This window comes from Megascapheus bottae, chromosome 4, assembly GCF_031878675.1.
Source record: "Megascapheus bottae isolate mThoBot1 chromosome 4, mThoBot2.hap1, whole genome shotgun sequence".
In the NCBI taxonomy this organism is placed as follows: Eukaryota; Metazoa; Chordata; class Mammalia; order Rodentia; family Geomyidae; genus Megascapheus; species Megascapheus bottae.
Genome location: NC_143512.1, coordinates 36,496,446 through 36,567,741, shown reverse-complemented (window position 1 = coordinate 36,567,741; position 71,296 = coordinate 36,496,446). Strand labels below are relative to the sequence as shown.

The 71,296-nt window shown below is 35.9% G+C and overlaps 1 protein-coding gene across 1 annotated transcript; it reads right to left on the bottom strand.

The window, feature by feature from the left end:
* Positions 1–13,439: 13,439 nt before the first annotated feature.
* Positions 13,440–45,076, bottom strand: Hapln1 (hyaluronan and proteoglycan link protein 1). Its single transcript, XM_090331671.1, has 4 exons — positions 44,825–45,076; positions 25,858–26,229; positions 19,257–19,559; positions 13,440–16,878 (listed from the first exon to the last, which is right to left on the bottom strand). The coding sequence occupies exons 1-4, from the start codon at positions 44,922–44,924 to the stop codon at positions 16,589–16,591; spliced, it is 1,065 nt and encodes a 354-aa protein (XP_090187797.1). The 5' UTR covers positions 44,925–45,076; the 3' UTR covers positions 13,440–16,588.
* Between the last annotated feature and the right edge of the window lie 26,220 nt (positions 45,077–71,296).

Sequence of the window (71,296 nt, the reverse complement as noted above, 5' to 3'; positions counted from 1 at the left end):
AATATAAACAGTGAAGACCACTACTGACTCTGATAAGAAAGTATAAACTAGATAACTTGCTGGAAATCTGATCCCATTATGTTGGCAAAGCAAAAAGTGCCTTTATTAAAGTATGTACATATTTGGCTCAGTTAAGTGTGTTTTTTTTTTACCTAAATATGTGGCTTGAGAAAGAGAATAAAAGAAAGGCTGTATGTATGCTCCTTTGAACAGTTATTTTGCTATTCCTGAAGCTTGAACTCAGGGCCTGAGCTCTGTCCTTGAGCTTTCTCAAGGCTAGCACACTACCACTTGAGTCATAGCACCACTTCCAGCTTTTTCTGTGTGTGTGGTACTGAGGAATCAAACCCAGGGCTTCTTGCATGAGCTGCAAGCACTCTGCTAGGCCATGTTGCTGGCCCCTCTCTTGAACTTTTGATTCTATATTATGCTTGGTTTCTCAGAGGAGGGGCTTCCTAGTTTGTTCAAGGTTCACAATTTTCTCCATTCTAGGTAGATTAGGTAAAGGGTTGGGCAGTCTTTGATAGAAACTAGGAGTGTTGTAGACAGGCCTGGGGTTGAGCATTGGTAATTGTTGATGCTTTTAGGATATCAGTTCTGCAAACCTCTTGCCCAGCTCTCTTCCTGGCACTGATGAGTCTACTCTCACCCCTTCTCCAGCCCATGTGTTCCCTCTCACTGTACATCATTTTCACAGCTCAGATCAGTAGCATGAATCTCACCTTCCTGTTTGACTAGAGAATTATTCAAGAGTTGTATCTTAACATTTGAGGCAAAGAGAGAGAGAGAGAGAGAGAGAGAGAGAGAGAGAGAGAGAGAGAGAGAGAGAGAGAGAGAGAGAGAGAGAGAGAGAGAAAGAGAGAACAAAGTCTGTTATTATTGCATCACAGCATGAACAAACATAGGTTTCTGTATGTGAAGTGGCAGAAAATAGTATGATATCTGCTGAAATGCATAACGTTGTCTGCCTGACTACAACAATAAGAAAATATTTCAGTCAAATTTGGAAGTTTTCAGCTTTCAAAATTCACACTTTTCCCCAGTTGCTCTGGAACAAGTTATGTGAATTTCCACTTAACCTTTTATTTAGAATGCTGCAAATCATTGATGAATTGGAAATTTATCCTTGACCCCAATTTGTTCCCACATTTAACAAGATTGAGTCACACTAAATCAGTCTGGTAAAACATGAATAACAATCATGTTTTTCCCCTACACAGTTGGCTTACCATTGAGGAATGCATAGAGAGCAGAAACAATTAGTTTAAGATAAAAAAAATGTTAGATTAGGTGAAAGACCACATATTTTCAGGCCATCTGTTTCAGTCACAAACTCCCCGGGGGTCCTGAACATATTTTTCAATTGAAAACAATTTGAACTTGAATGACTTTAAAAAGGGACATCAAATGTTCCAACTCAGACTATGCACAGATACTTAGCAAGAACTGATGAACAGATCTGTTTGAGCCTTATGTTCTATGGTATTTTCTTTTCCTCAGAGAGAACCAAATAATACAAACACCTGTTAATAACTGAATAAAAAACCTTGCTCTAGAAATTAAATCATGCCTGTGTCATGTAATTTAAATAAATCTGAAAAAGTTATCTGTTCTGATATCAGCCAGAGAAAAAGGTAAAAGAATAGTAAATGTGCTATGTGCATTCTTTCCCACATAGTTGTTGGCATGAAAATATGATCAGGAAAGATCTTAAGATGATTAAAGCTCAAAAGTTGCAATAGTGCCTCTGGAACCTATAAAGTAAGGATGATTTTCATCAGTGGAATTATTTTATATTCCATCAAAAGCACATTTCTATGTATCAATATCACTGAGGATCTTCAGAGGACAGTGCATAGGAGAGCACGTTCTATTGAAGTTGTTTAGTAAGTAGGAGTATATACAGTATTTTACCTAAAAAATTTTTTAGGGGGTCATGGAGCATGAACTCTGGCCTGGGCACTGTCCCTGAGCTCTTCAGCTCAAGGCTACTGCTCTATCCTTGGGTCCCACTTCCCATTTTCTAGTGATTAATTGGAGATAAAGGTCTCTCAGCTTTGTATTGCCTGGGCTGGCTTTGAACCTTGATCCTCAGATCTCAGCCTCCTAAGTAGCTAGGTTTACAGGCCTAAGCCACTGCACCTGGCTTACCTTAAAAAATTGTATAATTATGTTCTCTCACACAGAAAAACATGTCCATATGTGTGGACATGGTTTGACCTTCTGCTTTTACTAGTTTGGTAAACACTGAACTTAGATTTCATTAAAACCATACAGTAAACTTAGATCTCATTAAATTATTCTTCTCCATTAATTATGAATATAGAATTTACTTTTCTAAAGGAACAGCAGTTGATGGCACTATATTCTACTGAACATATCATTTAAAGCATTCTCAAATTTCTGAAGCATGTAATTGACAGTGAGATGACAGATTCTTAACTCTAAATTTGAATTCTGGAGAGAGGATCTTAGACAAATGAAAATATAAAAGCTGCATTTGCTGTAGAAGATTTGCTAAACCAGGAAGAAAATATTTTTGGTCAAATGTCCTAAGTGTTACATTAAAAAAAATGCAAACACGAACAGAAAGTAGAGGATAATGGCTACAGGGGGATTCTATTCTGGAAGACCCTTTCGAGGTTTAGCTACAGCTTTGGGAATGAGAGTTTCCGGGGTGAGCCTGTCTCTTGGAATCTATGGTATTAACACTTCCATGAGTGCTGGCTAGGAGAGTTGATATAACTAAGGTAAAAAGACTTTAAATCAAAGGAACAGTCAGCTTAATGTAGTGGGAAACTGGACAAAGTCACAGCAGAACTGGAATTATATTCGCAATGGACAAACTACCAATTCCACAGCTCCAAAAAAAAGAAAAGATCCATGGTAATGATTACATGTGGTAGCTAAATGGTAGAGGACAGACTTAGAGGACATGAGCATTCCATGCCTTGTCTAACAGTGAAATATTACATAAGTATCAGAGACCATGATCTCATGCTCCCACACTTTCAGTCTGTGCTATGCAATTCTGAGAATCAGAATAATGATTGACAGGAACTATTACACTGGCTGTGCCCTCTGGTTTCTAGGTGAGCAACATAAATGAAAGCAGAGGAAATCAAATAACAGCAACACTGTTTAGAGAACATAAAAGTACTCATCTCTGATCAGGTTTTTGCACAGTTGCTCATATTTATGGAAGCAGAAACATGTCTTCTTTGCTTATTTCAAAATTTTTGGTTTTTGTCAGTCCTGGACCTGGAACTCTGGGCCCGGGGCTGTCCTTGAGCTCTCCAGTTCAAGGTTACTTCCCTACCTCTTGAGTAAGAGCACCACTTCCAGATTTCTAGTGATTAATGTGAGATAAGAGTCTCACAGACTTTACTACCCAAGCTGGCTTTGAACCCTTTGAATCGTGATTCTCAGGACTCAGTCTCCTGAGTAGCTAGGATTACAGGCATAAGCCTCCAGACCCAACTTAAAAAAATATTTTTATGTTTGTTCTTTCTTTTCCCTTCATTTTATTATTGGATTGTTTGTTTTTCTATATAGACACAAAATGAGACTTGTTAAATACTTAAATATTTGCTCACATAATATCTAATTTCTTTGACCTGTTTTAATTTTCTATTCCATTCTTTTTGGTGGGGTGGGCTCTTGCCATTTGGCTCAGGAGGGGCTTGAGATCCGTGTGGCTCAGGTTGCTGAGTGTTGAGATGATAGGTGTGTGCCACCATACCTGATTTTTAGTACTTAGTACTTACTATCTTCTTTCCACAGTTTGAATTTGACCTCTTTGATCAATGAAATTAAAGAGAATGTGAATAAATATGTTAGTGTGTTTAAAGAGAATAGAAACAACTGGAGTGAGGTGGAATGTTAGAGTTGTTTTGATTTGTATTTCTTTTATGACCAGAGATGTCAAGCATTTCTTCATGTGTCTATAAGCCATTCTTATTTCTTCTTCAGAGAAGACTCTCTTTAAGCCGTGGCCCATCTTTTGATGGGATGGTCATTTCTTTGGAGATTAGTTTGGGAGTGATTCAATTTTTTGAGCTGTTGATATATTTTAGATATGAGGCCTTTGTCCATTGGATGGTTAGTGAAGATCTTTCATTGTGTAGGCTTCCTAATTAATTTACTAGCTATGTCCTTTGCCATACAGAAGCTCTGCAATTTAACGTAGTCCCACTTATCCAGCTTTCTCTGATTTGTTGTGATTCTTGGTCCTTATTAAGAAAGTTTTGACCTGTGCTAAGGAGGCCTAGTGTGCCTCCTAGTCCTTCTTGTAAAGTTTTCAGTGTGTCAGCTTTTACCTCGAGGTCTTTGATCCATTTGGAGTTAATCCTGTTGCAGGGTGACAAAGAAGGATCGAACTTTAGTTTTCTGCATGTGCTTAACCAGTTCTGCCAGCACAACTTGTTGAAGAGGCTGTCTTTCTTCTATTCTATTTTTTTGGCTCCCTCATCAAAGATTAGGTGGCCATAGGCCTGTGGTTTAATATCTGGGTCCTCAGTTCTATTCCATTGATCTTCAGGCCTGTTCTTGTGCCAGTACCAAGCTGTTTTATTATTATAGCTCTGTAATAGAGTCTAAAATTTTGTATTGAAATTCCTCCTGTGCTGTTCTTTCTGCTCACTCCAGTTAGAATGGCCAGGATCGAGAAAACTAATAACAACAGATGCTGGAGGGGATGTGGCCAGGATGGACCACTTCTACATTGCTGGTGGGAGTGCAAACTCGTTCAACCACTATGGAAAGCAGTATGGCAATTCCTCAAAAGTATAAACATAGAGCTCCCCTATGACCAAGCAATTCCACTGCTTGGCATTTACCCAACCGTCCAGAAAGAAGGGCATACTAAATCCACTAGCACAATGATGTTCATTGCAGCATTATTTACCATAGCAAAGATATGGAACCAACCCAGATGCCCCTCAGTGGGTATTTATGCACAATGGAATTCTATGTTGCTGTCAGAAAGAATGACATCTCCCCATTTGTAAGGAAATGGAAAGTCTTAGAAAAAATCATATTAAGTGAAGTAAGCCAGACTCAAAGGAACATAGGCTCAACGGTTTCCTTTATTTGTCATAATCAGTAGAAACCTTGGGCTCTCCTGGCAGAGATTTGTGATAGAGAAAAACCTAGATACATACGGCCATACAGTATGATGCTAAATGAAAGGACAGCTAGGATATAGAAACAAAAGCCATATAATGAGTGATTGTTGTCCTTAATGCACTATGTTATCTCTTATCTCTTTTGCTGTCCCTTGGTTATCTCATATTGTTACAGTATTTCACTTTGTTATCTAATATATTGGATATATATATATTTGGTTATTTGAAATTGGATAGGAAAGGGGGGAGAACAAGATGAGGGTGGAGGTGGGGGGGAGGGAAATGAGGACCAAGACATGAGAAAAGGTATCAATGTATGTGAAGTAATGCATCTTCCATCTGGTGAATGTAATGTAACCCTTCTATTAATTACAATAAAAATATATGGAAAAAAAAGAGAATAGAAACAAGCAGCTGAATGAAAAATGCAATGTAGGGTAGGAAACGGGAATTGAATAAAGATATGGAAATCTTGAAAAAAAATAAAACTGAGGGCTTGGAGTTTGGCCTGGTAGTAGAGTGCTTGCCTAGCATGCATGAAGACCCTGGTTCGAATCCTTGGTACCACAAACATAAAAAAAAAAAGCCAGAAATGGTGATGTGGCTGAAGTGGTTGAGCTCTAGCCTTGAGAAAACACAAGGATAGTGCTCATACTCTGATGCCAAGCACAGGACTGGCAAAAAATATCAAACTGAAACTTTGGAGAGTATGTTTAGCTGGGTGTCAGTGACTCATGCTTATAATATCAGCTATTTAGGAGGCAAAAATGGATAGCTTCCTGATTTAACCAATCTGGCATAAAGTTTATAAGACTTCATTCTAGTCAATATTTGTATGTGGTCAAGTGTGCACAGAGGGTGAAATTAGTGGAATTGTGGCTTCAGGCCTAGGAAATGGTGTTTACAATAACTAACTCAACAGATGGTCTGAATGTGAGGCATATACTAGCACCCTGCCTATAGTGGAAAGAGTAAATAGGGAGAATACTAGCCAGGTTGGCTCAGGCAAAAGGTGAGAAATTTACTCAAAAATAGAGGGGAAATAAACTACAGGCACGGTTCAAATGCTATATCATCTGCAAACATAAAGCATAGAGTTCAACCCCCAACACTGTAAAATGCAACAAAAACAACCCCCTTCAATTGAAAGTTTTATTAATAGACTGGATTAGATGAAAAACAGAATATTAGAGGTTGAAGACAAAGTAGATCATTAGTTCCTTCAAATAATAAATAAAAACAAGAGTGCAAGAACAGAACATATAAGAACTCTACAGTACCATTATAAACTGAATTTAGTAATCCGGGATATGGAATTGAAATAGGGAAAGGAAGGGTAAAAGTAAGATGATTGGGAGGGGGTGGGATAGGGAAAAGGGGACAAAAACATGAGAAGGGGTATCAATGTTTAAGAAATAATGTACCCACTGTTGGGGACCAAGTGTGGGGTAAGAGTGACCTTGGACCAGCACAGCTGAGTACATAAGGAAATGAGCTACTAGTATGGCTTTGGGCTATGTTAATGTCTTCTTGTTTAACATATCGGAGACTTAGTTGCTGATTTGTACAAATGCAACACCTGGCTGTTTCCTGGTTTTTAAGAAAAGTATTTAAGATTGGAACAAAGAAATAAACAGGGCTACAGTCTTAAGCTTGCCTTAAGCTGCAGTCTTGGGCTGCTGAGTTGAGCTGTAGACCTCCCTACCCCGTCTTTTTCTTATCTTCTTCTTTTTCAAGTCCTCATCCCCAAATCAGGAATCCCCATTTGCTGCTGGCTGGCAGTTATGTTCATTTGATTGTATGAAATAATATTTGTTGAAATGAACTCTAATAAATGGCAACAAGAGGTTTTATTTGTTATTTTATTTGTTTTCACTTTTTGCCCCTCATTTTCACGGTTTCGTTTTCTGTACTTTTGTCTTGTATATAAGTTAATCTGTTGGGAGTAGAGTTATAGGAAGCCAAGAAATGATGGTACCTAATGTGAACAAATGTAGCAGTGGTACTCACTAGACACTAGCTAAAAATGAACTATACAGTTTGTGGGGGGAGATTTGGGAGGGAAAAATTAATAAATGGGAAGAGGTGACACTGTTCAAAAAGAAATGGACTTATTATCTGACTTATGTAACTGTAACCCTTCTGCATGTCATCTTTACAGTAACAATAACAAAAGAAAAGGGAAGATATTCCATAAATTGTCCTAAATATATATGTGTATATATACAAAATTCATATAAATTAAATATTGATTAGTAAATTACTTAGCACAAAGTAGTGGATTATGTGAACTACTACCAGAGTATCTTAACTTCTTCAACTTTGTAAGTTTTTGAGGTAGGAAGAATAATATGATTAACATTAGTATTTTACATTGAGAAACTCAGGCTAAGAAATATCAAACATTTGCCCAGAAGCTGCATCATTTAGAATTATATTAAAATTAGAACTAGTATCTATAATCTGAACTACTGTAGATTTTAAATAGTCAGTATAGTTCATATTATGAGTAAGTTGGAAGGACACATGTCTTCAGTATGGAATAATATGTAACAGACACATGAATCTGAAAAATAATATATTTTAACATTATAGTTTTGACAAATAAGCACTGTTTCTGGTACTTGAGAAGTGGATATCAAAATATACATCCCTGCTGAGAACAAGAACATTTTTGACTGCATCTTTTTTTCATATATTTTTTATTGTAATTAACAGAAGGGTTACATTATATTCACCAGATAGAAGGTGCATTTATTCACAAACATTGATACCCTTTCTCATGTCTTGGTCCCCATTTCCCTCCCCCAACCCCCACTCCTCATCTTGTTTTCCTCCCTTCCCTATCTGACTTCAAATAACCAAATATGCATATATGAAGTATATCAGATAACCAGGTGAAATACTGTAACAATATGAGATAACCAAGAGATAGCAAAAGATGTGAGCGATAACATAGTACATTGAGGACAACAATCACTCATTATATGGCTTTTGTTTCTATATCCTGGAGGTCTTTTTATTTAGTGACATACTATATGCCCTTATGTCTCTAGGTTTTGTTCTATTGTAAATCTCTGCCAGGAGAGCCCAAGGTTTGTACTGATTATGACAAATAAGGAAAACCGTTGAGCCTGTGTTCCTTTGAGTCTGGCTTACTTCACTTAATATGATTTTTTCTAAGTCTTTCCATTTCCTTACAAATGGGGTGATGTCATTCTTTCTGACAGCAACATAGAATTCCATTGTGTATAAATACCACATCTTGTTGATCCATTCATCAACTGAGGGACATCTGGGTTTGGTCCATATCTTTGCTATGGTAAATAGTGCTGCAATAAACATTGTTGTGTTAGTGGATTTAGTATGTCCTTGTTTCTGGATGATTAGGTAAATGCCAAGGAGTGGAATTGCTAGGTCATAGGGAAGGTCTGTGTTTAGTCTTTTGAGGAATTGCCCTGATTGACCAAGTTTGCACTCCACCAACAGTGTTGTAGTGATCTCTCCTGGCCATATCCCCTTCAGCATCTGTTGTTATTCGTTTTCATGATCCTTGCCATTCTAACTGGAGTGAGGTGGAATCTTAGAGTTGTTTTGATTTGCATTTCTTTTATGGCCTGAGATATCAAGCATTTCTTCATGTGTCCATAGGCTATTCTTATTTCTTCGTCACAGAAGACTCTCTTTAAGTCTTTGGCCTATCATTTAATGGGATGGTTATTAAGGTCTTTGGAGATTAGTTTGGGAGTGATTCAATTTTTTGAGCTGTTGATATATTTTAGATATGAGGCCTTTGTCCATTGGATGGTTAGTGAAGATCTTCTCCCACTCTGTAGGCTTTCTAGTTAATTTGCTAGCTCTGTCCTTTGCCATACAGAAGCTCTGCAGTTTAATGCAGTCCCACTTATCCAGACTTTCTCTGATTGGTTGTGTTTCTGGGTCCTTATTAAGAAAGTTTTGACCTGTGCCAAGGAGACCTAGTGTATCTCCTATTCCTTCTTGTAAAGTTTTCAGTGTGTCAGCTTTTACCTTGAGGTCTTTGATCCATTTGGAGTTAATCCTGTTGCAGGGTGACAAAGAAGGATCGAACTTTAGTTTTCTGCATGTGCTTAACCAGTTCTGCCAGCACCATTTGTTGAAGAGGCTGTCTTTCTTCTATTCTATTTTTTTGGCTCCCTTATCAAAGATTAGGTGGCTATAGATCTGTGGTTTAATATCTGGGTCCTCAGTTCTATTCCATTGGTCTTCAGGCCTGCTCTTGTGCCAGTATCAAGGTGTTTTAGTCACTGTAGCTCTGTAATAGAGTCTAATGTTTGGTATCATAATTCCTCCTGCGCTGTTCTTTCTGCTAAAAATTGTTGTTGCTATATGGGGTCTTTTATTACTCCATATGAAATTTTAGTTTGCCTCTTCTATTTCTTTAAAGAATGACATTGGAATATTGATGGGTGTTGCGTTGAATTTGTAGATAGCCCTTGGCAAGATTGCCATTTTCACATTGTTAATTCTTCCAATCCAGGAGCATGGGAAGTTTTTCCATTTCCTCAGTTCTGCTTTAATTTCCTTTTTCAGGGTTTTAACATTTTCATCAAAAAGGTCCTTTACATTCTTAGTTAATTCCTAGGTACTTTATTTTCTTTGAGGTTATTGCAAAAGGAATTTGCCTGCATCACTTTTCCTCTTAGATTAATTTTGTTTCATTTGTTGCTTTCATTTTGTCCTCGTTTATTGGATTTTTAAAATCTGAACTCCTTTGTTCATAATGTAGAGTTCAGAGTGGACTCACCATTTCTTTATTGTCAGAGATTGAATTGAAATCTCAGAAGCCATTGACTTACAACATTTAACACAATCTTGTTATATCCTTTAAATTTCAACGCTAGTTTGATGTCAAGATAATACAGGGTATAAAATATGACTTAAAAAATTGGAAACACTGGGGTTTGAACTCAAAGCCTCATACTTGCTAGGCATTTGCTTTGCCACTTGCCCTAGGCCTCTAACTCTACAAGAGATATTTATAAAATGCATTAGTGACAATATCAAAGCAGGCGGGTAAATAACTTGGCACATACTTCCAAAATAATAAGGCTTACCCTTGAGGTGAAAGAGCAAATGAAAGGAATCTCATTTATGATTGAGGACTACTCAAAGTTCAGTTAAATATAAAGAAATTTCTTAAGTTTTAAAAATAATGTCCTATTGTGAGCTATATCAATGTCAAATTTATCATGTATCAATGGAGTGTTTTTAATCTCCTCTCCCCTACATGCGTTAAGACCATTAGAAACGAGTGTGGAATGGCCTAGTGATAGGAGTTAATAAATCCTCATGCTCCGGATGCTCCTCTGACCATGATCTTGGGACTGGGCTCAGATATTAGTCATTTTTGAAATCTTGCCAAGTAATTACATTAGGAGTATGCAACTACATTAACAGAATCCTAAATTGTTATGTATGCTAATCTGAGAGAGTGACTTACATTCTTGTTTGTATAGGAGCCATTTGCTTCTCAATCACTTGAACTTTGGCTATCATCACAGGAGAAAGGTCTTCCCATCGATTCAGGATGCTCAGTTTGGCAGTATTTGTACACAGAAAGAATAGAAAGAACAGTTTTTGTCTTTCCCTGGGTTTACAGCACTCATTTTACACAAATTTACCAGAATAATAGATGAACCAGTTCCATTTTTACATTTAAATACAAGATTGTCAGCATATGAAAGGCCATTCTTCAAATGAATTGTGGCAAGCCCATTTTCATTGATTAAAATCAGAGAGGAAACATATTTTAAGTCAATAAACCAGATATTTTAAGCAGGATGTAGAGCTAGTGATTAGACTTTTTTTCAGGAGAAAGAAAATCACTGGGATATAATATTCTTAGAACTCCATCATCATCCAGGAATCTTTAATTTACTGTCAATGCCAATAATTTCATTTTTTGATAAAGGAGATGTTGAGCTTTCTCTTCACTTGGAGGATATTATCCTGAATTAATAAGGCTGAGGCTACAATCAGATACCAATTATTTGTAAAAACTAAATTTTATTACTTGAGGCATGAGATGGTGGATATTCTTTTTTTTTTTTTCTACTACCAGCCCTGGCAGAAGCCCTGGGGCTTGAACTCAGGGGCCTGAGCACTATCTTTGGACTTTTTCTTTTTCTTTTTTTTTTTTAGTAAAAGGGTTACATGATATTTGCCAGATAGAAGGTGCATTAATTCACATACATTGATACCCTTTCACATGTCTTGGTACCCATTTCCCTCCCCCCCTACACCCCCTTCCCGTCTTGGTTTTCCCCCCTTCCCTATCAAATTTCAATCTTTGGACTTTTTCAAGGCTATAGCTCTACCACTTGAGCCACTACACCACTTCTGGTTGTGTGTGTGTGTGTGTGTGTGTGTGTGTGTGTGTGTGTGTGTGTGTGTGTGTGTGTTTGTGGTACCAAGGAATCAAAACCTGGATTTTTGTGCATGCTAGGCAAATACTCCTAGCACTAGGCCAAACTCCCAACCTCTAGATAGTGGATATTCTTAGTGGACAGGATATTAGTTGTGATAAACTGAGAACAAAAATTACTGAATTTCACAGAAGTTAATCCCTAGACTTGCCTGAGGTGTTTTATATAATGATTATTTGTATGTGATGGCAAGTTTACCACCTTAAAAGAAGTACAAAAAGCAAACAAAAACACTTTGAAGCATGCATGTGAGTGAAAAAAAATACGTTCAGTAAGATTTCTAATTAATATTAGGGCATATACTCTTGCTATTTGATTACAGAATGTGCTATTTATTCAGAAGCAAAAGCTGCAGCCCTAAATGGAGTGCCCAACAAATTGAAGGAGGAAAGAAAATGGTGTATGTTTCCTGGTTGGTTCATCACTTCCTTAATGTTTCCTTTCTTCCCTTTACCAATTCAATTATATATAGAGTCCATAGAGTATATTCTATGCAGGAATGATCTTAATAGTAAGATTTTTTCTTGGTAGGGAACTCAGAAGAATTTTTTTTAATGATTTAGCTCTTTTTATTTAAACATTAAGACTCTTCAGTATTCTCACCCTGTAGGTATAAACAGATGGCAATAAAGGAAAAATGCTGGCTAAGCAAAAATGGTGCCCTACTATATTTTAAGAACTTACACAGCAAACTCTCATTTAATATGTCTTTTAGCTTGAAAGGTGTTTGTTGCTGTTGTTGTTTCCAGTCATGAGGCTTGAACTCAGGGTCAGGGTACTGTCCTTGAGCTTTCTCAAGGCTAGTACTCTATCACTTCTGGCTTTTTCTGTGTATAAGGTACTGAGGAATTGAACCCAGTATTCATGCATGCTACTCTACTGTTAAGCCATATTCCCAGGCCTAGCTTGAAAGTTTTTATGCCTCCAAGCAGTTCAATGGATTGCAGTTAACTACAAGACATTTGTTGAAGTACAATTTTTTGTTTGAATATCAATGATTCAAAGTAATTTATTTGAACTCTTTGGACCAGTAACAATACTCTTGTTTCATGGTATATATAGGACCCTTTTCTATACACTAAGAACATCTAAGCTGGATGCCAGTGGCTCACACCTGTAATCCTTGCTACTCAGGGAGCTGAGATCTGAGGACTGTGTACCAGAAAACTGGAAGTGGCAGCGTGCTCTGAGTGAAACAAAGTTCAGGGACAGTGTTCAAGCATCTGAATTCAAGCCCCATGACTGATAACAACAACAACAATAAACAAACAAATCGAATTTTCATGTTGGAAATTCAAAGTATGGATGGAAACATTAGAAAACGTGTTATTTGTTGTTGAAATATAAAATTCTGGAGCAAAGAACTTTTTAATGGAACTTAAAAGTCTTTTAAGTTCAATCCAAGTAGCTGAGATCATAAAGCATCCCAATCTTATTACTTTAATCAAGACTAGAAGTCTATGAGATTGTTCAAGTGGTGAGAAAAAATTAATTTTGCTGGTATAAAAGAAGAAAATTATGACATATATTAGGATAGTACTATTGCTGATTTAGCAATACCATGCATATATTCCTTTTCTTTTTAACTTTGCAAAAGTATAGAAAATCAAAATTGGTATGTGCAAACAATTTGAACTCAAATGATCAGTGTGAAGATAAGTTTAAATATCTTTTGTTGAAAGAATGCACTTATGGCCTTTGGAACAAAGAAATGTATCTGAATTTACAATTCAGAAGAATCAAAAGATACTGTAGTAACACAAAATTGACTTTTAATATTTATCAGATCATTGTAGCTTACAGAAAATTAAAACAATTTTTGTATTACAGATTTTTTCTCCTCAAATTTATGCTTAATAGATAAGAAATGTCCTTATTGACTTTTCAAGGAAAAAAAGGTGGCCTAATAGTTTTATATTATTCATTCTTATTTTTTTTCTATTGTACTCCATTGCTATTCCGGCATTAGTGAGTTCTGATACAGTTAACTTTTCTACAAAATGATGTTAGCTATCCATTCATCTCTCAATACTTTCTGTTCTAAAAACTAATCATTGATTTTCTTTTAATTCCTCCTTCCTCAGCTACTCCATGAAGCCACCATATTCTTTAGAGTACTGAAATCAAGAAATCTGTTATGGCTGCCAGCAACCAAATTAGAATCTCTCGAGTCTACTAATTCGCAAAATAATAGGCAACTATATTATTGCAGAAAATAACATATTAATAGGTACCAGCCCCCTCCCATGAGAGAAAATTTCCATTAACAGATGCAGTATTTAGCTGATAGTTACTGTAATAAAATATATATGATAGCAGCTACTTAAAGTTTGCTTCTATTGTTAATGTGGCAATTTTGATTCTTACATTGTATTTTTCCAATACAATCCCCTTTTCGTGTGGATTTCAAATACAGTTGTCTTGAAAAATATATCTTTTCCTTAATATGGGTCACAAGGTTTAAGTACAGATGAAATAGTAAAAATATTTTGTAACCTGAACTCTGGTCTCATTCTTCTGATACTCTGAGAATCAGTCTAGAAGGAAACTTCTAGGCAACTTCTGAATTATCTATCCACTATCTTATCCATATCCAATTGAGAATTTTACTAGGATTTAGATATTCTCCGTGATATACCTTTGGGAATGAAAATCAAAGTAAGAATATAGACATTTGATGGGAAATCAGAAAAATAAGAACAATAAAAAGACTTATTTGATAAGTAGAAGTCCAAAGCATATGAAGGTTCTAGTTTATTGGGTGAATCCAGAAATTAAAAATTCTGCTCAGCTGTTTTCATGTTATTAAGACTTTTTGAAGAATGGGAAAATGACATGCAACTGCTGCACATCTGCATGAGCTAATAGTCACTCCAGAGTTTGATCAGCACCAGTTCCTATGGTAAGTATTCAAAAGTCAAGAAAGACTACCACGCGTAACATTATAAACACAGAGTTCTATGACAGTAGGTGAAAATCATCTACCTGTTTCAACAGAGACTTTTCCACTTTTTATTTCTGACAAAGTTCTGGTAATATAGGTAACAATTATTCAAGTATGATATTTCTTTCAAAAAGCTAACCCTAATATTTGAGGTTGTAGATTATCATTTTGAAAAAGCCTTCTTTTAAAACAGGTTCTTCTTATCCCAAGACTATGCTTTTTAAAAAAAAAATTCCAACAAATGATGTTTCTATTTATATCAACAGTGTTTGAGTCATACTTCATAATCTCTTTGGATTTATACTTTTCCATAATTTGAAAATTCAGTTTAACTTAAAAAGTGTACATGCATACATTGCCACCTTTTGATATTAAAGCAGCTGAAAATTTTGAGATAAAAGGAAGGATTTATGTTTATTTAAAATATGTATCAAGGACTCTCAATTGTACTATGCCTCCACACACAAAAAACTCTATTGGTAGGTAAATTTATTAGAATGACTACAGAGCCTTAAATGCAACCACAAACAATTCAGGAAACAGATTTATTTACTCATGTTCAAGGGATAAAAATCTACATAAAGAAATTGATGAAAGTATACCAGCTATGTCATTCCTGGATTATTATAATAAGTCCCACTTATTAAAACTCATTGTGAAGCAATGGGAAACCATGAAATGTAATTTGAATACAAATATTGGTCCCTATGGGGTCTCAAGAGTCATAAAAATGTAGGAAAACTGAGCTTTATTTAAGATTGGAGCTGCTAATATGAAAGTTGTTTTTCTGAAGTGGGACTTTTAATTGAAAGCCCTGAAGGTTTTAATGTAAACTCTTTGATGACAGCTTCAGCATTTCCTTTGTGCTTGAGGATCATCTGCCAGGAAAGTATCATTGACAGCATCTTCTATGTGGGAGAAGATTTAGAACTAAGTTTTCTACTTTTGTTTCCCAAAACAGAGGCACCATTTGGGCTTTTCTAGTACATATACAAATAGGAATAAGAATTTCCAAATGTTGGGTCTTGGTTTCTTAGGCAAGTCTATAGTTACTCATTATTTCTTTTATGATTTAATGCATCTATGTAATGTAAGAAAGAAATATTAAATAGTTTAAAGTTATTTTATAGGACAATAACATTTCATAGGCTAACATAAAATGAAGCTGCTAAATCTTACAATTCATCTGTCCAGCAGTTTATCTATGTAACTGCCCTGAGTAGATGCTAAATTCTGCTTATCAAAGGGCCCCTAGTATTTTAAATATATCTCAGTGAAGCTACTCAAAACATAAACCAATTCTTTTCAGGCATGTAGAATTTTCATTAGAAGAAGGCAGGCCAATCCCTCACAGATTGAATACCATGCTTATTAATTCTCATACTCTATGTAAATGGATATTTGAGGTGTTGAAACTGTGCTTCTTACTATGCATTTGAGTTCACATGATCTTTTTTTTTTTATCAAAATGGAAAGGGATTCTAAAAAGAAAATATTCTGTCTTCTGGAGCAACGACATTATAACGTTTAGGAAAGCATAGATTGTTCCCTTGTGAAACTAAGTCTTGGGCAACCTCTCGCAATCTCAGCGCTTGTAAGGAAGTCTGTGTGTCAAATGGGCTGCTCTTACTTATCTATTGTGCTGCATTTCAAAATTGTAGAAAGGTGACAAACTTGTGCTTTGTGGAAGTTGCTGAGTACCTCTCCTTGCCTTAATATAATCCTAGTGATATCCAAGCAATGGCATGCCCAATTTTAAGAAAGAATAATTGGTGGCGATGATGCAGCTAAAAGAGTTTGGCTTTAAAGCCTTTCATGTGTAGAGCTTTCCCTTTAAAAGTATATTAATTATCAATATATATTGAATGATACTTTTACAAAAACAAAAACAAATTAATGAGTTGGTCTTTATGAAAATGACTCTTTACAGTAAGTAAAAAAAGGGTTATCACAGTTTTGGTAACTTGCGTAAGTTCATATCGAAAACAAAACCTTTCACACGTTCTTAATAACTTTAAACCTCACACTGTGTGTGGGGAGGGGGCGCACACTCAATTGTATGCTCTGAAGCAGTAGACACCATACAGCTTATGCTTTTTGTCTGGGAAGCCCACGAAACGCACGGCAGCCTCAGTGGGACTGCAGCGCCTTCTGGGTCTAGAGATTGGGTAGCGGACGCTGCCATCTGCTAACCAGCCCGCATCGCAGCGGTCATAGCCCAGAAGTTTCCAGGCAGCAAATATCTGGCCCACTTTGGCAATCTGAGCACCATCGTTGAGACAAGCTTGCACGGCTTCGTCGTAGGTCAGCTTGGTAGGGTGGATGAGATAGTAGAAACGGCCTGAGGAAAGAAGGAGACAGAATCAGTGGGGAGGAAAGTTCTGGGCAAAAATAAGAGATGGAAACTCAGGAGGAGGGAGTGTGGGTGAAGGGAGAAGTAGAGCAAGTGTCTGCTCTCTGGAACATAAGATAGTTAAATGCAATACCTCGAGGTCACTTTAGTATTGAATCCGTCTTTCTCTTGCCCTTTCCATGTGTTTAAGCACGTCCTTTCAAAGCTTTAGTAGGAGAATGGAGATGGCAGATGCACTTAAGGTTAGCTAATTAGTGACTCAAAAGCCCTTCTTTGGCTCTAGTGAAGACAGAATTCCATGCTAAAAGCAAGGGTTATTTAAATTCTAGCTGTAGCAAGGCTGAGCCTCAGCACAAGTTTCTGGAGAGGGGAAATTTGAATGTGAAAAGATCAAAAAAAAATTCCTGACATAAAAGTCCATTTAAAAAAATCAAAAGACCTCAAGTTCCTTTCATTACAGGTATCAATAAGACAGTATCCTCCTTCAAAGAAATGAATAAAATACAGCAAGTCATTTGTCACAAATAATACATGGTCTGAATTTAACCGCATGTCTGTATCTGTGTTTAACCATGAGCAAAGAAGATACATTCCTTGATGTACATTCCTTTCACTTTTTCAGATCTGACACCTTGCCATTTCTTGATTTCACTAGAGGGACAAGTCATTTTCCAGTACTTACTACATAGTATTATTTACTGAAATTTCTTTGATATGTATTCAGTATGCATAAAACATATAGAATATGACATGAATTGTCTGTAGTAGCACACATTGAAGATTTCTGCAGTCATCTATGTTGCAGGTAGGATATCATTACTTTCTCTTATCTGAGCACATATTCCCTTACTGCTCACTAAATATAAATTATTAAAGTATAAGTAATCATTGGCAGTTCTTTCTAGTGTGAGATGATATGATTTGGAAAAATGCCATGGGAACATGAACTAGAAGGCTGGTTGTATCATCTAAACTAGAGGTCAGCAAAACACAGCATGTGAGTCAATCTGACCTGCTATTGTTTTTGCAAATGAAATTTCATTGGAACATAGCCAGGCCGGTAGGCCTATCTATACATAGCTTTCCTGAGAGCTGTACTAGGCTGAGGAACTGCAACAAAGTGAAACATATTTACTTTCTGCCTCTTTACAGAGCATTTGTTGAATTTGTTTCTTTTCTATGTCTTCTAAAGTACATTACTAGAGACTGGAAATTTAAGATGGCAGCAAGTGGGTTTTTCATAGTATGGGCTTAGGCCCCTACTTAGAAAGGCTGTACATATAAGTTCCTATTGTGCCTTTTTCTGTGTTCATTATTTAACATTCTTTTGTTGTTGTTATTGCCATTGCCAATTCTGTTTTCATTTTTTGAGGTAGGATCTTATTATAATGTCTGATAATCTGGTAGTTGCTATGTATCCTAGGCTTTTCTTAAGTAGTCCTTCTGCCTTAGCTTCTGAAGTGCTGGGATTCTGGACATGACCTACTCAGGGTATGTTAAAATTCTTTTTTTTATATTATTATACTTTATTTTTTTATTGTTGGCGTAATGTATAGAGGGGCTACAGTAACATTTGCCAGGTAGTAGGTGCATTACTTTGCACACATTCATACCTCTTCTCATGTTTTTGTCCCTATTTTCCTCCCCCACCTTCTCCCAATCATCTTGATTTCCCCTCTTCCATTTCTATTTCAAATAAACAGATAAACATATGTACAATATACCAGGTAACAAAGTCAGATACAGTAACAATATGATATCAGCCAAAGGGCAAAAAAAGAAAGAAGAAGAGAAATTACATAGTACATTAAAACAAGAATCACACAAGTCTACATGTCTTCATTTTTGTCCTGACCACACAGATTATGTAGCTGGTTCAGGATGTCATAAGAGAAGGGCTGGTGCAGGGGGTTGAAGACTGAAACAAACCACCTAACAGCATGGTTAGAATGCCCTTTCAGGCCCAACCTTACTTCCGCTTTATTCTCATGCTCACTCCCCCTTTTGTCCTGAGCTTTACTGATCATTATTTTGTATTTGAGAAAGGAGTGACAGGAAGAAACAGACCCCATACTGTATCACAATTTTATCTACTCCATATTAAAAATTACATGACCGTAAACTTACAAGTGTCACAAATATTTACATTCTGCTCAACTCAGGAGTATTTATAAAAACTAAGACAGTCAAAAAATTTGTGAACCTACACAAACTACAGAGATCCTTCTTTCCTTTCTTCCTCCATTCCTTCCCCCTTTCTTCTTCTTTCTTTCTTGTCTTTTTATGTAGATAAGACTAAAAGCAAAGTGTACGGTTGTAGTGAAACTTGGTGTCTTGGGAAGGATAAAAGACAGTTAATATCTTACCATTGAAGTTGGATGTGAAACAGAATACATCGTATCTGCTTTTATCCTTATCCCAAAATCCATAGTTCCTGACGCCAGGCACGGTGTTCTGACCCCCACAGGGCTCTCGTGGCTTTGTAATTGGGTACTGCACAGACCCATCACTGAGCCAGCCTGCATTGCACCAGTCTAGCCCACCCCGCCAAGCATCATATAGCTGGTCGAAGGAGGCGATCACAGCATCTTGGTCCAGGCAAGCCTGCCGTGCCTCATGAAAATTGAGATTATAACGCCCAAGTCTTGGAAAGTAAGGGAACACCACACCTGTCCAAAAGAGAAAGCAAGGGGTTATTGGTGCCAGAGGAAAGATCAACTCTTAGCAAACCTACTTAATTGGTTTAAAAAAAACAGTGAAAGACTCAAGAATGGTCTATAGATTACCTGGTGAATGTAACTGTAACTCCTCTATACATTACCCCGACCAAACACACACACACACACACACACACACACACACACACACACACACACACACACCAAACAAACAAACAAACAAACAATGGCCTATAGACAATGGCCAGTTAGAATGGCCATTATCAAGATACCTAATAATAGCAGATGCTGGTGGGGATGAGGCCGGGGTATTGCTATCACACTATTAGTGAGAGTGTAAACTCATCCAACCACTATGGAAAGCAGTATGGTGGTTCCTCAAAAGACTTAAACATAGAGCTCGCCTATGACCCAATTCCACTACTTGGCATTTATTCAATTGCCCAGAAACAAGGACATACTAAATCCACTAGCACAATGATGTTCATTGCTGCACTATTTACCATAGCAAAGATATGGAGCCAACCCAGATGCCCCTCAGCTGATGAGTGGATCAACAAGATGTGGTATTTATACACAATGGAATTCTATGCTGCTGTCGGAAAGAATGATATCATCCCATTTGTAAGGAAATGGAAAGACTTAGAAAAAAGTCACATTAAGTGAAGTAAGCAGACCCAAAGGCTCCATGGTTTCCCTCATTTGTGATAATTACTACACATGTAGGACTCTCTTAGCTGAGGACTACAATAGTTCAAAACCTAGGTACATACGGCCATATAGGATGAGACTAAATGAAAGGATCTTCAGGATGTGGTAACAAGAGCTTTATCTTATATGATTGTTGTTCTTAATGTACCATGTTATTTCTCTTCTCTTTTTTGCTCTTGGGTTAATCTCACATTGTTACTGAATCTGACTTTGTTACCTGGTATATTATATATACAATTTATTTGTTTATTTGAAATAGGAAAGGGAAAGGGGAAAATAAGATGATTGGGAGGTAGATGGAGGGAAATGGGGACAAAAGCATGAGAAGGGGTATCAATGTGAGAAGTAATGCACCTACTACCTGGTGAACGTAACTGTAACCCCTCTATATATTACTCTGACAATAAAAAAATTTTAAAAAATAGTGAAATTTCCAACAGAGCTAGTGAGGTAGTTTTTGGTCAACTTGGAATGATTTCTTTTCAGATCTCTCAGCCTTTAGTTACTTGGTTTGACAACTTCACTAATTTACTTCTCACATGACTATGGCTGCCTATTACAATTTTTTAAGTTGCTCCTAAAACTGTTCATATAAGTAACTACCACGTGGGAGACTTCTTTGTTGGAGAAACATTAAAGTTAATTTTCATATTTAATAAAAATCTGAATAATCTTTTTTAATATTAGTAAACATTTCTGTACTGAAAAGCATTGCAAGTATTAAACTAGATTTTAGCCTTCCATTTTTTCTATTCTTCAATAGCATTGCTGAAATTTGGAATTTCAAAGTATCTATATTACTTTTTTAACTTTCATATTTATATAATTGAAAACTAAGGCTTTAAAATTATTTGCATCACAAACAAACAAGAGAAAATTTCTCTAAACTTTTCTCTAAACTTGTCTGGTGTAAGACAAGTAAAGAATAAATATCTGGGGAGAAAAGCACAGGTGGGGCCATCACTGTTCAAGAAGTTATTTACCCACTACCTGACAAATGTAACTGTAACCCTTCTCTACATCACCCCAACAATAAAATAAAAATAAAAATAGATATCCTAAATGACTGGTTAGTGCAGAAAAATTAAAAACCTCATAGAAAATGTGAATGTGACTTGACTTTGATACCTGAAAAATTTCAATGTCTTTTAAAGACATTTCTTTGGGTCCAAATTTTAGAGATGACTGAGCTGTTGTATCAAATTCTACACAAATTTTTAGGGGATAAAGATTATATCCTTTACTGAATATCAAAAACCATGTGTCCAAGTATTTCTCTCATAAAAAAGCACTAATGTAGAATGGTTACTTATTTATTTATTTATTTATTTTTGCCAGTCCTGGGCTTGAACTCAGCACCTGAGCACTATCCTTGGATTTTCTCAAGGCTAGACTCTACCACTTGAGCCTCAGCACCACTTCCGTTTTTTTTTGTTTCTATATATGTGGTGTAGAGGAATTGAACCCGGGTTTTCATGCATGCTAGGCAAAGCACTCTACCACTAGGCCAAACTCCCAGCCCATGCTTTTAATATTATTAAACACAGTTGGAATTTTAGCTTTTAGAATGCAAGCACTTTTCCCATTGGCATTGTAGTTTGATGGGTTTATTATCTGTACCCTGAGACTAAATATCTTATTTACAATAATGTATAATTTATCTAGTTTATTCAATACATAGCACACCTTGAATATATATGCAGACAGTGAATGTAATTTGTAGGGATGGGAGGGAGAAATAGGGGGAGAAAAAGGGTAATGTATAAATTACAGATAGTATAAACAATGTAGAAGAAATATTTCATTTAATAAGTGTTCTCAGAAGTCTCTACACAAAGATATTTTAGGTGCCCTAAATCAAGTCTAACTCTAGTCTCATGTACTGAGGGCCTCTGTAGGACCTGTTTGTCCCTCTTGGGCAGTTCAGCTGGCGTGGACATTAGAGGCAGAGATCCAAGAAAGCTTCCTGATCTCATGCTGCTTTCTCAGGTTCTTGGCTGAGGGATCTATTGTCTGAACCTGAGCCAAAGGGAGAAGGAAAAGACTCTCATGGTTGCCACTGAATCCTGCTGTGCAGAGGGGAAGGAAGAAACTGGAGAAGGTTCTGTCTGAGAAGAGCTTTGCCGAGGCTGCCAGCTCGGAACCCAGCTAATGCTGAGGAGTGTACTTCAAGCTCCTTGTCCCCACGTGGCAAGTGTATTTTGTACTTTTTTATTGGAGTAACCCTAGGCATGACCACAAAAAGGAAAAATTTAATTTATCCAGCAGAAATTTCTTTGAATGTTAGAGCATAAGTGATATAAAGTCTCAAAGTACCTCAGCTATAAGAGAGGAAAAAATGTTAGGGTTGTCTTCCCATGCTCAATGTTTTTAAATATTTCAATATATTCTATACACATAGTGCACAGTGTTAAATAACTAGATTATTCTCATGAAAGGGTGAAAGGATGCATTTGTTAGTATTTTTTTATTTATTTATTTTAATCCCAGGTAGTTAATGTTTCAGCATCCAACTATAGAACTATTGGCTTAAAAAAACTATCATTCAACTCTTACAGGTGAATTGTGGGTTAAATTGTTTCTTTTGTGCATGAAAGAAAAGTTAAAATTTTCTAAGTAGGAAGAAAAGTTTGATTTTTATTTTTGAAGTAATATCTAACTTATCTGGTGATGATATTTATATATTTATCCTCAAAATATACCTAAAAGCTCTCCTCTTTTCCTTGAAGGGATGCTATGCAATGCTAACATGGGATTAATGGAACTAGTAAGTAAGATAATTCACATGGAAATTAATACCAAATTATAGGAAGAGATTAATGAAACACACGTTGAGGACATCCTTTTAAGGTTTATAATCACATAGTCTGACTTATCCTATTGCACACACCTGAATCTTTTCTGTTTTTTAAAAATGTTCAAATTAGGGGCCAGGAGTTTGGCCTACTGGTAGAGTGCTTGCCTAGCATGCATGAAGACTCAGGTTCGATTCCTCAGTACCACATACATAGAAAAAAGCCGGAAGTGGTGCTGAGGCTCAAGTGGTAGAGCTCTAGCCTTGAGAAAGTCCAAGGACAGGGTTCAGGCCCTGAGCTCAAGCCCAGGACTGGCAAAAAAAAAAAAATTCAAATTACATATTTATGTACTTGGTCCTATTTTTATCACTAGAAAATTAATAGAATTGAAAATATTATGAATGAATTTCTTGTGTTTCTTGTTTTCATTCCTGAGATTTGTCACCCAAGGGTAGTGCTCTACCACTTTGAGCCACGGCACTACTTCTATTGTTACTATCATTTTTATATTTATGGATTGCTAGTGAGTACTTATGCACAGTCTATATAATAGTATACTTGCTATAGTTGTATAATTCTTATTCTTTAATGGTTTCCTTTGCCTACTTTCTTATTTAGTGTGAGATATTGAGTGTATGACTGTTTGCCTACTAAATTCCACTCTGCTCCTGAACTACAAATACCCTCCATAATTCTTACAGTCGTTGATTCTATATGACTGAATGTTACTAACCAGAAGCCATTATCCTATGCAAGATTTTTAGAACATAAAATGATTTTTATCATAAAGCAACTTTACAAAAATTATAAAGATAATGACAAGAATCAAATCCAAAGAATAAAAGAATTAAAGATCTTTGGCAACAATGTTTTTTTTTTAAAAAAAGAGAATCAAGTTGCAACAGGTTATAGGACTAAGAGTTTGAAGGATGTAGAAATAATGGATTATCCCTTTTCAGAATGGAAACCAGTTTCAGTGTTTGGTGTATATGTTCTCTAAGACAATTCCCTTTTCATCTTGAATAATGTCACCATTCATATACTAATATGATTGTGAATCAATAAAAAATGCAAAGCATAAGGTGATAGCCAATAGGGAGCCTAGATCTACAACAAAAATGTCCTTCGTTATACTGTTTGACTAGTGAGACATATAAAGCTAGTAGAACCTTATTTGAGTGATGGTATTCTATGAGCGTACATCAAACAGGTGTCAGAAGCTAGAAACTTATGTACAAACACACACACCTATAGTTCCATGAAAGGAAATATTCTGTCAATGTGAACAGAATCTGTTCCTCAATGTAAACTACTCCGGAAAATAAGATAGCTTTGTGTCATATGGGAAACTAAGGAAATAGATTCTCCTAGGGGATGGATATTGGACAGAAGGGTTTCAGTGGCAAAACACTTAATACTGTAACATTTTTTTGTCCCCGCCTGTAACATTTTTTATATAGCTTTATATCCTAGTTTCTGGACCTACTAAATGCATTGTATAAAATTAAATCCTCTTCTCCAAAACACCTGTAATTTTATAATCAATACATTTGAGACTCTGGTTCATGACAAGAATATTTAAATAAATCTAGAGGGTTTTTTGTTTAAGATTTTGCAGTCATTTTGCAGAATATATATATATATTTTAGAGCAAATTGCCTTTTCAAAAATTTCCATTATTTGGAAATGGAGATAACAGTAGAAGGATAATAAAAAAATTTAATCTGAATTTCTAAGTAATTATCCAGTAGAATTTAAAATTGGAATAGTAAAAAACAATTTCTGAAAACTACCAATTCAGTTCCAAAGGAAATTTCTCTTAGTTAAAAAACAAAACAAAACAAAAAAACTTCAAGGGCCAGGAGTTTGGCCTAGTGATAGAGTGATTGCCTAGCATGCACGATGACCTGGGGTTCGGTTCCTCGGTACCACATATATAGAAAATCCAGAAGTGATACTGTGGCTCGAGTGGTAGAGCTCTAGCCTTGAGAAAGTCCAAAGGACAGTGTTCAGGCCCTGAATTCAAGCTCCAGGAATGACCCCCCCCCCACGCACACTTCTAATATTTGGATTTTGAGAGGAATAATACAATCTGAATGAAACACTAAGATCAAAGGAAAGCATACAAATATCACTTTTCTAGGAGAAATTTTATGCTGAGAAAAGCATTAACTGTTAGTCATTCAAGCTTATGAGAAAAAAGCAAGCCATTTTTTGTCTAGTTTAAAATACATATACTTGTAAAGATTTGGTTTAAAACATAATGTAGTTGAGTTAGATTTTTATTTGTTGTATTTATTTAAAACATAAAACTATCTTATATACTCTATCTCCAATATATAGCTCTGTTTTTTTAACTTTTTAACTTTTTCTTTTTTTGAAATTGTATTTTATTGTTGGGGTGATGTGTAGAGGGGTTACAGTTACATTCATCAGGTAGTGGGTACATTACTTCTTGAACATTGATATCCCTTCCAATGGTTTTCTCCCACATTCCCTCCCAGTATCTAGCTCTTAAAGATAAATACCACAACAAATAAAAAGAAGCTTCAGTTTTATACATCATATCCCATGTGTACATATCAACTATGAAAGCACACATTGTAGGCTTACTGTGAAATACAAAAAAAAACGAAATACAAAAAAAAAAAAACCGAAAAGCAGGGTAAGCATGGACTTTTGGTTTCTCCCATTATTGTTATAATCATTACACATTAATCTTCATTAAAATGAGTAATAATTAACTACTACCTCTAAGTATAGTATGTGTCATGGATACCTACCTTGTAAATCTAAGGCTACCACAGCAGTGTCATCTTCCAATCCTTCAATCACCTCACACTTGTATCTCCCATAATCTTCCAGGGTCAGGTCTGTGATGACCAGAGAAGCATCATTGTCACTGCCTCCCTTCAGAAATACTCTACCCTGGTAGCCTCCATAGGTTTTCTTGTGATATCCCATGGAAACAAAAACATCAACTTCCTTGAGGTAATCTGAAGTTAGCTTGGTCCACTTAATTCGGATTTTGTGGATTCCTGAGCCAAAGGCTGTAGGGTCTCGATAAAATTTACATGGCAGTGTAACATTGCCACCTCTGTGTGAGAAGACCTTGGCTTGCTCTGCTTCCACAAGGAGACGGGGGCCATTTTCTGCTACAATTAAAAAGAAGATAAATAATCATCAGCATTCTCTCAGTCTGCTTTTGTGCAATGGAATATGGTATGAAGACAGGACATATAACAAAGAATAGTTTTGGTGATTGTCATCTTTTCTGAATCTCTTTTGACTCACAGAGAGATATTCTTTATACCTATGATGTATCTATTGCATAATTATGTCATTTAAAACACAAAGATTGGGAGAGACATTTTCATTGTAATCATTAAGAAATGTTGGTTACAAGTTTCTAAGGTTTGCTGGTTTCACAACAATTTCTAAGTACCCAGAAGAGAAGTAACAATTCCACAACCATTTCATATAAAACATAAACAAAAATTAAGGTGAGGTAAGCCTAACTGGGTTTTCTAACACAAAAATGATCTGAATTTCATTTCTAGAAATGTATAAAACAACAAATCCACTTTCACTCAATGGTTCTGTGCATAGAACTGAGAGTTTCCTTGTTTTATTAAGGTTTCTGCTCAGAAAATACCTTTGTGATAGTTATTCTGGGACACTGCAAATAGGTATTTCACCTTGACACAAGAATAGACACCAGAAAGGTATTTTAGTGAGGGCAGTTGATAAACTTCAGAAATATTTTTTGAGATATAGTTTTCAAAATTTGGATGTTCCTGAAAAGTCAAATAATTATTTCCTTATCTGTTTAAGTGTCTCTCTGCTCTCCTTTTGCTTTCTGCTATGTCCTGTTATATAGTTATTCCTTCTATCTTCCTTTCTCTTGACCTTCTCTTTCCCCATCTAAAGAGCATCACAATATCCCAAGTCTGTCAAGTCAGCAGGAATGTAATTTTTAAGGGAACCAGCTGCTATTTTCAGATCTTGGCTTTCTCTGGGATTTCCCCTGGTTAGTACATTGTGTATTTGACCTTGACAAAAATCTCTTTAGGATGTACAAGGTTTAAAAAGGAGAAAGCCTAAAAGAATTCCTAGACACATAGAACTCTCTTCCCCATAGAGCTTTCAAAAACAACAAAGACTATTTTTGAAACATCTTTGCAGACCCTGAAGCCTTAGGCCAATAGATATTGAGTAACCATTGGCCGTGAATTATTTAAGGTATACAAATCACCAAGAACACTAACCATTTGTCTTGAAACAGGTCTTAAATTTTGTTCTTTTTATACACAAACACTCTAAATTTAAAAGAAATCACTTAAAAATCAGACACTATATTTCTATTTTTATGACATTGCAAGGATATCAAAAAATGTGAGCATATTATTTAATTTACAAGTGAGCTTCAATCCTCAAAAAGTTTAATGATGCCATCAAGATTATCGCTTTTAATAGATAATGAAATAGAGCCTAATTACTTCATTTAGTATTTAGATAAAATGAATCTCAAGTCCAGCTCATGAAATATATTCTCAATGTTCCATTCTTTAGCCTCTTATTTAAGACAAAAGAATCTAGAGGGATGAAAATGCAGTTAGCTCCTGTTTTATAATATATGCATTCTACAATATCTCCAAAGGCTACATTTAAGTTCCATGTAAACACCTTTTGTCTGCTTTCTGGTAGAGGAAAACGTGTTTTTGATTAGATGTGCTCAGACATCTGGGGGTCAGAAGGGGCACTGGTATGTGGTGTCTTGGCATACCTGAGATTTGGGCCTTGCCATGCTGAAATGGAAGTTAAGATATGGAAAACAGTATGAGATCTCAATTTCATGATTTGTTTTCTAGTTGTTTAGCTGGAAGTCATAACAGATGCCTACATACACTGAGATAAATTGTAGTAGTTAGGAATAGGAGCTAACTAGTGATGTAAACCTTAACCTAACTTTACTTCCTCTGTTTGCTAACTCGCTAATCATTGGCACATTGCACAACCACTAACCCTTGAAGTTTTTCATAGGTAGATCAGGGATAGTAAAGCTACCACATGTGGCAGACCTAATGCACATGAAACACAATATAGCTGGCCACAAGTAAATAGACACTCACTTTCTGCTGCAGAAGTTTTACTCAGACTGTCTCAAATATGGTAATGTCCAATACTGAGCATAATTTTGGGGCAACATATAATGTTTTGAGCCATGGAGTTTGGAAAATGGATGTATCAAATGTCACATGTAATATATAGGAGAGTTGGAAAGGTATGTGGTATACTCTAATCTCATAATCTATTCCTGAACAAATGTAAGGGCTGAATAATTTTATAAACTATACATTTTATGAATTTGTTAGTGGAAAAGCCAAAAGTATTACACATAAGACTGAGACTTCTAAATTTTGCCCCCTCTGATTAGCTGTACTTTTTGCAGAATTTTAGAAGAATAAACTTCTCTGTCTCTCTTTCTCACTTATTCTTTGTGTGCGATTTAACTCCACAGCATTGTAAATAGAGGAGACATACATTATAATATTGAACATGGAGTAGACACCCAAAATCTAGTAGTGACACACAAAATAATTTTTTAACGAAGCGTAGCAGAATTTCTGAAATTCTAACATCTTATTTGTCCTGGGATTGGTTTGAGTTAATGAATGCTAGAAGTCCCTGATTGAAATTTGAAGAACTTAAGGAATGATATGTAGCATCTTTCATATGAAGGGCCGTAAATTCTCCACAAAGCCTGGATTATGTTTTAATTTGTTAATTTTCAGATCTGTCCTGCAGATGATATACCGTCAAGCATGACTGGAGGCCAGGGCCTATTTCAGAACAGAAAGATATAAGCATCCACAAATGAGTCAGAAGCTCTCTGGTTATTTCCAGCCTCAGAGTAGCTTGGATCCAACTAGCCTTCCTCATGAGAGCCTTGAACTTAAGATTGCAATGATGTTCTTTGTCATAGGTTGTAATCACAAGAATTAGCCAGGAAACTCATATGAAGCTCAAGAAGAGGAAAGAAAATGGCAAAGATAGCAGGAAAGAGATCATTGATGACTAACTTTATCCCATGTTGACTAGAGTGGTAATTTTTGGATTTATTATTGACTTGTAAAACCTGGATCAGACAGTTTGAAATTCATGTTTAAGTACAAACTTTGATAAATGATGTAGTGTTACATAGCAGACTGTGAAATGTAAAAATAATCCTTCATTATCTGGATGAATATTTTGTGTTTTTCTCCTTTAAAACAATGTAAGAATTAAATAAAACTGAGTTAAATATGTATTTTTATTTTCCCTGTGTTTTTCAGTTAGTGAAAGTCAATGACAATGTCTTGAAAGATGGGGTGTCCTTCAATGCCCAGAGCTGTCTGCAGGGAAAGTGTGGGGGTGAGGCACTAGGCAATAAAAAACATTGATGGAGTTTCATGAACCACTGGGGTGTAGTTATTATTTTACGAATTCTGCTGTGATACCCAGAGGCCATCATTCAGTTTCACCAGATAATGAAACTCATTGGATGACAAGTATAATTTAGGGTCAGTCTTTTAAATGGGACAAAACTGAATTTTTTCATATCAAAAGTGGATTTTCAGGGGAGACAGCTCAAACACAAAGAAACCCAAGTGACAAGAAAAAAAAGAAGGTGGTGTGGATCAGTTTGTATTTTGGAATGAATCATGTGATTGTGAAAAGTAATCAGTCTTGATTTTGGCTAGTTATTCCATTAGTATATTGAAGTAGGCTCCAAATTTTTGATTTCCTAGACCAATCTAAAAAGATGATAAATATTAAAAAAAAACCTGGCATGGTGATAAATAGGTCTTCTCAGTGGGGTTTCTGCCATTACCATCATTCTTTTGACTGTGACATTAAACATATTACATATAAAATATATATGATATAGATTTATTATTATTATTGTGATGATGATCACGTCCACTATTTTTTCTATACCTCAGACAGAAAGCTTATTTCTGTCATTCCATACACATTGGCATTAATTCGGTAGTCAGTTTCTGGATCTTTTTTTTTTAATGCTCAAGGTTTTAACAAATACTTCTTTACTTCTATGACATTTATTATCACTTTAGTAGTTTGGATGTGTAAAACAAACCCCCTGGAAGCTGTGATTTTCCTGAGGGTAGCGAAAGCCTGTGGGGGGCTGAGCATCAGGATGAGTTTGTGCTCTTACCGCTGTGCTCACCACAGTCTACTGAAAACAATCAACTCTGCCTGTTTACATTGGCTCTCCAACATCCACTCTGTGTCTGGCATGTCAGAAGCTTTTGTAACTGAAGCACACTTGTGCACTCAGTAGGTGTCAATCCCTGTGCTGTCTTATATGATGGAACCACTCATAAAAGTGAAAACACTTCATAAAAATAATCACTCTAGTTAAAAAATGTTTCAGTAAAGTACAAAACTTTTGTCTGTGTAATAGCTCCCATGTTATAGTAGAGGAGGGTGCATAATTTAGGAAACACAGTAAGGGTCTTACTGCCAACCTTGAATGTTTAGAACTACTTTCATCAAATTAGAATGAGAGATTGTCCTGAGACTTCGCCCTAGAATTAGATGTGTCCATCTGTAATAGATGAGAGAGCTTTTTTCATATATTTTTATTGTAATTAATTGTAAGTGTAATGTATTTTTATTGTAATTAATGGAAGGGTAACCTTATACTCACCAGATAGAAGGTGTATTACTTCACATACATTGATACCCTTTCTCATGTCCCCACCCCTCATCTTGTTTTCCTCCTTCCCTATCCTATTTCAAATAACCAAATAAGCATATATACAATATATCAGATAACAAGGTAGAATACTGTAACAATGTGAGATAACAAATAGATAGCAAAAGAAATGAGAGATAACATAGTGCATTAAGAACAACACTCATTATATGGCTCTTGTTTCTATATCCTGGAGGTCTTTTCATTTAGCCTCATCCTATATGGCCTTATGTATCTAGGTTTTGCCCTATTGTAAATCTCTGTTAGGAGAGCCCAAGATTTCTACTGATTATGACAAATGAGGGAAGCCATTGAGCCTAAGTTCCTTTGAGTCTGGCTTACTTCACTTAGTATGATTTTTTCTAAGTCTTTCCGTTTCCTCACAAATGGGGTGCTGTCATTCTTTGTGACAGCAGCATAGATTCCATTATGTATAAGTACCACATCTTATTGATCTACTCTAGATGGAAGAGCTTTATGGGTGCTCTTTTCCCTTTCCTTCTTGCCCTTCCTCCATTTAGCCAGCCTTTGTTGCTTGTTCAGAGATTTAATTTGTCAAAAAAAAGGGGTTTTGACTTTTCTTCCCTAGCTCATTCTTAAGCTTGAAAGGTTTTAGAGATATTTTCTAGAAGAGCAGGTATAAAGGGGTGGTAAGAAATGATTTCATTCTCTGTGCTTTCACCTTAGTTTTGAATTTTAACTCTCAAATTTGAATCTGGCTAGGCTTTGCTTACACCTGAGGTTCAAACTTCAATGTATAGATCCACAACTATTTGTGTGCTTTTCATTAGTAGGTTAATTTGTTTATGAATAGTTCTGCTTAAACTATATTTGAAAGGATTCTCAAACCAATGATTTCGCTGTTGTGTGGAAAGATGGGCTGGAAGTCTTAGGAGAGGAATGTGGAGAATAATTTCATATTGCACATGTCTACATTAAAGAAAAATCTGAATCTTGATAGTATGTTTGCCTGGGATGCACAAAGACCTGGGTTCAATTTCCTGGAACCACATACACAGAAAAAGCTGCAAGTGGCACTGTGGCTCAAGTAGCGGAGTGCTAGCCTCGAGCAAAAAGTGTCCAAGGACAGTGCCCAGGCCTGAGTTCAAGCCCCATGACTGGCCAAAATTTAAAAAAAAAAATCTAAATCTCATGAATGCATTATGCATGCGCAAATGAAAAAAAGAACAAAATCTAGCTAAAAATTGAGAAAATTGAAAGAACACAAATAAACCAAAGTCTTTGCCTCTCTGTGTTCTGATTCTTCCTGTAATTGTACCACATTGCCTAAATTTATATTTTTACCACCTCTTCAAACAGCATGCATTGTTTTTGCTGAGAACTGCATGTTTGATGTTTGCCTCTTAGTAAAGTTGAGTCTGTGATTCAAAAGAATACAACACCAAATAAACAACATTTCTTTGGCTGATGCCAGTCATTAATGTGAACTATATTATTATCATTATCAAACTTCACAGTGAAAGGAAAGGCACACACATACATCACTATTTTGGAAGCTTTTTGATTCTTAATAATCATGAATCGCTAGACTATAGCTTTGGATAAAGGGAACTTTTTGATTCTTAAAAATCATGAATCTATAGACTATATTGAGGCCAAGACTTAAATATGACATGAGACAGAACAAAAGATGAATCAAACACCAATGCTCAGGTTGAGCAAAGGCTAGAGAAATGAAGTGAGTACTGGGAGTTTCAACAAAGACTAGAAATTAAGGTTTCAATGAAAAGCCTGTGTACATACAAATCCATATAACTAATGTAGATTATAAAAAGAGTATGAAGGAACCTCTCCCTACCACATCAACAATGAAGAGTTAAGACTTTTGGAAGTGAATAATACTGGCCTCTGCATCCTCCTATATCCTATATTGGTAGTGAGGACATTGGAAATGACATCTCAGTGAATTTGTATTTCCCACTCTCCTGTCTGCACTTCTCTGCCCCCAGTCCTGCTCATCCCTTCAGATCTCATTTTCATCTTCTTCATCTCCCTTAATGGAGTTCATCTCCCATTCCATGAATATGGCCATGAAGCCATGTATTTTTCCTTAATAATCTTGGATATTCATTTGTATGTTTGTTGGTATTTTTCATCAGTTTAATAAGAGGACCAAGTGATTACTTACAAGAAAATAGGCTGAAGATTTTAAAAGTTGCTTTTGGAGCACACTTTCTTTTGTATAAAGGTGGGAAGGCTGTACAAAACTGTTGCTGGGTTCATCTTTTAAGTATTCTATTTCATGGAAAAATGTAGATGAAGCATTAGCCATCTAATACTGAAAATGTTTTTGTTTGTTTGTTTTTGCCTGTCCTGGGACTTGAACTCAGCCTGGGCATGGTCCCTGAACTTTATTTGCCCAAAAGTAGTACTCTAGCACTTGAGCTACAGCTTCATATCTGGCTTTTTGATGGCTATTTGAAGATAGGAGTTTCACAGGCTTTACTGCCCTGGCTGGCATTGAATTGCTATTCTTAGATCTAGGTTTGTGGCTTGGGCCACTGTTGCTTAATACTGAAAGGACCCTCTGTTAATGATTGTGGTATCAAAGACAAAGTGACACCACAAAATTAATTCCAAGTAGACATATGATATGAGATCGGCGGAAGATGGTGGTGGTTCAGTGTGAGTCTTTCTGAGCTCTCACCAAGATACCAGTTCTGGAATCATAGAGGAAAGTTCATACACAAAAATAGATTCTAAGTAAGCTTTAGCACCACAGAGATCTCAGTCAGAGAGGAGAAAGGCAGAAACTGGTGCAAGAAGACAGTGTGGAGCTGCGCCAGCCGACAGGAGCCGCCTCAGAGACAAAGCCTCCCTCCTGCATCTCAGCATTTCTCGACAATGCAAACCTGCCAGCTCCAGACAGAGCCACACAGAGCCTGCACGAGCCCAGAGCCGTCACCTGGCTGTGGCGTGAACCTGCCAGCTTCATGGAACCAGAAAATCCAGTAATTTGTGAGTACCTCCATGGATGCTTCCACTTCTGCTCCGGGAACAACATTGGGAAGGAATACCCTCCACCACCAGATGAGAGCAGCGCCATCTTAACTGTTGGCAAAGACCCTGCCAAACCAACTGAAGCCTGAGAAGTGGTGCTGGTAGTGCCATCATTCAAAAGGACAAAGGTTTTCCCAGAGGCAGCTTAGCCGGATGTTCGCCCCAGTGCTAGCGGAAGTTCCTCCCCCTGGGAAGGGGCCCCCTCCTGGTAAACAAGGCTGCTTGAGACTCCACCATTTTTTTTTCTGCCTAGTCAAGCAAATGGATCAGAAACACTGCAAAGCCAAATCGCAAGAGAAAAAGACGTTTTAAGGGTTGGATTCTGAATTTAGTGGAGACACAAGTTTCCTATCCCTCCCCCTCCCCAAAACATGAAGAATACCCTTTTTTCTTTCCTTTTTCCTTTTTTTTTATCATTCTTTTCCCTCCTTTTTCTACCCTTCTTCATTTGCATTTTTATGTGTTCATACTTTTTTTTTCCATTTTACCTCCACCATTTTTTTTGATGTTATGATTCTTTCCTTTTTTTTCTTTTTCCCCTGCTTTCCTTCTGTCATTATGGTCGTTCCTAGAAACAATAAAATTGTGAACATCTATTGTCTGGTCAGCTAAAGAGCTCTAGTTTGGTTATATCTTAAAAATTGTAACCTTGTGCAGTATTAATCTTGCTCCCATTTCAAATGGGCAGAATAAGAAACTCAACACAAATGGCAAATCAAGGAATAGGATCTCCCACCCAATATAAACAGGCAATGGAGCAGTCAATGGCAAAACTAGAGGAAATTTCTCTAAATGCTATACAAATATACTTGATAAATATGATTAATGAAAAGTTTGAAAACATACAGAAAGAGATAAGGGAGTAAGCCATAGCTAAACAAGATAAAACCATAAAGAAGGGGCCGGGAGTTTGGCCTAGTGGTTAAAGTGCTTGCCTAGCATGCATGAAGACCCGGGTTCGATTCCTCGGTACCATATGCATAGATAAAAGCCAGAAGTGGTGCTGAGGCTCAAGTGGTAGAGCTCTAGCCTTGAGAAAGTCCAAGGACAGTGCTCAGGCCCTGAGCTCACGCCCAGGACTGGCAAAAAAAAAAAAAAAACATAAAGAAGGTGATACGTGAATAAGAGGAAGCCATAAAGGAGGCCCTAATAAAGGATTTACAAAGGAAAATGGACAAATTCATAGAATCCACAGACAAAAAGCTGACCAAACTCCAACAAATGTCCAATGAGAGTAAAGCTGCTGAGCTAACCACTCAAATGGAAATCAAGGAGTTAAAGAAGTCCATACAGGATCTAAAACAAGAGATGCAAGGCATCAAAAATGAGCAATTGGAAGGAGGGAGATGAAGAATAAAGTAGAAAGTTTTGATAGTAGGTTAGACAATGCAGAAGAGAGAATTTCTGGAGTTGAAGATAATCTAGTTGTTATAGAAAAAGAACAGAAAATGAGTCAAACAAAATCTAGGAAATATGAGAGAATGCTTCAGGAGGTCCAAATACAATTAGGAAGCCTAATTTAAGGCTAATTGGTATTGAGGAGGGTCTGGAGGAAGAGGTCAATGGTATTGGAAATATACTTCAGGGAATCATCTCAGAGAACTTCCCAAATATCCAGGAGGGCAGGCCCATCCAGATACAAGAAGCTTTTAGAACCCCAAACAGACCTGACCAGAAAAAGGACATCACACCACCACATTATAAAAAAGAAGGGAGCACACCCAAATAAACAAAATCACAGATGAGAATGGTAATATCATGACAGAAATTACCAAGATCCAGAGCAACATGAGAGAATACTTTTCAAACCTTTATGCCAACAAATTTGAGAATCCGGAAGAAATGGATGAATTTCTAGCTAATATTAACATAACCATACTGAACAAGAAGACCTACTCCAACTAAACAGACCTATTTCAAGCACTGAAATAGAAATGGCAATAAGAGACCTCCCATCCAAGAAAAGCCCAGGGCCAGATGGATTCACAGCTGAATTCTGTAAGGTCTTCAAAGCAGAGCTCACACTAATACTCCTCAAGCTCTTCAACAAAATTGAAAATGAAGGCTCTTTGCCAAAATCATTCTATGAAGCCACTACAACCCTCATCCCAAAACCACACAGAAATTCATCAAAGAAAGAGAACTATAGACCCATTTCTTTGATTAATATTGATGCAAAACTTCTCAACAAAATACTGGCCAACTGTCTTCAGCAACTCATCAAAAAAATTATACACTATAATCAAACAGGATTCATCACAGGGATGCAAAGCTGGTTCAACATAAACAAATCAATTAATATAATTCAACACATCAGCAGGAGCAGGGACCAAAATCACATGATTGTCTCAATAGATGCAGAAAAGGCATTTGACAAGATCCAACAACCCTTTGTGCTAAAAACTCTGGAGAAACTAGGAATCCATGGAACATTCCTTAGTATAATAAAGGCTGTGTATGACAAACCCACAGCTAGTATTCTACTTAATGGCAAAACGCTAAAGCCATTTCCTCTAAAATCAGGAATGAGACAAGGATGCCCACTCTCTCCACTCCTCTTTAACATACTATTAGAATTCCTACCCAGAAAAATAAGGAAAGAAGCAAGCATAAAAGGGATCCAAATAGGGAAGGAGGAAGTGAAACTTTCCCTCCTTGCAGATGACATGATTCTGTATTTAAAGAACCCTACAGACTCCACTCCCAAGCTCCTTGAGTTGATTCAAAACTCTGGAAGGGGAGTAGGGTATAAAATTAACCCTCAAAAATCAACAGCCTTCCTCAATGCCAACAGTGAGAGGAATGAGGAAACAATCAGGAAAGCAACTCCCTTTTCAATAGCCTCAAAGATAATAAGATACCTAGGCCTCATATCTAAAATATATGAACAGCTCAAAAAATTGAATCACTCCCAAACTAATCTCCAAATAAACAACCATCTCATTAAAGATGGGCCAAAGACTTAAAGAGAGTCTTCTCTGAAAAAGAAATATGAATGGCCTATAGACACAAGAAGAAATGCTTGATATCTCAGGCAATAAAAGAAATGCAATCAAAACAAATCTAAGATTCCACCTCACTCCAGATAGAATGGCCAGGATCAAGAAAATTAATAACAACAGATGCTGGAGGGGATGTGGCCAGGAGGGATCACTACTACACTGTTGGTGGGAGTGCAAACTTGTTCAATCACTATGGAAAGCAATAGGGCAATTCCTCAAAAGACTAAACACAGACCTCCCCTATGACCCAGGAATTCCACTCCTTGGCATTTACCCAATAGTCCAGAAACAAGGACATACTAAAGCCACTAGACAACGATATTCATTGCAGCACTATTTACCATAGCAAAGATATGGAACCAACCCAGATGCCCCTCAGTTGATGAGTGGATGAAGAAGATGTGGTATTTATGCACAATGGAATTCTATGCTGCTCTCAGAAAGAATGACAGCGCCCAATTTGTAAGGAAATGGAAAGACTCAGAAAAAAATCATATTAAGTGAAGTAAGCCAGACTCAAAGGAACATTGGCTCAATGGTTTCCCTCATTTGTCATAATCAGCAGAAACCTTGGGCTCTCCTAGCAGAGATTTACAATAGAATAAAACCTAGAGACATAAGGCCATATAGATTGATGCTAAATGAAAGGACCTCCAGGATATAGAAACAAAAGCCATATAATGAGTGATTGCTGTTCTTAATGTACTATATTATCTCTCATCTCTTTTGCTGTTCCTTAGTTATCTCATATTGTTACAGTATTTCCCCTCATTATCTGATATATTGTATATATGTGTATTTGGTTATTTGAAGTTGGATAGGGAAGGGGGGAAAGCGAGATGAGGGGCGGGGTTAGGGGATGGACTTGGGGACCAAGACATGATTAAGGGTACAATGTATGTGAAGTCATGTACCTTCTATGTGGTGAATATAATGTAAACCCTTCTATTAATTACAATAAAAATATATGAAAAAATAATTCCATGTAGTTTTTTGGATATATACAACCTATTAGCATAATTTCTAATACTTTTCAAGAGAATTTAAAGTTCATAATATTCCTAATGTTGGAGGAGAAACATTGGAAATTAACTGTCTAAACTGAAAAACGTAAAACAATAGCAGAAAGCCTTTTATGGAAATATTCATTATCTACTCCTAGATAACTGTGAAAGCACCTTGGTGACTATAGTTCCATTGCAAGAAAATAAATTCATGTACTATCTAGTAGCTTATAAAGAAACAGGCATATCTTTAATTTACAGGATTTGTTACCCTTACCTGCTCTTTTGCTAACATTCAGTAACTCAGAATAAATGGCCAAGGATAGTTTCTTCTGTTTTCCAGGAATAATTCTAGTGAGAATGCAATAAAGCATAATTCACACAATCTCTAAAAGTAAAACCCACCTCACTTCAAAGAACTGTTTACAGCAGTGATTATTTTAAACACACTCATGCAATTTAGAAACATCTGTTAACTGTTTCTTTTCTGTTCCCTGCACATAATCTACATAAGTGACTACAGCAAAAAGCTTCTTTTTCCAACATGCCTTATCAGGATGGATTCTAGCCTTTTGGGAGGTCTTTGATCCATTAAGTCTCTCAACTTTCTGACTGGACTGTGCTTAGAAAAGATAAGGAGAATTCATATTAAACTTATTTCATAGTATCATCCCTGAACATCTAAAAACTCTTTTTAGGATTGTAAATGTTGACACTTAGCCACTGAACTCGTAATGAAATCAAATAGTCCACAGGGTTAATTAAAACAGGATTCAGATGGCTATAACTTGAAAATAATTTCAAATATCACATATGTCTATTACATATGTCTACTATATTTTGGCAATCCAAACTATACAAAATACTTTTGAAGAAATGTAAATTAAATTTTAGATTTACTTTATAAATACCTTCATTTTGTAATAAACATTTTCCTATGGCATCATTATTGGAAATTTAATGCCTTAAAGCCACTTAGCCGAAGGCCATTGCTTAGCTAAGTCAGTAATGGGCCTTGCAGAATTGCAACCAAAGAGAAAAGTTTCACTACTGAGTAATTTTTTCCTCCTGTATATTGGGAGTATTTCCAGTAATCACTGATTTCGAGCACAGTTTGTCAAAAGGGAATGCAAACGCAATAGTTGTTCGGTGAATTTCTTGCTACTTGAAAAGATGTTTAAATGGAGTTTTTGTTAAAAAGATTAGAGAAATAGAAAAATATATTGTTTAATAGATTAGTATACATTAGTAATTATTCACTACCAAGTTCAGAAATTTTCTCAAGATATATTTTCTAGTACACTGAGTGATAAAAACTTTTGTAAATACAAAAGTTCTAAGTAATAATAACTGCTTTTTTGTCTTGAACTACTTTTTTCTACATTTCTTCATATATGTTATCCCTCTTTTATTCTTTCTTATCACATTTGTCATTTTGCAGTACAGCTAATGAACTTGTGGAGATGGCTTGTACTCCCATAGAATTTAAGTGCTTGTGTATCAAAGGAAACGAAGTTGAGTATGAAAATAGATCTGTAATATTCATGTAACGCCTACCTCCCTCAGTAAAGTAAGCTTGTTGAATGACATGAGCTATAGTGATGATGTAAGAGCATCTACCATGTATGCATATATTTATATATATTCAAGTATTTATTTATGCTGATACAGAAGATGGAACTCAGGGCCTCACAACTTTTCCAATTGCTTGATTCCCTGAAACTCTACCACTTGAGTCATGCTTCCAGCCTAGCTTTTGCTTGTTATTTTAGAGATGGAGTTTCATGAACTTTTCTGTCTGCTCTTTGAATCCTAGATTTCAGCCTGCTAAGCAGCTGAGATTATAGGTGTAGGTCACTAGTGCCTTATTTCCACTGGGAGACTATTTATTATATTGATATAGCTATGCTCTTAGTTTGTCCATAGACTATCACTGTGCTTAACAGAGTACATTATTTTTTACTTCACATCTCATTGCAAACTGATAAAACATTTTACAATTAATCTTCTCATGTGGATGTTACTGCTATTTTCTTTTTCCAATTTCATGATAACATTCTGTGATATTCTTGAACTATTATTTTCAGGCCTATCTAAACATAATTTGAAAAATATTTGTTTACATTCTTCTCAGTGTTTGTGCAGTTACATTTTTAATAAGCTACAAATATGTACAAATATATACAAATATATACTCAGCTTCAAAAGAATAAAGATGAATTAATTCAACTTTTATAACACATTTAACATTTCAAAGAAGTTTTTTGTAGGAGAGAGAAAATTAAGCTCAAATAACACTTAGTTTTCACATTAAGCTTTGGCTTGGTTGCTAGTTTGTAATCATACATTTTGAAATCCACCTAGTTTTTTCTGGTTTGCTCTGTTCCACTGGGTCCCCACTGCACAGATTGCATAAGGAACAAGATAGCGTTGCAGTGCCTAGATGAAATCCATTACTCTTCAAGGCTACATAGCAATGTTAGGGTATTGCATCCTGTCTTGGTGAATGTTCAGGAATTACAGGTGCTGTATGCAATGTGAGAACCACACACATGATCAAACAAAATTGGCCATTCCAACTTACAAGCCTCTTGCTCATCTGTGATTTCTCACTTGACAACTTGAAAATATTTCCTTGAGATTTTTGAAAGAACAAACTATAATTTGGCTAGGAAAAATAAAGGAGACTTATGAGAGGGTGTATCAATGTGTGAGAAGTGATGTACCCTCTGTCTGGCGAATGTAACTGTGACCCCCCTCTATATGTTATAATAAAAAATAATTTCAAATTGAAAAATGAAAAGGGGGTCTCTTGGCACCAGAAGTTTGGACTAGTGGTAGAGTGCTTGCCTAGCATGCAAGAAGACACAGGTTCGATTCCTTGGTACCATATACATAGAAAAAAGCCAGAAGTGGTGCTGAGGCTCAAGCGGTAGAGTTCTAGCCTTGAGAAAATCCAAGGACAGTACTCAGGCCCTGAGCTTAAGCCCAGGATTGGCAAAAAAAAAAAAGTGGGGACTCATTTACCAAGTACATATTGATCATCCATTATATTCCAAGTAGAGTTTTTAGTGATTGGAGATATCTGACAAGGATCCCTGATCTTGTGAAGATTTTGTATGTCCTTCAGAGACAACAACAATTGTATAAAATATGTAATGTATTTAACCACAGCAAAAAGAAGAAGACAAAAAAGGATGAAAGATTGGAGAACTATCGGAGTACATAGTTTAATATTAAGGACAATTTCATGTAATGAGTAAGAAAGAAAGGGTATGGATTAGACTCCTGCTGGCCTTGTACCTTGAATGACAAAGCCCTGATTTCTGACTTGCCCATTTGTCCAATGGGAATTTAACTTAGATAATCTATACTAATTTCTGTAATATATTTAAATTCTGGATTAGTTTATACCAATAATATAGAATGGAAGCAGTCATCTAGTTAATGTTCTTTAAACCACACAATGTGGCATGTGATGTTAATGGATGCCATAGCATTTAAGAAAACCTCATCAAATTACAATGGGGGTAATTGGTAAGTGTGTTTTAATAGTCATTCATTTATTCACTCAGTCAACAAACATTTACTAAACACTACGTGGTAGGTACTACCTTATAGCTGGAATTGTCACAAACTGAAGCATAAGGAAGCAGTTGGGTTGACTGAAAGCAGCATGGACTAAACTGAGTGTTGGAAAAGGAAAGAAAAAAACTTCTACTGCTGCATAACAAGTGGCCATGTTGATCAGAAATTCTAAATGTTCAATAATATTTATGTTTATAAAGGTGAACTTCTAATAGTTCTTTAAAAATATTGTTGTATCTTGTGTTTCTGATATTTTTTCTGTTATTTATTATAAAAGTCTATAGTTTATCCGTGTTCATATTAAGAGAAAATATTAATTAAAGGCCAATGCCTTCAGTTTCTACAAGGAAAGTAAAAGTGATCACATAATGTTCAATACTGGGAAATTTTTAAATTAAGAATTTAAAGAAGATAAAGAAGGAAAATTATTAGAATGGAAGTAATGACATGATTCTGTCAACAAATATATTTTTGAAAGGTATAAAATACTTTTTCCATGGTATTTGCAAACCAAAAATGGTTACAAATTACCCATGATCACAAGAAATTCATAGACACAGTGATAATAACTACCATTTATTAGAAGCTAATTCTGTGCTAGGCACTCAGTAAAAGCTCTTCAGGCTCAGTGTTGTAGGTGAGGTGATAGACTTGAAAGAACTAAGAAAACTTTCCAGTCTAAGCTAAATAGGACATTAGAACAAAGACTTGAACTTGTCATCTGAAGACTTGTGTGTGACCACCAGCACAGGAAGCACTGACAGACACCCTGACCTTCAGAAGGTCAAGAGGCATGTGTTCTATAACTCTTTTGCCTGACAATGAAAGTAAAAAGAAAAACTTATTAGCAGGGAAAGGCTTCTTAAAAGTTGTACTCAAAAATATCAATCATTTCGGTTCTTCTGGTATATCACAGTTTATGGGAATGTTTATGGTCTTCATCCAAATATTTGCTTTTGCATGATTTGGCACTCCATGTAGAACTCTACCTAATATTTCAAGTTCCAAAGTAATCAGAGCTTGACTGTATCACCACATGAATATAAGGAAAATTACCCATTTGAGAGATCCGTAGACAGAATGTTCAGTAATCCAGTCGTGAGAGCATCCCTGTCCTTCACATGGGGGTAGCACCAGATACACTGATAACATCTCCATTCCACTGCTTTTCTTTGTCTTTTATGGCAGAACTCAGGGCCTCATTCTTGTTAGCCAAACTTTCTATCACTGGAGCCCTATGTGCTTTGGTTATTTTGAAATAGTATCTTACTTTTTGTCAAAGCCAGGGTAGACCACAATCATTCTATTTGATTTCTTCCAAAACTGCTGATAAAGGTTTTTGATTTCCAGCTAGTACTGGATGATAGGTACATGCCTGGATACCCACCATTTTCTCTTGAGGTGAGCTTCCCTCATGAACTGTTAGACCAATCGACTACAACTTCCTAATTTCAGCATCTGATAAACTAATATTGCAAATGTCAGACATCTTACTTTGCTCTTAATTGCACTTTATTTATTTATTTACTTCTTATCAGACATTGTTGTCAAGTAAAATTTGCTTTTATTGAATAAAAAATTAATTTAACAAATAATAGGGAGTAAATTAGTGCATGTGCTATTTTATCTCTAGTTATGACTTTCTTTGATAAAGAGGCTGGGATAGTTTGTGGGGGGTTATTTTTCACTTCAGAAAAATATTTCTTTCCTTGGAAAATTTTAGAATAAATTTTGATTGATAGATATAACCATATATACTCATGACTCAATTCACATTTCAGTAGTAATTTCCATAACCCAATAGACGGTTTGTTAGCTCCATGACTTCAAGACCTAAGCACTTCCTCTAGTGAAGCCTACACTTTCTAAGAATATGAATTTACAATTAAAATGAAGTGGACTATCAAGGCATTCGAGCAAAATTGAATAGTGTATGCAAATTATTTGCATGTTTCTAATACCTGGGGATAGAAACCTTTGTGCAGTGAATTTCACCAGAACAGATGAGACTCAGAAGGTTAAGCCAACAGAAGTTTTCTTGCTGAGCAAACTTCCGACTGATTTATGTGAGTAATGTTCAAAATGTTAATACATTTTAAAAACACTGATTGTCATATACACTAAATGGCTGTGTATATTTTCTTATAATAACTTGAGTAGTTCCTAGAAACTTGAAATCATACTTATATACCAGGTCATTTTACAATGGCTATTTTTAATGATTAGATATTACAATTTAAGTTAAGCTGCATCCTGTGATTCCGCTGAGAGAATATTCCCTGTCCTCTCTAATCCCTATGTAGGATGTTTAGGACAAAGCTTTGGCTCTCTTCTGTACACCAGGAAGACAGCTGAGTCAGCAGTTTGGAAAGTAAAATTTACGGTTATATAATTCTTTCTTATGATTGAATAGTAAGGAACTGGAACTGTGGGGATCACACAAAGCTATAAAAATGTGTCTAAAAATAGCAAGACAGAGGCATATTCAAATTTTTATTTCATCAATGAAAATATATACAAGAAGTCATACTTTAAAAAAAAATCAGTGAATGCAATTTTCTGAGACTATGCTTTTGACCTTGAAGGCACACCTTGAAATTTTATGTCTGTCGTTGACAAACAATGTCTCTGGCCCCTAATTGGAGTTTTATCTAAAATTACTACCATCATATGTTAAAACTGTGAAAGTGTGTGATTCTTATTTTAATTATCCAGCAGAACAGGGGTGAAGAGAAGCTACAGTTCCTAGAGCTGACTTTGCTTATTAAGTGAGTCTCTTAGCTTACTTAATGCAGGGATGTCTTTTCTCAGAAGCCTGGATAAGGAAAGAGCTGCATTGTACTGCAGCCTCAGATCTTGCCACAGCTCTGGAGCTTGAGATTCAGCTGAGCTCAACAGAAATATTCAGGACTCATTTGCTCCTCTGTGGAAACTACATCTTCACTGAAGGAAATTATCAGACTTCATTCTGAACTACAGTTTGTTTGATTTGTCACTCTCTTTACATCACTTCTCTTGATTGTTATATCAGAATACATTTCCCTTTCTATTTCTTCTCTCCACCTTGCATTTACATGAACTCTATGCCCTCCATTCTTAAAAAAAAAAAAAAGCCTCAAAGTTGATCGCACCAACTCTCTGTATTTGCAAATTCTTAAGGTATTCAACTTGCATCCTCTCAAATTCCTAACTCTCCTATAAGGCAATAACATTCAAAAAGCGAGGGAGCATGGTACTCATTAGCCACAAGGAAAAGAAAGAGTCAATGCAGCAGAATTAAAATTGAGAAGCACGAGCATTGTATCAACTGTTAAGTAAATTAAAATTCCTAGTAAGGAAATTAAAAGTCCTAGGAGAACCTGAGTTTTCTTACCTTGAATGTGAATAACTCTGTCGTGATCCAGAGTATAGTTGTTCGAATGGAGATCAGCCCAGCAGATGGAGGTAAGCACCAGAAGAAGTAGACTCTTCATCTTTGGAGCCCAAAGAATCTTCTTCACTGTGGGAACATCACATATCAGGAGGCTCGTGAGATTTGGAAGCCTTTGGAGTGTTGCACTGCACAACTTATTACCGCTTTATCATCCCAGAATGGGTCTGTAAAAATATTTAACCCAATCTGTCCAGAAAGTTACTGTAGCTGCCTGTGAGCGCTGAAGATGGCAGATTTGAACAATTTCAGCTCCCCTTCAGCATCCAGAGTTCAAATAGTGTTTAACTCTATCTTTGCAGAATTGCAAAGCTAGAAATTTACAGCACTGTACTTTGGGCCGAGTTGTGATAAGTGACAAAGATACATGCTAGGGAAGTATATAGACACATTAAATAATTAACCCTTTTGAGTTTGGAGTATAGATTGAAACAAATTTGACACAGCTCTAGATGAATACTTATCACCTGGTCTAATGAAAAGCTGCACCTAAAATAAAAGCAAATAAGGAACATTGATATAAAAGTGGGCAGCATCATTCATTTTACATGAAGCAGGTTAAATTTGCTTGTTCTAAATAGAAATAGAACTGAAATAAGAATGAAATAAGCAGAAGCAATATGTTTGCTACAGCTTCACTTACCATCTTAAACAATTTGTTTTTGATAAATAACTGAAAAACATGACAAAACTAGGTGAGAGTTGTTCATACTTTCATTGCAGTCATCCTGATAGATTTTTCTTCATTCTAACCCCAAATGCTGATGCACCAAGTTAAGAGTGCCAGATAGGGTCTGTGCAGTCAGCACAGCCAGGCTGCAAGAAACATCTCTGCCAGCCTTGCAGAGCAATTAGGCAAATCAAGAGCTGAAATAGACAGGAAGGCAAAACTCTGGTCCTTACTCAGATAGGAAGAGTCATCACTTGCCTGCCCTTTATCCAAAGACTGACTGAATCAAGAGACACAAAACCTTTCTGCTTCTTAAACTTTGTGTTTGGGGGACCAAAAATGATCTTGAGCACTACAAATTTTACAAGCTTTGCACTATTTTCCAGACAAGAAATCCCCTGTAGCCTCCCTGTGATGATAATATTGTAAGCCAATGCAAATATATATACATATATATACACACACATATGTATATACACATATATACATATATACACACATACACATATATATATATTTTTTAAAGGACTTACATTTTATTCTCAGGCACACAGCAGCCTTAACAATACTGGCTATTTTTAAAACTGAAATTGCACAGTGCTGGCTTCTCACACTCATTTGTTGTTTTATTTATTTATTTTTCCAGGAAAGCTGGACTCCCTGGAATGTTTATTAATGAGTTTCTATCTGTTCCTGGAGGTGATAGAGGATGAGCTGAATTCCAGAGCCTGAGCTCACAGAGCTTCCCTGGAGGGACTGAAAATCACCTCTCCACATTTCCCCCTCTAAAACTCAACATGGCTGGATATGTAGGGCTTTGGTATTTGTGTTCGTTTTAATTCCTCTTTTTTCATTATGGTACAGAAAGAAGGTAGTGGCAAATCCTACAAATTAGTTGTTCAAGAACTTTAGCATGTTGCCTTCAAAATTCTTAAAAACCTATGACTCTATAGACATAATGTTTTATTTCATACATTAATATGTTTCTATGACGTACAAACCCTTAGCCTAATTTTGATTAAGTTCTAAATACTAAGTCCCAGAGATTATAAATAGAGATTCCCTTCTCGAACACTTGTTTGTTGAACCTGTCATTTAAAATATGATGTAAAAACAACATTAATAAATTCTTTAATAAAAAAATTCTACCTTGATTTATTATTCTTATTTTCAGAAGTTGTTTACTTGATTGTTCCTCTGAGCACTTTGCTCAAATGATTTTTTTGTGGCCATTGACTGCTGTTCATAGATTACAATGAGCAAATACTATCTACCTTTTGGAATTTGTAATATAATTGGGAGAATTAGTCAAACAAACATGAGATAATAGTTAAACAGCACTAGAGAAGATGTACTATATGCTTATTCCAAGAATAAGACTGTGTAAACAAACAAACACAATAAGAAAACACATAGGATTTCAACAGTTAAAGAGCAGATCTTCCCTGTAAGCAATTGTCATGAGAAAACAAAGGGAATGTACTAGATTAATTTTTATGTAAATGAGGTTACGTTAAGTCAAATTTGGGGGGAGCTCTTCACCGACGTGGATTAAGTTGGATATCTCAACACCACAGCTCCAACCATTTTCACTTTCATAATTCCTACTTAAAATAAATTATACATACATCTAGCCTTTAATGTTCCACCTCAGTGTTCAATCTTATACCACTAAAGGTGCATTCTGCTTAATGAAGGCATGTGCTGTCCAATAGGGAACTCTGAAGTGCTCTTGAGCGCATATGTGTGGGAGGGACAGGTGATAAAAGCAATGAAAGCATTTTTCCCCATTAGATGTCTACTCTTTGCTTAGTTCTTATTTTGGATCACGCCATCCTTACTATCATGACGAGAAAAGCACATTTCTATTTTCCTGATACTCAATAAAGACAAGTATTATAGGTCAAATTCTAGCTGAATAATAGGAAAAAAATTAATGTAAAGTTTTTACCACCTTCTGAAAATGTTTCAGTTTTCTGAGATGTCTGAGGTTTTCTTCTCGTTTCCATAAATGAATCATCTATTTTCAACGTGAGAGCTGATGGTAGGGGAAGCCAATAAGTTTATGCTAAGCAATACATTCTTATGATGACATACAAGTACTTAAAGATTCATAAAAATTAAATATTAAAAAATAAAATATAAAAGGAAATAAATACTTTCCCTTTATTTATTTAGGGGAAACTTGCTCTTCTTTAGTTGCCTGGATAATCCTAGTTTAACTACATGATATTAAAACCTAGTTGACAACCAGCACAATATTTCACTGGGATGGTATTACAAATGGTTTTTTCCTTGGGCAGAAGAAAAGTCCATATTCTCATATCACACATAAATAAAATTAGCAAAGCTCAAACCATCTATAAACAATTCTGGAAAGATTACCAAACATGTCAGAATATAAAATAATAATGCTACCACTTCTCAGGTGAACACGTAATTTCTTTAAAGTTTAAAATATTAAATATCATGCTACTAAAGCGATGTACTGGCATTATAACAGTGTCTAAATTATAAGGAATTGCTGGGCCCTGGTGGCTCATGCCTATAATCCTGGCTATTCAGGAGACTGAGATATGAGGATCGCAGTTCAAAGCCAGTCTAAGCATGAAAGTCTGTAAGACCCTTATCTCCAGTTAACAACCAGAAAAACCAAAGTGAGTTTTAAACCCCTGTGTTTCAAGTGGTAGCGTGCTAGCACTAGCCTTGAGCTGAAGAGCTCAGGATAGCACCCAGGCCCAGAATTCAAGCCCCATGACTGACCAAAAAAAAAAAAGAAGAAGAAAAAGGAATAAGGCCACAGAATAGAGGTAATTTTGATTAAAATGAAAATTTGCATTAAGAAATGTTTTTAAAACATTAGGCAACATATTAAGATTAGCGTATTAGATGTTGTTCTCATCACTTTCTAACTTCCAAATGTAAATGCAAAGCAAATAAAATTAAACGACTTCCTCTTTCGATTACTCTTTACATCACTTTCAAAACATAGAAAGTTACTATCCTCCTAACATTGCAATGTATGAATATGAATAAAATTGAGACATTTTTAATGCTCTTTAAATGTTGGTTATAAAAAAACGAATTTAAAACCTAAAACAAGTACACACAACTAAATGAATATCAACATTTTAATTACAGGTTTTATGACTTAGAAAAAATTCCAGTAAAGTTTTTAGAAGTGGAATTGGTATGACTAGAAAATTGATCATAAACTCAGAAAACTAAATTGCTCTTGAAAGTGCTCCTAACTGAGTTGGCAAAACAATATTTGAAGACTCCATTTCATTTACAATGTAGCATCTCTCTCAAAGCACCAACTTTCAGCAGCTGTCTCATAAACTGTACATTAACACTGTACCTAAAAATAACAACTACAAATCATCTGCATGCCAGGTTTGATGCCATTCCAGATGTGACAGTAAAATCCCACTTTCTACCTCATCATCCCTGCCTCCCTCATGTTGTTCAGAACTAGTTGACCTATAACATGTATCCAACAACTCCTGTGTCTTTTAAACACAACACATTCTGAGGAATATAAAGTTTTAACATGTGTCAGATGATGCAGAGATGCTGGTACGGGGCTTCTTTAACTGAGGTATCAGTTATCTAAAAGCAAATAGAAATTGTTTGTCCAAATTTAGTCATAAAAGCATACGCAGAAACATTGAAACTCACCACTTGAAGAAATCTATGGATCTGCAATTTTATAAACAGAAGTGATTCATGACAATTTTTACATATACTGTATAGTTATGCAGTAAATTTGTCATCAGCTCAGAACTAAATAGTCACATGAGCTTGATATAGAAAACTGGGCAGTATTTTAACCAAGCAGTTGAGAAATGAGATAGTTACACCCAAATCACTCTGGTTCATAGTACTATAAACAGGACAAAATTTCCAGCTGCCAACCTCTCACAGTGCCCTCCCTTTAACTTTGACCTGGACTTCCATCATTAGAGTTACCAATACACAGTATTCAAAAGTAACATCGACTCTCAAGTCCATGTTAGTGAGAATCACTTAGAGGTAACAAAGTATCTGGGTAAGTATAACAAAGTTAAAATGAAATAGTCTCACACGCAGGTGCGCGCGCACGTGCGCGCGCGCGCGCGCGCGCGCACACACACACACACACACACACACACACACACACACACGCACATTGTTTTCCATAATTTTCATGGAAAGTAATAGTCATTCTCATTGATCAAGATGTGTTGCACTTCACAAACTGCCTTATTGAATGGCAACTCCTGTGTACAACAATTGAAAGATACTACAAGTATTTTAAAAGATAATAATATATATTTTGATTAATAATTACATAGATGCCTCAAATTCTTGATATATGTAAAGGAGATATATATATATATATATATCTCAGTCACCATTCTCAGATGATGGTAATAGGTACATAATTCAAAGTATTTAGGGACATGATATTGGAAAGACTGAGAGAACATTAAAAACACTAATGCCAATGGAAGTAGGCAAAAGGCCAACTAGAAGACTGATTTCTAAAATCAGATCTTCTTAGTAGGCAATTACATAAACTATCCCTGATACACACAGATGTTCTGAACAAAGTGCCAGTACCACTGCTGATTAATCTCTATATCTCTAAGAAAACTAAGACATTACCTTGTTTAAGTACAATACAGGAAGAAATTTCTTAATCATATTCTGTGTCCTGAGAAAAAGGGACATTGCACATTTCTGAAAATGTTACCAACTCCTTTTTAACTGAAGTGCAATGTCAAGGTTTCACAATATGCTGGGTTAATCATTTATTGTTTGTTACTTACCTTTAAGACCAGATTAACACAGCTATAGTTATAAATGAAATGATCTGCACAATCAAGAAACACATCAAAAATACATTGCTATATTTGTTTGTAGCCTCCCATCACAACTACTTCTGGGAAACTTCTTGTTTCTGGCACACAGTAAGGTGCAGAAAGCCACAGGAGCGCTACTGGTCTTGTATCGCGCACTCTATCCTGAATAGTATATAACCTTCACCACTGTATGCTGAAAACCTCTACACATTACACAGACTGTATAAATGTAAATGAACAGGTAGCCTACTGAATATTATGTATTACATAGTATATATTATTAAAATCATATTTCATAGGCATGTAGAAAATAATCATTTAGTTTTAATACTATTAATGAATCACTAAATAGTGTTTGACTGTAAATTTTTTGAAAAGTATGACTCAGGTCTATAATTCTAGCTACTTGGGAAGCAGAGAAGCATTGTGATTCAAGGATAGTCTGGCAAAAAGGTAATGAGACCTTATCTCAACAAACCAGATTGGTGTTGTGTGACTTATTTACAGTCCTAGTTATGAGGCATATGTAAGAGGATTGTGGTTCCAGCCCAGCCTAGGCAAAAAACCTGAGACTCCATTTAAAAATTATCAAAAAGTAAAATAGGATGGGGATATTATTCAAGAGGTAGATCACCTACCCAGTAAGATCAAGGATCTCAAACCTCAATTCTGCCTCAAGTTCAAATCTTAATACTGCCCCACAAAATGCAGTCTCCTTGCAAATGCAGGCCATATTTTATCAGATTTTATCCTTGTACATGCATAGACATTGAAGGTGACTAGAACCCCCAGAATTTAAGTAAAACAAGACTAGAATAACTTAGTGCTCGTGTGTGTGTGTGTGTGTGTGTGTGTGTGTGTGTGTGTGTGTGTTTCCTGGTGTGTGTGTTTGACCTGGAATGACCCTTTCTGATTTGTTGATGTTTTGACCTGTCATGGTAAAATCTTCCAAGATCTTGGGGTGATACTACATACACAGAAAAAGCTGGAAATGGTGCTGTAGCCCAAGTGGTAAGAGCTCTAGCCTTGAGAAAGCCTGTTAGGCCCTGAGTTTAAGTCTCAGGGCTGGCCAAAAAAAGCCAAAATGGCTTGTCAGAACTATTTTAGGACTGGAAGTTTGGCCTGGTGGTAGAGTGCTTGCCTAGCCTGCACAAAGACCTGGTTTGATTCCTTGGTACCACATACATAGAAAAAAGCTGGAAGTGGTGCTGAGGCTCAAGTGGCAGAGCTCTAGCCTTGAGAAAGTCCAAGGACGGTGCTCAGGCCCTGAGCTCAAGCCCAGGACTGGCAAAAAAAAAATCTTCCAACATCTGCTTATTTGAAGAGAGTAGTCTAACTTGATAGAAAATGAGTTTCCACCCATACCTAGCTATACTTCTGTGCAAGTGTTTTTCCGCACAAGTGTTAGTGAACAGTTGTGGAAGAATGAAAGTGTGTGAGTGTGGAAAGCATTTGCATTAGTTACTCTGCTGACTTTGCACTTCTCATCTTCTTTTCCAATTTCCAGTCAGTGAGATGGACAGAATATTCTCATTCCAATGGAAATTGCACATAGTTCAAATCATCAGAGATTTGCTGTGAATGGAATTCATTTATCAACAATGTCACCTATTTTAGTTCTTCATCCTGCCACCTCAGAAACTCACATTGTGTTACTAGTCATGACTGCATCAGAAAAGAACAGCACAGATTGAAAATGTTGCCCAAAAAATGAAAAAGGAAAGAAAGAACTAGACTTGAGATTGAATTACCTTTCTTATGTCCTCTTTCCTGCTCATTGAAAATTTACTTAAGGCTTGTGCTCTTATTCTTTGCATAGTTATCTGACTTCTGTCTTAGAAAGGAAAATTTATGGCATGTAAAACAGCTATTCTTAGTGATGAAAAGACAGGAGAAGAGATAAAACTAGCCTGCCAAATATGATAGTGCTTACTGAGGCTATCTGAACTTTTCCTGTTTTTTTTGCTGCCAGATCATGAAACACTCTCCTCTTTGCCTTATCTGAGGGACAAACAAAATGAAACCTATACACTTTAATTCTTATCTGAGTTGGTAATATAGTTACAAAAACAAAATAACAAGGTTTAATATTACTGCACTAAAAAATAGATTCTAGTAATGAAATCCTTTAAAAGCGATCAAAACCCTTGTTCATTAACGACTGATTGACAATGTCATACAAGAACTCAACACAAAGAAGAACTTGTCTCTTTCCTGGCTCCACACTGGCCTCTGCCCATCAGTTTGGATCCAGTAAACCAGTGAATTTAGGAAAGTTCTCTGAATCTACACCACTGGGCCAGGACACCAATGTAGATTGTGAAGCAGAGTGACAGCAAACAAAATAAGGTCATTACAGTTTCCCAAGAGTTTAAGAGCAGGATAAGGTTTAATTCCCTCACATCTGGAAGGGTGTGTTGTGTTTTCATTCCTGAATTTCAAAGGAAGAATTTCAACCTTGAAAAATGCTATTCCTAAAAGACACAAGCATTCAAAAAGAAGGTAAGAGATGAAGTTGGCTTTTTGAACATTAAGGTGTCAGATATTTAGGAATGCAACACCAAAAGGAAATGAACTTGAAAATGATGAGATATGAATAACAACAAAAGAGGAGCATCTGATAAGTAAGAAGAAAATAACCCTTTAGGAAAAGAAAAAAAGAAAATTATCTCAATTGAATCATTAATTTTGAAAAAGTGCATGAAATGCTAAGTATTCTCTTTGTATGGAGTGGATGGCTAACACATCCATCTACTCTTCCTCTCTGAGAGGATAATACAGCCTTCAGTTGGAAATCTCTTAACCACAGTTTTCATTTTTCTAGGGATAGCATTGGAAGGCCTTTTCAAAATTACCCTCTCACCAAGAGCAAAAATTTCTGTTCAGCCATATCTATAAACAGAATAGATATCTGCTGTTCTTATATTCAAAGCATTAATTCAAGAGCATTTTAGGCACACATATATCAAATGTGATGCCTGTTGCTAAGTAGCTCTTACGATTATAAGTTCAAAACAAGGAATGACCCCTTTAAATCCCAGTGGATCGAATTTGGTGTCACAGCTATGTGAATAGATGCTTGTCTTTGCCTACTAGAATGCAATTACCTCAACCAGAGTAAAGGTCACACATTTCGTTATGAATCCTTGTATCTCTAGCATTAAGTATGCAAAATTCTGAAAGGTATATCACCCATTTTAATGCTTTGATGTATATCATGGTCCTTAACCTAAACTAACAAACAAATAAAAAACAAAGGGAAACAAAAAAAAACCCCAAAGAAACAAAAAGGAAAGCATGACAAGAATGGTTTACTCTTTTGTGTTAGAATAAGTGAATTTTAGACATATATTTCTACAGAACAGCTCCAGTCATTATCATTTCACTGAAAGATCATTACCTAAATTTGTTAAGATATAGACAGTAGAGAGGAGAATCTTCATCTCATTAAATTGGCCAAGTGGGGTAAAATAAATATGCTTTATGTCCCTCTACTTCTTTCTGTAAGCCCAGTCACTTTCTACTTTGTTTCTTTGGGACAGTGATATCTATTCAGGCCTCTGCATCCCCAGACTTGCCTCCCGAAGATCAATCTACTTAGCTCCTCCTCTCTAGCTATCATTCACCAAACCTAACACTTCCTCGGTGTTTGGTCTTCAAACAACCTCTTGCTTCTCTAACAGTATCTTTAATTTAAAGGCTTCTCATCTGTACTGAACATTTTAACCATTCTGTCCATGTGTCTTCCTCGGGATGCTGGACTTCATATCATCCACTGGCTGCCTCCTCGGAGGCACCAGGGTACCCTCCCCCTGCCTGGGCAGCAGCAGAATGCCTGCAATTCTTTTTAGTTCTCTTCACAAGTTAAACTTTTCAATACCCACAATGGAACTGGCAGGAGCTTACTGGCATAGACCCCACTTTAAGAAGACCTTATTCTCAATTGTAAAGTAAAGTTCCTTCAAAATACTAGCATAATTGCCCAATCAAATTCTCTCCAATAATTAAATGCACATGAAAAGCAAATGGATGTTGACCTCTTTTATTGGCAACCATAGTTTTGGATAATTTCCTGGGATAGTAGTTGCCAAATGCAGCTTTGAATCTGTTTTTCTTCTCCCTTTTTTTCCAGGATGGGTTTTTGAGGAAAGCTATTTAAATAGATGGCAATAACTGTGATTATAACATTAGAAAATGATATATTCAGGCTAATGATGAACAGAACTTTTGTCACCTTCTGCCTATCTAATGAAAGATAACTATCAATACTTTCTTTATAATAAAGCAACAAAGAAAAAACTAAGCTTCACTCTACACAGTATTCATTTGTCAATTAAGGCTCACTTGGCCCATATCTGATAAAACTGAGTGGCACCATTGGGAACTTGAGCTCAGTGTTCTGTGTTCAAGCCTTTACAATTTTCAGTCCGGGCATTGTATTTACGCAGCCCCAAATGCCATTTAGAATGAGCTTGCCTAGAGAGTGTGCAAAGCCTATATAAGGTGCATAGACTAACTTATTTTACTTAGCCCAATCCACTTGTCAACAATTCCATTCATGTGGCTGTTGTTTTTTGTTTTTTCAAATGTGAGGGTTTTATTTCTTTTTTTAGCATAAAATTACTTTGTATTTTCCTTTCTATGTGGAAGAGTGGAGAATTATGATCACTAGATTAGGGATCCCTCTGACCTTACCCAACTGTAATGAACACATATGGAAAAGTAGTAACAAACACTATAGTTAAGGGATTTTGTGTAGCAAGGATTGCAAATATTGCCAGCCTGTCCTGTGTTTCCCTGAGCTCACTAAGTAGACATTTAATTTGAAGTGCAATGATAGTCACTACAATGTTAATAAATCTTTTTATAAAAGGGAAAAAGAATGTTATAATATAATGGGATACCTACCAAATTAACTTTTCTGTTTTGTATTATTTTGCCAAGGCTAGTTACAATAATAGTGATATACCAGGAACATATTCAGACATTTTACAACTTAGTGAAATTAAATATGCAGAGAAGGCTAAAAATGGCCAATTCTCCTAGAAATGCAAGGCTTTCTTTAAAAAAAAACTATACAGATTCAAAAATTTAAATTTACTACACACGTCTTATTCTGCAAAACAAATCTCAGTTCTCAGAAAGGTTAAGGATGTGCTCAACTACTGATTTTAAGATGGAAGAGGGCATATGTGTATATATATATATATATATATATATATATATATATATATATATATATATACATGGTCCTGCTTTTTCAGCAAAGCAAACAAATCAAGTAATTCACTTTTGTGGTTTGGGAATGCCCACAAAGGACCCTGTATTCAGGGTCAAACCACCATTGAGAGGTGGCTTGGGGGAAGGTCTGTGGATGTTTAATAAAGGGTACTTCGTGGAAAATGCTTAGGTCACTGTATGCCACAAGAGGGGATTCTATGGTTCTGATTCCTCCTGTCTCTCTGATTCCTGGATGGTGATAGGAATGGTTAGATTTGATGCATACTTTGGGCAATGGCTGTCTGATACTTCGTCAATGGCCCAACATTATGAAGTTATGCGATCTTGGAACTTATGAATTCCAAAACTATGAACCTTTCCTTTTAATTATTAATGAGTTGGTTGTCTGGGGCATTTTCATATAGTTATACAAATCTGACTAATATATTTACTTATTTTAGGGATAGCATGTAGAAAGATATTTTTTCAACTTATTTTGTCATTTCTTTTTAAAGACCAGTTGTAAACCTAAATATACACAATTTAAGTCAGAGATAGAAATGCTATATGAAAAAGAAAACTCATTGGATTGCCATTCATTGTTTTTTAGCTTCCTCAAAGCTAAAGAATCAATATAATTTTATATTTGGACTCTTAATAATTCACTGCTTTCTTCAAATAATTATTTTTTCCAAAGACCACCCAGAAGTTTCAACTAATTGAAGAAGCAATCTTCAGTTTGTTTCAGTAGGAAAGTTCCATGTGACACATTCCTGACACAAGTACTGGGTCAGATCTGTTTATGCTTGATATAAGTAGAGGGCAATCTTAAATTCTGAAAATACCTTTGTGGTATTTTTGCTCTTAAAATTACCATAGCAAAAATTAGTTAGGCATCTAGAATATCTATTTCAGAAAGATTAGCTTTTTTCATAATCTAAACTTTTGGAAACTCCAGAGGAAAAAAATTAGCCACCCAAGGAGATCATAAAATCCAATGTTACAGATGTAGAAACAGGCTCTTAGTAATGTGATGGGTTTCTCAGTTTGAGGGAAGTAGATGATGTTATTCAAAGTGGAATATTTAAGCCATGGAATTCTCATCAGTTGTCATGGGACGCACATCTGTACGTGGAGACTGAATGGTTTTATTAAGGAAAACGCTTGAGAAAACTCATTGGAATCTGGAATCAGTGAGAAATCAGGTGACTGGTATTTAGAGCTATCATAATGCTATTTTTATCAATTGTAATAGTTATGTAGGGTATATTAATAATGAATTCTACACATTAAGATAGTTACAAATATTTCTGTAGTGGGGCTAGAACTCTGGGCCTGGGCTTTGTCCCTGAGATCTTCAGTTCAAGGCTAGTGCTTTACCATGTGTCACAGCAACACTTCTGGTTTTCTGATGGTTAATTGGAGATAAGAGTCTCACAAACTTGCCACGCTGCTCAGGAGGCTGAGATCTGAGGATCAAGGTTCAAATCCAGCCTGAGCACAAAAGGACCTGAGACTCTGATCTCCAATTAACCTCTAGAAAACAGAAAGTAGGGCTTGGCTCAAGGAGAGGTTGGTAGCCTTGAGCTGAAGAGCTCAGAGACAGCACCCAGGCTGAGTTCAAGTCCCATGATCCAAAAAAAAAGTTTTCTCTATTTTTTAATCCCTTGAGACATAACTGTGTGCCCCTAAAATTTTCCTTCTTAGGAAAATATTCATATATTTTGAATGTAGAAAACAAGCTTGAAAATGGTTATATAATTATTTGTTGCATATTTATGCAAACTAATATGGGTAATTATCAAATACAGTTCTTTAATGGTATTCTATTTTATTTCAATAAAACAATTTTTACACAATGACTACAGGTTGGATGAAAGGAATATTAAAACTAAATTCATACCTGGAACTATCACAGCCTTTAATAATGGCCAAAAATCAAAATGCTTGTTCAGTGTCTTAACAGTATCTTTAAAATATCGTATTATGTTGTTGGTAAAAATAAGACTAGCGCTAAGTAATGTGAAACTCAAAATTTAAGAACCAACATAAATTTATTGAGTAAGAAAAATACAGAAGTACAAAAAGAAAAAGAGAATGATTAATCAATGACCAAATCAGAAATGACATAGATGACAGAAATAGTAGATAAGTCCATTAAAATCCTATTATGTCACTATTACAAATGTTCATAAATGTAGAAAGATTGAGTAGGTTAAATAGAACCATTGGAAAGACATGTACAAGAGATACACATAACATATTTAAAAATGAAAATTACAATATTTGAGATGGGAAATTTACTAAATGATATTACTTGCAGATTAAAATATTCAGAATAAAGTTGAAGATGTTGCAATAAAGGTGATGTAAATTAGAAAGTGTTGTTGAACTACACAAAAAGACACAAGAAAAAGGACAGAGAAGTCAAAGAACATTATTCAAGGGTGAAAATTGTAATGGCCAAATATATAATTAAAGTCTCCAATCAGATATTTAAAAGAGAAAGAATAAAATTTGAAGCTATAATGAGTTAAAAATTCAAATTTGATGAAGACTATAAACTCATAGATTCAAGAAACTTAGTAAATCTCAATAAACTGAAAAAATCAACAAAGATTCATAGAAACCAAATTACTCAAAAACAGCAATGAAGAGAAAAATCTGAAACAAAAAGAAGACATGTTATTTTTAAAGGAATGAAAAATGAGGGCAGCTTTCTTATCTGAGACTAAGCAAGCAAGAGTAGTGGGGTCTAAAGTTTAAATCATTAAAAGTTAGTGTCCAGCCCTGGGAGTTTGGCCTAATGGTAGAATGCTTGCCTAGCATGCACAAAGACCCCGGTTCGATTCCTCGGTATCATATACGTAGAAAAAAATCCAGAAGTGGTGCTGTGGCTCAAGTGGTAGAGCTCTAACCTTGAGAAAACTCAAGGACAGTGTTCAGTCCCTGAGCTCAAAGCCGTGAACTGGCAAAAAAAAGTTACTGTCCACAAGTCTGACAAAAAAATTTAAAAAAAATTAAATATATTGTTGGACACACATGAGAAAGAATAATCAATCAATAACCCACAGTAAAATATGTATTTTCAGATATCCTCCTTGCAGAAAGACAGTATTAGAATATAGTCTGGACCTATCAAGTAATGTGGAACAGAAACTATTCTAGTTATAGGAATGAGAGAATTTTTATTGTAATATCAATGTTTTAAAAGATGATGACACTATAAGGCAAATATGATATTAAGATATGTTGGGGCTTAGCATAGATTTAAAAGTGAAATGGATGACAATGTATAAGTGGTCAGTTCAGGAATTATAAACCTATTTCCTTGTATGATTATTATTTATATGATATAATATGACATCATTGAAAATTAAATGTAATGCAATTTGTACAGGGTTGGAAAAGTATGAATGACTTTATTAAAAGTTGTGATTAACATGTTATATATTGAACATGAGAAGTCAATTTCAGTATTGTGTATAAATTTTTGGCCAATGGTAAAAGATACTAAGCCAATAAAATGTAAATTTTGTCATTCAAAAAATAGACGAGGGCTGCAAGTTTGGCCTAGTGGTAGAGTCCTTGCCTAGCATCCATGAAGACCTGGGGTTCGATTCCTCAATACCACATACATAGAAAAAAGCTGGAAGTGGTGCTGAGGCTCAAGTGGTAGAGCTCTAGCCTACTACTGTCCAAATACAGTGCTCTGGCCCTGAGATCAAGCCCAGGATTGGCAATGTATATACATGTATATACATGTACACACACACACACACACACACACACACACACACACACACATATATATGAAATAAACAGTAGCTGGAGGAAAAGAACACATTGAGTGAAAATTATTTGACCACAAATAAACTATTAAAAACAGTTATTTCATCTCCAATATGTCCAAAATTTGCACAACATTGAATTGGACTATTTTACTATGTCTGTACTATTACTAAATTTTCATTGAATCTAAATTGGACTATTATTATTAAAGCAACTTACACAGAGACAATTCACTCTGAATGGTATGTCCCTGTGTCATTACTATGCAAACATGGCACTGATTTTTTTTTTTACTTCTAGCAGAAATCCTATAGTACAGAGTTGTTTTGCTTATGAGTCTTCTTAGCCACAGATTCATAAGTATTGCACAAACACAAGCGTAGTTATGTTGAGATCTGAACTTGAAAGTCAATATACTCTAAGATATTTTCATTTGCTTTAGTCTTTTTCAACAATATATCAGGGCACAGATGCTAGCAAATATTTTTTATTGCTCATTCAAATATATTTCCTATCCTCATCGCCCATATTCCAAGAATTCAGATCTATGATTTATGAGAACGTTGTTATACAAATTAAATGTATAAATAAATCAAGTACAAAACTAGGTGCTGGTGGCTCACACCAGTACTTAACAGGTCAAAATGTGGACAGTTGTAATTTGAAGATAGACTAACTGGGTAAGTCTGTAAGATTCTGTCTCCAAAATAACCAGCAAAAATTCTGGGTTGAAAGCTTGACTTAAGTAATAGAGTGTCAGCTGAGCAAGAAAGCCTAGTGAACTTCAGGCTCTAAGTTCAAACATCTGTTCTCAAAAAATGAAAAAAGAAAAGAACAAACTGATTCCTGACATATTTGGCACTAAATCAGTCTTGTTCTATCATTTGGATATACAAGGCTTAATTGATGGCCAAAGAAAATGTTGAATAACAATTATAAAAGTAATAATGAAAAATAACAATAGTAAAATAATGTGATTCAAAGTATACTTCTAAATGAACATGACAGGATAGCAGAATATCTCCTGATAGATTGAAGGGAGAGTTTCATTTAAACGCACATTTATTCTATAGCAGAGAAATCAAGATTCTGACAAACATGGAAAGCCTGGCATTCCAGTGATTCTATCGTTTCCTTCCTGAAACTTTTCTTGTGTTCATGTATTTGAGGTAGTAATTCACTGGTCTACACCAGCATCCATGGCAAATCTATTGTCTCCCTGCTACAGGCTAGAAGGGATGAATGAGAAGGGAAATTGACACTAATATACAGTAATTTAAATTAAGATCACATTTTGATTTATACCAATCGCAATAAATTGGTACCATTCTTCTTTATAGGAATCATCAACTCTTCCAATGACTTCTTTTTGCTTTTGGGCACTTACTGCACTACTATGATAATTCTGGAAATAAGAAACTAGGTTTTAACTTTTTGCCGGGACCTATGCATGTCGTGAGAGCACTCGTGAATGCTCTTCCATTCTGCTCCCACGTGATTGAAAGAGTGCATCAAATTAATACAATAAAAGAGCACAGATGTGTAATGCCCATTTCCAAAATGAAGGTTCTGAAGTCTGTGTTGATATTTTTTCTTGAAACCACTAGTTATTTGTTGTGTGAAATGAGGCCTTTCCAATGACAATGGTATTATTCTTTTTCCATTTCTATAAGTCTTCAGTCAAGATGTTCATGTTCAGTGGATGTTAATATAATGAGAATTCTTTTAGTTTTAGAAATTCAAGGCTAAAATTCTACTCATGAACATGAAAGTCAGATGAAGAATCAATTGGCTTATGGCTTGAAAATATAGTAATAATCAGACTTTAGAATAAAGTGTCTGAAAAAAGAAACAAAATTTTACAGAACAGTATTGCCTGCATTTAGAAACACATTGCCCAAACATGGACAAGGTATTAGACTATTTTATGTAACTTTATAGAGAAGAGCTAGAACATGGAAGTTACCTAAACCAAGCTAGCACAGCATTAGCATATCTAAAAGCAAGAAGCCTTACCCTGTGTTGTGGCAGATGTTGAAGCAGATCAAGAGACATCATACACAGGGGATTCCCATGGGGAGAGGTTGGAACAGATTAGATCTTTTGAGTTCTAATTCTTTTGCTGACCTTTTAGCTCAGGACGCAGAGAAAAATCATAAGTATGAATAAAACAATTTGCTAAAGAGGCTACCACAAATTAGTGAAAAAAGACATTTCCATGATTAATTATTGTGCCTCAGAAGGAATAGTGTACGAAGTAATGGTACAACAAATTAAATATTAAGAGAAACCTGAGCCATGTCTACCAGTGGCTCACACTTGTAATCCTAGCTACTCAGAAGGCTGAGATGTATCGCAATTTGAAGGCAGACAAGGCAGCAAAGTCAGTGAGATTCTTTTATCTCTACTTAACTACCAGAAAACCAAAAGTAGAACTGTGGCTCAAAGTGGTAGAGAGTTGGGCTTAAGTGAAAAAGCTCAGGGACAGCATCTACGACTTGAGTTCAAGCCCCACAACTGATGAGACAGACAGGCAGGCAGGCAGGCAGGCAGGCAGACAGACAGACAGACACCGAAGAATGACAGCTGGGTCCAGGTAGCCTGGAAGAAGTGTTCTTACAGCATTAATAAGGATAAAGTGATAATGAATTATGGCTGGAGAGCGGTCCTGGAATAATTAGGGAATTTCATGGATTCACTCTGGGGTATGATGAGTGAGGATAAACATCCAGGGAGAGTTTAATTATTGGACTCTCTGGTAATTTTGTATTTGATTGTATTACCAAAACTGCTGTTTCAGTGACAAATAAGTATAACATGGTATCCTATACTATATGTCAACAGATTGCACATTTATTACATTTATTTTCTCTTTTGTAATTTAAACTAGCATTTGAGTGTGATAAAAGCCAATGTGGATACCTAAAGTTGCCTAATATGCAATAAGATAATTGATGACCTACAAACCGACCATAGGAAGGAAATGTCCTTAAACTGTTTTCCTGAGAAATCGAGAAGGAGCGAGGCCCTCAGATGGCCCTGTCTGGGATGAAGTGCCTTTCTTCTGCTTATCTCCATTGGATACTTAAGACCTCAATCTCCAGCCATACAGCAGTATCAACACAGGCAGGTTGCTGAGGGCAGTCTCTGAGAAGTTTATGTCTAAGCCTGTATCTTTGGGGTCACATAAAAGTCATTTTGTCACACTCAGTGGTGTTTTTCATGCTTCCTTGAGGGTTTTAAGACTGATATCAGAGAAAGCTAATAAGAAGATAAAAACCTACTAAGACATAAGCCAAGCTCATGATTTTTTTTTTTAACATTTCCTACAGTGGAAAGGAAAGCCAATCTTCCAACTACCCAATTTTGCTACATTTTGCTCTTCTAGTTTTTTTTTCCCCTTTCTGAAGGATTGTTGTAGTCTCCTTTTTAAAAAAAATTTCTAGATAAAATTGCTTTTAAAATCTTTTTATTTGGTAAGCAGTTCTGTGATGCCATCCATGCCTGCCTGAGGGTATTTTTTTTTATTGCTGTGTTTTCTTTTTGTTCTGTTTTGTTGGGTGTTTATTTCATTTAGGCAGTATAGCACTTGAGTCTCTGATTTATTTTTCATTCATTAGTCATTAATTCTAAAAAAAACTTGTTTCTACCCCATTTACTGTGTTACTTTTTGAAATATCATGGTGTCAACATCTGTATCCTTTTATGTTCTTGGTGTGTGTGTGTGTGTGTGTGTGTGTGTGTGTGTGTGTGTGTGTGTGTGTGTTTCTGATTCTTGGGGAGGCAAGGGGGAGCATAGAAATGGAAGGAGGAAGGGTGAATAAATGCAATCATGCTATTAGGCATACATTATGTGGAAAATGAACTATACAACTTGTGAGCAGGGACAAGAAGAGGAAACTGGGGGAAAGTGAAGGAAGGGGTGAAATTGTCCAAAACAGAAATGTATGTAGTTCCTTAATTGTGAAATGGTAACCCTTCTGTACAATTTCTTAATAATAACAAAATATATTTTAAAGGAAGCAAGAGATTTAAAATGAATTTGTACCAGAGGTTAAAAAAGGGGCAGTCTAGGGGCTAATTTAGTGTAAAAGTAGTGAGAGTGTTTCCTATTTATTGCCTCCAACTTCAGTGTGAAGAAGGATGGTTTGGACACCTACTAATGGCAATATGAGAAGCAATACACTTTACAGGAAAATGGCAGACCAATCTTATGAGATAGGTCTTATTACAGATCCAGCCAGTTCGACGAAGTTCTACAATTTTCTCTTTATGTGGTGTATGTGCTATGAACATTTCCTAGAAATTCCTAGAATTTGGGGATGGCAAAGAAGTGGCAATTCATTGCTAACTACTGTCTTGAAGGCAGCAAGCCGAGAACTATGTGTCTGTGAGTTTGATAGATAATGGAGAAATCCACATAAGAGGAAAAGGCATGACTGAGTAAAAAATAGGAATGGAGAGCCCAGGTCAGCTATTGATGGAATCATTAGAGTTTATAGTAAAATCTAAATTTTACAATTTAAATGACCAGGATTATGAGACTTTAAAATTCTTATTAATTGAAAGTTTCTTGTTTCAGTTTAAGCTCCATTGACTGGTTTAATTAGTTAGGTACTCCTTTCATTCTCAGAGATAATTTTCTCTTGATGTGGAGATGATAAACACCAGATCTGGCCAAAGGAAAATATTCCTTTCTATCTAGGATACACGATTTCACAAAGTTTTTAGTAAAGTCAAGGCTGGAAGACACAATACACTGAGTGTATATGAAGACACTCCAAATTTAGACATTGAAAATAGAGTACTGAATAGCATGATTGAGCAATGTTCTCAATAATGAGATATCAATTCGTGTTAATCATATAAGGGATAATATTAATATTGGCCAAATGGACAATCTGAATGTTAATGAAATGCTACAATGACTAATACCTCAATCTGTCACAAGGTGGCAGCAAAACTACAATATAACAAATACCAAGGGAAAAGGCTTTCTAGATGGTCTACAAACTTGTCTTACAAACACTTGTGCTCACTTAAAAATAAGTTTTGCTCTTTATTTGTTGCTAACATGAATAAACAACATGAACACTAACATACAACGGTGGTATTGTTGGAATAATACCATAGTTATTAATGTTTAATAAGTTTGTACCTCCATTAGTACATTGTTAGTTAATTTCATTCAGTTCATCTTTCTTTCATCTTTCTACTTTTTTCTTTGTTTTTTGTTGTGCTCAAAGATCTATATAGTCCAGGCTGGCCTCAAGCTTGTGATTTTCCTGCCTCAACTGCATCAGAACTAGTATTAGAGATGTGAGCTACTAAACATGGTCCTATTTTAAAATTGGTTTAATTTACTAGAAAAATAAATTCCATAAAGATGAAGATAAAACTCAGTGACAAAGAACTTACTTAGCATGGACATTGGTGTTTAGAAGGAAAATGTCAGAAGTCTCATTTTTTGATGTATTTCAATAGGAGGTAGAGTTGACAGAACAATAAAATAAAGGCTGAACATCCAGATAAAACTGAACAGGAACTGGGCACCAGTGACTCATGCCTGTAATCCTAGCCACTCAGGAGGAAAGGACCTGAGCATCATGGTTAGAAGCCAGCCCTGCAGGAAAGTCCATAAGATGTTTATCTCCAATTAATCACAGAAAAAACTGGAAGTGGCATTGTGACTCAAGTGGTGGCTACAGGGCTATCCTTGAGCAAAATGGAGCTCAGAAACAATGTCCAAGCCCCAGAGTTTCAACTCCAGGACCATAATGACGACAACAACAAACAGCAACAACAGCAATAACTGAACAAAAACACTTTGCTTAATATGAGTCATGCAATGGAGGGCATACTTATATCCAAATAACTAAATTACTCCTTATGTATTATCTGGCAATTATATTCAGGGTGAGGGAGCTAGGAGGAACAACTACTAGTTGCGAAGAAGGTTTCAAATGTGACCTAAATGATCTGATTTAGAAGATCTGAGACTCACAGAACGAGGGGAAGAGCTGGGGGGAACTAAGCTGCATTCTGTGGCTACCTCATTCCTGTGTTAAGCTAAACAACAAGGCCATGGTTTATCAAATACCTGAGTGAATTACCATCCATGCTACACATTGATGACTGATTTTTATACAACAACATTGGGCAACATATATTTAAAGTTAACTCAGTGTTGGACAAAATGGAATAAATAACTACATTTGGGGGTCCTTACACAGAGTTATCATTATGGAAATCTGTCATTAGTGCATCAAGGCTCTGAAATGCCATTTTAATTTCATTTAATTCAAACATGTCTGGCATCTTTTCTGTGCGGAGAACTGACCAGTACAGGAGATGTAGGGGATTAAAGAAGCATCGCTATTACTTAACTCAGAGAACATGTGTAGCTTCTAAAATGGGGGCATATATAATGGGTCCCCTTGGTGTCAAGATTTGGTCAATTCTTTCTCCCTTTTTTATTCTCTGACATGATTTCTTCCCTGCTTCCAAACAATTTTCAATTAACTTTCCAATAGCAGATATTGCAAGTCTGTTTCTAGCCTCATCTTCTCCCTGTGCTTGTGCTTAAGATGTTCATTCAAAATATGAGTATTAAATTGGATTACTATTTTCTCGAGAAACTTTTCTTTTTCCTTTATTGCCCATCTTAATCAACAGCATCGCACCTCATGTGCTCACCTGCTCTGAAAGCATTCACGCTATTCTAGACTTTCTCCCAAACAATCAGTGGACCCACACAGCATATTGTCCATGCTGTGGCAAAGGCTTTCCTGCCTACAGTTTCAGTTTTCCTTTCTTAGTCTACCTTTGTCCCTTTTCTTTTTTCTCTCTTTTTTCCCTCCTTCCCTTCCTTCTTTCTTCTTCCCTCTTCTCTCCCTCTTTCTTCCTTTTTTTCCCTTCCCTTCTTCTTTCTTGCCTCTCTTCCTTCTTCCCCATCTCCCCCTCTTTTTCCTTTCTTCCCTCCTTGCCTGCCTTTCTTCCTCCCTCCCTCCCTCCCTCCCTTCCTCCTCTCCTTCCTTCTTTCCTTCTTTCCTTCCCTCACTTCTCCCTGCTTCTTTCCTTCCTCTTGCCTTCTTTCTTGCCTCTGCAGTTTAAGGGTAAGCACCCTGGGCCTCATGCGTGCTATGAAAGCTCCACCTCTGAACTTCCCAATCTTTTTCATGTTTCATAATTTAGAAGTTCACTGAAAATGTTGATGAATTTTATTTACTTTTTAATATAATAAGATATATAATGATTACCATTTAAAGACAAACTTTTGCATTTGATAACTAATGATGGATAGCAAGAAGTAGCCAGGAAGTGGGAAAGAATCGTCAAGAAACCGGATACCCAAGTTACAAAGATGGAAAGACAGAAAACCTCCAACTGACAGTAGTCAGAACTGGTCTGGGCTGATAGAAACAACAGCAAGCATTGCTTAATTACCTATGGGATGGCAAGTAAGTGTCAGCTAGGTGAATAAAACTACGGGGAAGAAAGTAAAGAAAACCATCTCCCTAAATACAGATGATCAGCCGTCCTACAAACTTACAAAGCGGTGAGCATCCAGTGTATGTGAACTTCAAATCATGTGTTACCAGAACACTAACCTATGGTGGCCTATTTCATAGGATACAACAAGGGAAAAAACGGTATACATTATTTTGAAACACCAAATAAATCATAACTATTATTTTATAACAAAAAGCAATTTAGCCCAAGGACTCTAATTACCATTACTTTTAGAAAGGCAAAATAGATTTTCACTGTTTTTTTTTTCAATAGTTTTCTAAAATGTGTGGACAGCATCAATGTCAAACTTTCTCAAAAAAAAAAAATGTACTTAAGTCCCTGAACATTTGAAATGATTTAGCTTTGACCTAAATCTTCAACAGGATGGCTTGTTGCTGGGTCTCTCCTATAAACAACCTTATCTTCTTCCAGCTCTGTGCCTTCTAAAAGTTCTTGGGCCAAATCGGTACCCTCTCATTTCTCCTTCCCACTCCACATGGACACCTGGATAGAATTAGATTCCAAAACAGTAGCTAAGAGACTTTCCTACCCAGAGGCCACATGAGAAGCTTTGTGATGAACTGATAAGATAAGGGGCATAAGTATGACTAGTCCAGAGAATGTACAATAGGAAGAGCTTTGGATATCCCTGAGGGTAAAATGAGGGAGCTGCAACTGGCTAAATTACTAGGGGAAGTTGAAAGGTTGATTGGATTGATCAGGCTCAGCTAATGGAACCAGGAGGTCCAAGAAACAAGCCATAAAAATCCTCACATAAGTCTCAACCAAGAGACTGAAGACCATGGAGAACAAAATTAGGCAAAATTACTCCCTTTGGTGTAGGGAGAGGAAGGTTTAGGATGTTTTAAATTCCTTCTACTGAAAACAAAACATTTACTTTAAGAGATAAAAGGCTTGCAAAGTAAATACATGAGTGAAACTCACACTTAAAGGTAGTAAAAAAAATCAGTAAAACAAGAGAAGTATCAGATCCTTTAGGGAGTGCAGGGTGGAGAGCAAGACTTTTCATTTATGAGTTAGAGGGAAATGGAAAGTTTGGATAAGTGCAAAGGAAGGAGACTCAGGAGTCTAGGAAGGCTAATGTCACCTACTTGGCAAATTTTGCTAGTGATTCATGATGTGTGCCCATCTGTCTTCTCCACTAGCTTGTGACCTCCAGGAGTTAATTACTATGTAACACCCAGCATGGTGCCTGCCTGGTGCAAATGGAAAGTCCTATGTCATTTTTCCTCACTCTGTCTTTTAGTTTAAACCAGTGGACGACCATTTTGAGCAAATGGCATTTTTACTTTTCCTGTTCATCCAAGAAGACATACTATTTGAACCCTAGCTCTCCAGGGCTGCAGATGCATCAGAGCTGCATTTTTGGTTTTGTTTGTGTCTACATAACTAAGAAACAAAGGCCTTATCTACTTAGCTAAAGAGAGATGGCAATCATGTTTCTGAATATAAGCACAAATTAGCTTAACAAAAAACAACTGAGTCTGGAATGTTGTAGTTGTTAGTTGTTTTGAGTTGTTACTCAACATATGCTTCAAGTCCTTACAATGTTTTAGGTTCATATCCCTTTTGATGCACTGATTATTTCAGAAGGAGTCTTCTGAGTACAAAGGGAGGGACAGGGACCAGTGAACACAGTGCCTGGGAAACAGCTATTGCTAAGTAAATCTTTGTTAAATGAATGAACTGATTCTCAAATAAGGTGACCCCTAAAGTTTAAAATAACATCCAAAATAATAGACAATGATGACATAGTATGCATGAAGACTGTATCACAGTCTTCATTATGCATTTTGTAAAATTGATTCAATTTAATTGGACTTCAGAGTAATTGGAATTTGTTGGCCAGCTAAAGTATGTTCACTTAGTATTCTTTTTTTTAAGGTTTGACTGACAGAAAAGGAATTTCAGTTATTCTGACAAGATAGACCCAACTCTTGTGTTACATTAATTTTTATGAAGTGTTGTTATTTGTTTTTGTACTGTAGCCTTCCTTAGTCTTTTAGAAGTACCTCCATCTCAGAATCATCCTATGAAGCTATATTATATATATATATTATATATAAACTCAAAATAAGCCAGTAATATTCACTACTTAAAGAAAAAAAATCTCTCGGGGCAGGGAGTTTGGCCTAGTGGTAGAATACTTGCCTAGCATGCACGATGACCAGGGTTCGATTCCTGCATACCACGTACATAGAAAAAAGCCAGAAGTGGTGCTGAGGCTCAAGTGGTAAAGCTCTGGCCTTGAGAAAGCCCAACGACAGTGCTCAGGCCCTGTGCTCAAGCCCAGAACTGGCAAAAAACAAAAAACAAAAAACAAAAACAAAAAAATTCTGACTTCCTTTAAGAAATAGAGTGAATGTAGATTTCTAACAACGTAAGCAACAGTTGTGCTGGGCATTCCACAGAGCTTGGCTGTAAACTGTAGTTTGTCCTTGTCTAGGGTCATGAAGCCCTCGGAAATCATTTGAACTTCTTACCCAGTTTTCAATTCATGACTGCATTTCTGTTTTCAGGACTTCTGACCTTAAGGCAATTGCTCACTTTCTGTCTCACTGGAATGTGGATGTGATAAAATCACAAAGATGATCATACAAACTTATCAAGAGGAACTATTGGCAGTAAGGTTAAAGGTGATATGACCCTTCATACAAGATTAATCAACTCCTATTTCTATAGACTCTAATTTGGTGGCCTCCATGTAAAAGGACTTAGTGAGCAACACTCCTTTTACTGTATAAATCTAAATGTCAAACCAGAAAATGACAAACAAATAAAACAAAATAAAATAAATAGCTCTCCTAAACAGAGATTTTTTTTTAAATTTCCATAACAGTAGGCATAAGTCAATTTGTATATTGTAACTCAAGAATTCAACAAGTACAAAATTCATCATTTTTTCCTTCAGGGCATTTTACCTTCTATTCTAAATTAATGCTGATTTGCTGAACATTGGTGTCATTAACCAATATATATATTGGTTACATATGTAAATATATGTGTATATATATATATATATGTATTTGACAGTTGTGGGGCATGAACTCAGGGCCTTAACACTTAGACCTTCTCAAAGCTACAGCTCTACCACTTGAGCCACAGCACCACTTTCAGCTTTTCCTATGTATGCTGTACCAAGGAATTGAACCTGGGTCTTCATGCATGCTAGGCAAGCACTCTACCATTAGACCAAACGCCCGCCCCTAATCAATACACTTTTTAAGGAACCAATTGAAGTAATAATTCATGTATTGCCTTAAGATACTCAAAACTGCAATATTCAGATGAATTAATCTTCTGTGGTTCCTGAATAATTCTTTCAAACAGCAATTACTTCTATAATGATTTTCTATTATGTCAACCATATGGAATCTTTAAAAATTGCATATGAACAACAAGTGTCTTTTCTATTTAACAAAAATATAAAGAATATGGAAGGAGATACTCAAACTCATGTGCTATTCTTTAAAGCTAGCACTTATTTACGTAATTAAGCACAGTAACAAGCTTTACGCACATTCATTTCCTTTGGAAAAACAGTGATTGAAATATCATCGTATTTCATTAGACTGTGTCATGGCATCTCCATAAAAACATGTTCTACATTAGAAGTGAGATCCGTTATTATACTATATTCCCAAGGAGACAGAAAGTTATTGGTAAATTAACCAGTAAAGACAAAATTGCCTTGAAATGTAACCACTGGGAATTTAATAAACTAGTGATGCATTGATATCTTTGTCGAATTATATAACAGCCACTTGTTTTAGTTTCTATTGTCTTAGTACCTAGCCCACTGACCCGCCTTTACTTTTCAAAAATGTTAACCAAATGAGTCTCAGAATTTTGAGAAGCTGGAGACAAAGCTTTCTTTGAATTCACCACTAGGTGGCGAACAGGGACCGTGCTTCACCCATTTACCAGACACAGGCCCTCCCATTCATAGTGTAAATAAAGAGTTGCATTATTAATTTATACCATTTCATCCTCTCTACACCTAATATTTGTTTAACCAGCTGTTTCCCCTAATCCTCCTTAAATACTATTGATTAAGTTCCCAAGAATTTTCAGGTCTCCCAACATTTTGTTACTTTAAACATCAACTAAATACATTTCAGTAATATACACTAAGTACTATTGCTATAAATAGTGAAACGGGATGCCTGAACATTAATTAACACCCATATCATATTGAAGTTATTTTCATAACTGTTCCACATTTTGTTGAAATTTTAATTGGCAGAGTACCGTTAATCTCACACGCATTATATCTATCATATATATAATATATGATGTATCTATATTACATATAATCTGGAAAATAAATATATGTATGGTGAATAGAATGAA

What these genes read in the sequence shown, in the direction of transcription:
- Hapln1 (XM_090331671.1), bottom strand. Translation starts at nt 44,924, where the DNA reads ATGAAGAGTCTACTTCTTCTGGTGCTTACCTCCATCTGCTGGGCTGAT. An exon ending in GGTAGCCTTAGATTTACAAG is followed by an intron (nt 19,560 to 25,857) that starts GTAGGTATCCAT and finishes TCTTTTGGACAG; the next exon opens with GTGTGGTGTTCCCTTACTTT. An exon ending in TTTCACATCCAACTTCAATG is followed by an intron (nt 16,879 to 19,256) that starts GTAAGATATTAA and finishes TTCTTTCCTCAG; the next exon opens with GCCGTTTCTACTATCTCATC.